This window comes from Ruditapes philippinarum, unplaced genomic scaffold, assembly GCF_026571515.1.
Source record: "Ruditapes philippinarum isolate M1 unplaced genomic scaffold, ASM2657151v2 ctg5049_1_1_1_1, whole genome shotgun sequence".
NCBI classification, from domain to species: Eukaryota; Metazoa; Mollusca; class Bivalvia; order Venerida; family Veneridae; genus Ruditapes; species Ruditapes philippinarum.
In genome coordinates, this window is record NW_026865345.1 from 29,069 (window position 1) to 101,157 (window position 72,089).

Sequence of the window (72,089 nt, forward strand, 5' to 3'; positions counted from 1 at the left end):
TTGAGTTTGACCCACATAAACCAGTGTTATCACATTCAACAATAAAATACCATTATTCAAAAGCTCTCTAAATAGTAGGCAGATTCCACCATGTCGACGTTTAGAGTTAATACTTTCATGTCTAGGTACATAAATTGAGTCATATACTTTTAAGGAAAAAAACTTCGTTATTCTTTTGCTATGTTTCGTTAAGAAAAATTATATCAATGCTTCGAACTAAGTCTAAAACTCTTCATCAACTTTGCAAGAATTCAATCCTCCAACATTCCATGATACAATTATCAAATTGTCCCACTTTTCTATACCCCGTATTTTGAACCATACAATTTATTATCTATATAAAGTGTATACCTGTAGAGAACCGCACGTTTTCCCTTCCTATCATCAAGCATCACTGGTATCAGCTGCCTCCGGCGGTCCTTGACTTCCGGTTTATACTGATCTGCTACATTGGATTCGGTATGCTGCAATTTGACAAGTTTAAGGGTCTCTTTAATCAAATATTTTGATCCTGAATTAAATTTCGCAACGGTAGGCCTAGTTTCGCCTGATATAAATTTACCTATGCATCAGCATTGATCATTAGTGCGCAGGGTTTTCTCACAGAAAGTGAATACGATGTCAAGACAATTTTCTTGATCACTTTTTATAAGATAAGAAAACGAAGCTGATGCACCAACACTACCAACATGCTCATGGAAATGATCAGAAGTTGGGATTGATGAACTCTGTGACATCTTCAGAGTTATCACAAGAACTCCGGGACATTTGAAAAATCGGATATAAATCTGTTAGCCGGTGCTTTATGTTTGCAATTTTGCATTATAATAAGGTAATTTTGTATGGCAAGTATGAAGACCAGAAATAAACAGGTCAAAACTTGTGAATAGGCAAGTTATTTGGAAATTTTACTCAAAACTACCAGATTTGAAGCAAGAGGCGACGAAAAATAGCCTTTGAATTAGTTTTTGACACATAATACAAGATGTTAGACAAGCTTAATCATTAAAGTTTAATTTAGCACCTAAACTCATTTTTGAACGATGAAAATAACCATTTTTGACGAGTGTTTTTGTAATATATACATATGTTTTCCGACGAACTCCGTGACATTTATCACAAGAATTTCTGAACAAGTTATCATGAGAACTCCATCCTTCGTGTAACACTTCCTCCCCCGTGGTTAATTTTCATCAAGATCAAAAACATTTAATGTATAAAATTGAAATGAATAACAATCAATACCTTAAAGATTGGTAAAAATGGCATTTATGGAGATACCACGAAAAATGTCTGTTTTAATTTACATTTTCTGTCCTTGGATTTAATAATTATATTACAAACGAAATTATTTATTGTTTATCCTGAACACGTTAGTCTAGAAGTAGCCTTGATCATTACCTTACATAAGAAACCAATTCAGGAAACCATAATTGGATCGATATGACAAATTATTTGAGTAGCATAAGTTGTTAACAAGTTTTACCAAGCTATTGGGAAGATTTTAATGAAAGCGTTAAATGTTTTCAAGGTTTCATTTTCAACCATTTCAGTTTCGCAAGTATCTTCAAAAGTATGAAATTTTAAAAAATAGTTGAAATTGTTAGAACCGATTGATTTGACCTCCTTAATACGAGTGGAATATATCCAAATACTTCTCTGGTAAACTAACACTATGATAGACGTGTACTGTGACATGCAAACTGATGGTGGTAGACTTTTTTCTGAGTTTGAAAATGGTTTTGGTGATCTAAGTCATGCGTTTTGGCTCGGTAAGTCATTGTGAAAAAATGTTAGAGAACTTGTTTAAATATAGATAGATAGATAGATAGATAGATAGATAGATAGATAGATAGATAGATAGATAGATATAGATAGATAGATAGATAGATAGATAGATAGATAGATAGATAGATAGATAGATAGATAGATAGATAGATAGATAATTTATTGACGTATACATTCAGTACATAGTCATATTACATACATTTATATAGTACAATCAAACACAATATCATGGTACATGAACAAAGTTGTAGCACAAATTTTTACATATTTTTGGAGAATGAACGTTAACACCATTTAGTACTAAAGTGAGCTTATCTATATAACATACATGTACGACTATTTATCTTATCAGTTCTGTTAAGAAGTTCTCTTTAATTACGTATCTTATATATCTTTCTAAAATTCTATTTTATCATAAATATTTTATCCCTATGGCGTTAACAAACTAGCAAAATTTACACTGACTAACAAAACGTGACCAGTTCTGTTCCAAAAGTAATAATCACAAAAAAGGTTCCTTGTGCTAATGATATAAAATTATGTTACATCCAGACACTTTTATATTTATTTTCAAGAAAATAAAATTGAGCCGCGTCATGACAAAACCAACAAAGTGCGTTTGCGACCAACATGGATCCAGATCAGCCTGCGCCTCCGCGTAGTCTGATCAGGATCCATGCTGTTCGCTATCAGTTTCTCTACTTGTAATAGGGTTTGTAAGCGAACAGCATGGATCAATTTTATTTAGCTTATGCTAAACCTATTTCACAAATCTCTATTGCAGATACATGGGCGAATTGAGATAACAACAATGGTATGCCTTTTACCACCGTTGACTCCGATAATGACCGATGGTCCTCAAATAATTGCGCAGTAATTACTCACATGGAAAATGTTTCCTCGTTAATCTCAATGATCAGTATGCAACCCCGGGTGTTGAGACGATAGCTGCCGGCGGATGGCCATCTGGAATTATTCATTTCGGCATAGCACAAAATGTCGCATTCAAAACCTCATCGATGATGATTCGCCGAGATTAATTCAATCAACTACATCTAGCCTGCGAAAACATTGCATAAAACTGACAAATTGGGTTTTAATTACATCGTTATAAAAATAAATGCTTAACATTGACAATAAAGTTGCAAAGAGACATTTTGTTTGTTTCTAAAGATATGTCGTGCTTTGAGGGTAATTATGTATTAAAAATGAGAGGGTACCTGTGATATAAAAATTCAAATGAAGAGAGGTAGCCCGTGCCGCTGCAAAACCGAAAGTAGGATGTTTTTATGAATTTTACATTTATTTTTGACAATATATTGTCATTTTTCCGAAGATGATATGTAAATGTATATATTAAATATCTATGATGCATATATAATCAAGCCACAGGTTCATTGCAGCCCGGAAAGTATGTCGAGGTGATGGACGAGGCAAGACTTGTTGATTTTTTGTAGCTTATTGTGAAGTTGCAGTACATGAAAAACGGGCACATGACAAATCAGCACATAAATAAAACATGCTAGTGTTCCGTGGTATACATGTTTTCTAAGTGTCATCCCTTCTTTCCATATTACAATGAAATTTTACTGGATTGTTATCCATCGCTGGTTTGTTTTTAGCAGAGAATGACCTGTGCATGTGCAAATAGGGTACCGTTTCAGTAGATTTCGCAAAGAGGGTACCGATATGGATATGCACCGTGGTATTGATTAGCAGACACCTTAACCACTAGGCAAGTTCTCACCTGGAATTTAACGGATTTAGAGTATGTTAGATATTTAAAAGCTAGAGAAAATCGACTATGATTTGAGCTATCAAATAACTTAAAAATATATAGATTTTAAAATTCATTACAAATATTTGTACAAAATAATTGCAATGTCCTTCTAGAAAATTCTGCATATAAAATCCATAATGTTATCTCTTCCCAAAATAATTAATCACATGAAACAGCTTGATCTGTCGGAATGACCAGATAGTAAATTAGTCATGCATACATGGTTGGAAAATGCTGGTCAGTTGCGTTTTATCAGAGCTGTACGTGATCTCCTGTACAAAATTTTCTGCAAGGAAATGCGGCTGAATTCAATGGCAGATTCCGCCTAGAAATTTAAATTCTAACCTGAATATACAAGTGTTAAACCATTTGCTTTTGGCACATATATGGGGGGATTCCAGGCAAAAATAGGGCGGAATCGGAACGAATCATCCAAATAAGTTGAGGTGAATTTTGAAGCAGAATTTTGGATTAGAATTATCGGAATTCGTAGACGGAATTAAGGGCAGGAATTTTGGGGCGAAAATGTTATAAGTTTAACATGATCTCACATTTCTCGATAAAAATATCAATAATGTATCACATTAAATTTTCTTTCACAAAATTTGATACATATCATTTAGTGCATATACAGAATAAAACACCATACATTCACTGTAACACATACAGTTTTTTTTAGCAGCAGCTAGTTTTTTTTAATTATTATGCTCTAAGTCTGTCAGCGAGAAACTGTTTAAATCATTAATTTGTTTCAAATGTCCCTGATTATTCAATTACTATTTCGATCATCAATGTCTGTTTCAGTCCTGTCTGTGTTTCCTAAAACTTCATGTGGCCTGTGTTTCCTAGAACTTCTTGTGGCCTGTGTTTCCTAGAACTTCATGTGGCATGTGTTTCCTAGAACTTCAGGTGATTGTGCTCACCTTTAAAGATAAAATTCATAAATAATTAAAGATTGAGGATTGATTTATGTTTTATTGCATATATGCAGTTATATTTCATATCTTTTAATAACATCAAATTAAATGTTTTAACAGTATTAATTATTAGATATTAACCATGCTTATGCATATTTACGGGGGAGGAACTGTAACACAAAGGATAGAGTTCTTATGATAACGTGTCGGGAGTTCTTGTCATAAGAATTCCAGTCCTAGTGTAACAGTTTCTTCCAAGTAATATTCAGAAATACTAAAGCAATGTAGAATCTTATTTCAGTGCACAAATCTTTTAGAATTGCTCTGTATAATAATTAATTAACTGCTTTATTTGCGACAATTTTTATTACTGGTTATGTATTTTTTTCGAATAGTTAAGTATTTAAATTTAAGAATATACCTTTTCAAGATTAATACTGCATATCATTAAACACCTGGCATCTCACATTCAGCACTCAAGTCCGAGCCTGCAGTGTATGTATAATGCAAAATGAAATTTTAGCTTGTTCCATGGAAAACACAACACATACATGTTAAATAATAAATGATAATGATGTTCAGCTGTACAAAACCACTGATTGTATCCTAGCTATTATATTAAATTGATTTATTATGCAGGAAATGAAAAAGATCTACTAATATTCTATCTATATTACATACACAATCATTATATGGAATCATTGAATAATTTCCGTTTTAAAAATTACACATGTTTACATTTAAAACAATAATCAGAAAAAACAAATGCATGGATGTGAAAATATAACAATGATCTCTTGTTACAAATTTTAATTTGCTTCCATTGAAAGTTTGATATATAACCTGTTTCTGCATAAATGTAACTAAAGGTTTATAAATACCTGATTATGTTGTATAACTCCTTATCTTAGGTGATTCTGATTGTTACCACACTTATTTACCATACCAATACTTAAACACTTAAAGATCTTAAACAAAACTACGGTGGCACAAAGGTGATAAAAACGAGATACTGTGTCGTGGCCACGAGTTACCAAATTGTGGCCACGAGATAGCTAAGTCGTGTTCACGACATACTATGTCGTGGCCACGAGTTACTAATTAAGTCGTGGCCACGAGATACTATGTCGTGGCCACGAGTTACTAATTAAGTCGTGGCCACGAGATAGCTAAGTCGTGGCCACGAGATACTATGTCGTGGCCACGAGTTAATAAGTCGTGGCCACGAGAAAGCTAAGTCGTGGCGGCGAGATACTTTGTCGTGGTCACGAGTTACTAAGTCGTGGCCACGAGATAGCTAAGTCGTGGCCACGAAATACTATGTCGTGGCCACGAGTTACTAAGTCGTGGCCACGAGATAGCTAAGTCGTGGCCACGAGATAAATAACCAATCAGACCACACCATTTATGTGAAATAATAAATCAAAAATATATTTCTTAACTTTCCATTTGAAACTTCGTTATGGGTACAATATTATTTTATTTATTTTTTTCTCCAACAAATTGACGGAGGGGAATCATGTGACTTAATATAGTAATACAAACGAGTAATGGCGACTTCTGAGACTCGGCAAGTTCATTATTCTTTATAAATTTAGGTGAGAAAGGTTTCCTTAATCCAAACTAGACCTTGCCTATCATATGCACGGTCACTTTCTTCAAATAACAATACCAAGTGCACTGTCCAACGTTTTCTAGTTTTCGAGAACAGTGTTTGAATTGTTTTAAGATTGCAATGCAGCTTTAGTAATCCACACGAGACGGTATAATGGTGTACCAAAATGAAAGAAAATAAGCTTTTCCCTTCATTAAAACCACAAAATCAACGATAATATTGACATATTTTATCGTAGGAGGCCATATAAAATGTTGCTGGAGGATATGTAAAGTAAAAAAGGTTCTTTGCAGATGTAAAGTAAATAAAACGAGCAATTTCTGGATAGTAAGTCACACGAAAAAAATTAGTAAGATCCACGCATGGTTTCTAATATTTACATATACATTGATATGAAATAAATATGTATTTGTAAAGAGTTAAAAAATCTCATTTTAATTGATGATAAACATTTTCTTCTTTGAAAACTCTTGAAATAGGTTTGTTCTTTGGACGGATTGCTCATTATAAAAACATAATTGAAATGAAACCTGGTGTGATGTTAACGAACACGACTTTGGCAGCTTTAAGTTTACAAATAACAGTCAATGAAGTCAATTTGTTTTTTATTTCAGTTTCTTTAAAATAACGAAGTTGACGGGTTTATTTTTAGGTTTTGAATTCCTACAATAATGTTAACATATTTTATATTGTTTTCTATTATATGTGCAAAGCATGAAGAAAAGGGTCAAAAAGTCAGTCCGGTTACGGAATGAGAGAAAAATTGGTAATGCCCAGTGCAAGTGCTGCGGGAAACTGTTTTACGGCAAAGCCAACAAAACCCGACACAGATATTTGTTCGGTAACTTAGACATGAATGAATGGTGTTATCATATGATTTGCCAGTATTTATAGCCATCGACATAAGAGTAAACTTGTTCCTTTTGGAGGCATAAACTTATTTTGACAAATTGACAGAATAGAATAGACTTGTTTGCAGTCAAATGCCGCTGATTACTTAAAATGATTCTAAAATAAGTTTTATAGCTCTATATAGAATAATTATATATTTTGTGATGCTGCAGTTGTCATAAACACATGAAATAAAAGCAGTTCGTCTGCAGTTGTGGAAGCAGATTCACCATTGAGATGCTCGTTTACCAGGAATTTACATTGGCCGGCAGCATAAACAAGAGATACCTGCAACATTCACCGGAAGAAATAATTTAAAGACCACGTGGTTATGCCCAAATGGGAATACCTATAGCCACCTCCTTGCATAGCCGCGTAGTATTTAAATTGTTTTATTGTGTAAATGCCCATGTTACAGGTGTCACATATTTATGCAATCGTGTCATGTTTTTTTATGGTGACCTCAACGGCGACACTGCTTCCACAATTGCAGACGAAAACACGTGCAACATCACAAAATGCTGGTCGCAAACCCATTATGTTGGTTTTGTCATGGTGCGGCTCAATTATGTCGGGTTACATTGTCTTTGCACTTGCAGGGCGGCATAACCAGTGTGGTTTCTCTCATGCGCCGATAACTCTGACCTTTTCCAGAAGTTTTGCAATGTAGTTGCAATCTATCTTGAAAACAATGTAAATATTTTAAGTATAATTAAGGAATTGTAAACTGAATAACAACTTTGTTATTTTACAGACAAAGACATAAAACACAATATGTCTTTATTGTAGACACAATTTTAAATTTTTAAAGGCACTAAAGTCGATCATTTTTGGATTTCAATAATTACACACCTTTCTGTTTAATTGTTTTTACTTCTGATAAGTTGGAGAACAAAATCTAAATGTAAATATAAAAGCTTATGGACTAAAATAAATTGTTTGTGGCGTAAACTTAACGTAGAAATGAAGGAAATGTATGGCATAATTCCTTAAACATGTACCGTTAATTACATAATTATGTTATAAAAACAACTGATAAGGCATTCGTTATTTCGAAATAAAAGAAAACATTTGATCATGAATTAAAATAAGATTTTTTTAACTCTTTACAATTACATATTTTTTTATTTCAATGTATATGTAAATTTTAGAAACCATGCGTGAAACTTACTACAATGTATTTTGTTTTCGTGAGACTTACTATTCAGACATTGCTTGTTTTACTTATTATACGTTTTTACTCATTTAATATGGCCTTCTACGATAAAAGATGTCAATATTATATTATCGTTGATTTCGTGGTTCTAATGAAGGAAGAAATCTTTATTTATTTTGGTACACCATTATACCGTCTCGTGTGGATTACTAAACCTGCATTTGCAATTTTCACACAATACAAACTATGTTCTCGAAAACTTTAAAACGTAGGACAATGCATTTGGTATTGATATTTGAAGAAAGTGACCGTGCATATGACAGGCAAGGTCTAGTTTCGATTTAGGAAACTTTTCTAACCTAAATTTATAAGGATAATGAACTTACCGAGGCTCAGAAGTCGACATTACTCGTTTGTATTACTATGCAAAGTCTCGTAATCTCTCCCCCCCCCCACCCCATGAATTTCAAACTTTCATAAAAGCCTAACATTTATATTAAATTTATTAAACATATTTAAACTTCAGTACTTTAAGTAACTAAAAATTAATTTCTTTCTATAAAACACTTGCTTTGAATTTAGCACCATCCCGGGATTCAAAGATTACACGCCATGCATAAAATTAATAATTTTAATCTGTCCCCAAAAAGATTTCTTATAGAAATCGCATGCTTTAACTTTCTGAGTATGAAAATACAAAAAAAGAAATAAACAACAAAAAATAAATAGATTAATTAATTAATTTTAATTTAAGTAAAGCAATAAATGAAAAAGTAAAGTAAGATAAAAAAACAACTAATGATTCAATTAAGTAAAAATGGTGTAAAATGCATTGAGGATATCTAGCATTGGCCAATTACGGGAGCCATCTTTTTCATCTGTTGCTTTTTGGCAATAAGAAAAGTTATAGTGAATAAGTATTTTGTGTGGAAGTCAAAATGCTAATTTGTTTATATTTTGTCGTACCTTTTTCAGTTAACAAACATTTAACATTCTCTAAAGCCATCATTTAAACATTATAAATTCATGTGACGTAAAAAAACCCTTTGTTCCTAACTTCTAAGGCATAATGTGCCTTTAAGGTAGCTTGCTACTTTCCGACAGAAATTTGACAAAATCTCATATCATCATGATTTTTGGTATGCAAATATGCAGATATGAAAGCTTTACTTCCGCACCATTATTTTGTCAATAAAGAGCGTTAAGTTGACGTCGAAGCGCCTCCTATCGGCGACTGGAGAATGGCGTTTTCTTATCATGAAAAAACGGTTTGTTTTTATCAATGTTCTCTCGATAATCTTAAATTTTATAATGTTAAGTAGATGTACGTATGCCTTTATATCAATGTCTTTCTAAAGTTCGATGAATTGTCAGCGATGCTACGGTTATTTGCCATACAGTTCAATAGAGATCAATATTGCAAAACAAAAAAAGAAATGGATATAGAAAAAGTTTATTGAAGGGAATTAATACAAATAAGCAAAATTTCAATTTGAAAAGAAGTTAACATTGGTGCTGTCTGAATGCTGCAAAAAAAAACGAATTTTCTATCCTACGAATTTTAAAAGATAGCTAAGATGGAAGTTGTTAAATTAACATGTTAATGAAAAATACAATATCCTTAAGTTCATATGTGTTATCATACATTATTTTGTCAAACAGTAAGTCATGAAATAAAATATTAAAAGTTGAATAAAAATGAGATAAACGATGGTCGTGTAAAATGTTTATGCCAATAAACTGTTTGACTTTGACCTGTTAAATTTTTTTATACATTTATAATAATAATAAAGCATATTTAAAAATGAGATACTGAAATTAATGAGATAAAGATTCTTAATTTTAAACAAACATAGATAAAAAATATCATATAAAACGCATTAACATTATGTAACATAATGGAGTTTCTTATAACGTTTTCGAAGCCCGTTTGCCTGCTGCCATAAATTAGGTTCCCTCTGAGCTGAGTGCTCTACCGTGTATTGCGACATTTAAATGACTCCCTTTTAAAACATGTATAGTATTCACATATACTGTTCCGTAATATAAATATATATGAAGAAAATTCTTTTAATCCAAACTGAATTATACCATCTGTACCCTTACTGTTACCAAACAGTAACATGACTGAAGTTAACTGAAAATTACGTCTTATATATAAGAGATCATACAAAATTTATCAGTATTTAAACAAGCAATTAGTTTAGGTGAAGGTTTATTAGTACGTATTTACAAAATTAAATTGGTCGCGCGGCTTTTTGTAAATACGTAGTAATACATTTTAACCGGTTTAGTGTTTGAAATTATTTTTATTAACAGTCGATTTACTACACTGTTTAACATTTGCCGATTTACCAAAGTAAATGTGTTACGATACATTTGAAATACTGCAATCCTATTGGACAAAAATAATTTCAAACACTAAACAACATTTAACCACAATTTTGTCTGCAGATATGATAAACTGCCTTAGACAATGCAGTATATATAGTATCTTAAAGGTCCATTAAGAAAAAAAGACAGTCAAAAAATAGAAAAAAATGTTTTTCAATGAATTATTCAAATGCCAGTAAAAAGGGAAGCAGTTTTTGTATAGCAACTCATAATTATTCATTAAAATATAAGCAAGTCAGGGATTAAATATGAGAGTGGTGAACAGATTGAGTCAATCAATTAAACATGCTTTTATGTTATGCCACAAAAATATCCACATACACTTGCGTGGACGTTTTTGGTCACGCATTGCCCCCCAACCTTGTCAACTCTAAGTTACTTTTAACATTGTAGCGGCAGAAAATATATTTTCCGCACCCAGCAAAATTTTTATTGGTCACTAAAATTTTCAATTACATGATTCATAAAGGAATGTATAATTAATGTATAATTAAATCTCTTAAATGCTGCATGGACACACGGATTTATTATATTTTTACTAAATATATACGGAACTATTTTCTAAGTGTTTGCGCATTTTAGCCGAAAATCGTTTCGTCTTAACGGCTTGGTCGTAAAACAACTTTATTGTATGACGCGAAGAAAGAGTTACGCTAGTTTGGCATAGTAGAATTTGTCTACCAATTGTTACACAATCGCTCCAAAAGTAAATTTTCATTGTGAACGTTAGATATAACCCATTATTAAAACACACATTATCTTATTATTAATCTCTACAGATTGGGAATAACATTATTGTACAATTTGTTTACTTGCTTGAAATTGTATCTCACATTATTGTCGTTGCAACACAAAAAACATTGCCAGAATGGCCAAAGTGTGTTTTTTTTTGTTTTTTTTTTTGCTGAATGACAATCAATTTTGAACTATGTTAAATTTTCAACATTCAGCAACACTCATCCTTCTCGTGTTCTTTAATCCCTCAATGGAACATTACTTACGGTAATTATATATAGAAAATGATCGATTTGTTAAAAGATACATTACAAGTAATCGTAGTATGCTGTAAATTTACATAATTTAATTAATAAGGATTGATATTCGGAATCAGGAATAATAACTTGACTTAGTTTCGGAAAGCAAATTTAACAAAACCTTCCTATAATTGTGCCAGTCGTTGTGCAATATTCTTTCTAAACATTGAAATTAAATGTTTCAAGTCTTTGCTGACCTTTGCCTTTCTTCATTTTTGGAAGCACACACATTGAAATAAGTAATAATTTTGGCAATATATGGATAGCAAAACGGATATAAGTATGGGATAACGTCTTTTTATGAAATGTTCAGACAAAGAATATTCGGGAAGGAATTCAGTTGATGCCATAAACTAGAATACATGTGTGTAATACTTTGCGAAACATTCATAGGTCTGATTACACCCATAGACACTCCCAAGAAAGTGAATAGTGAAACATTCGACTGATGCACAGGAGAATAAGGACTGATGTGATATTAGCATATTATTTGTATAAATAACTGTATAAATTAAAAGACATTATTTAACATTCTATCGGCATGATTTTTTTTGTTTGCAACTTAATGATTTTCAACAACAAAATGTGCACAATGCGTTCAATAGGCTTAATATTTGAATATTTGAAATGACCTTTTACTTTTTTATGCATATGAAAATATATTGTAAAAGTAAAAAAATGCTGAAAAGGGTTTAGCTGATAGTTTGCAAAAATAAATCATACACGCTGTAATGATAGCACATGTGATGCATAGATGACATAAACTTCCTAGTACAAATCTATAAAGATCGTTGCAAATGAAACAAAGGGACAGACGATAGGATTCGGAGCACTGACACAGGTAAACTTTTATCATGTTAAAAGTTCGTAAACGCTCAAAACATATACGAAAAAAAATAACTTTATTTATGAAATACTATAAAAGTTTTTCGTTGGATTTGACTATAGTATGAGTAAAATGAAGAAAAGGTACGATATTTGTTTTGTTAATTGAAAACATGGAATAATGAAAAGACATCGAATACAGATCACACACTAGTCTGGTATTGTTTTTATGTATCCAAGGAGCGACAATCTTCATATTTGCTATTCTTTTTTCTTCCTCAAAAGGCAAACGGAACTTTCGTATTAGTATCCGTGTGGAATAAAAAAAGGAAATGCATAAATGTGATCAAAATACATAATCCTAACAGAACAAAATACTTTTCTTCTCAAACGTTCATTTGCAAAACTGGTTATTTCCAAATCATTATATACATTTCTTATTAACATATGTTTCATTTTCTAGTTTCAAGAACCTAAAATATGTCTGTTCTTTCGCTCACAATCATGGTACTCCTGTCCTTAGTGATTGGAGAGGTATCACCATGTAATACTTACGGCAAGACAGACGGTTGCAGTATTCCTGGTGACCTACCATTCTTCTATAAAGGAGCATTCAGGTCTGCCTGTAACCGACATGATGTTTGCTATGCATGTGTAAGTTTCTTTCTTGTCTTTTGTTTTACATAAATGCTTTTTGATTTCATATCTATATAACTGTTATTGTTGTTGTGTTTTCATAACTACATAAAATCATACTGTAACGATAAATAACGACTTTGGGGTGACATATATAAGTGTCGTGTACTATAACACATAAGCTTAAACCAATATTTTATCAATAAATGCCTCTAAGTAAATAACTTGGGTATTCAGACTAAGAAATAACTTTTTTCCGCCAGTTTAGAAATGGTATTTTGTTACAAAGACTATTTATTTTTTAAGGGCTATGGATCAGGAGTGTCACGATCTGTATGTGATAGGAGATTTTACAATAATCTCCTATCTCGCTGCCAAAGGGAATCGTTTTGGATGAGAGGATTTTGTCGCAAAATCGCTGAAATCTACTATAACGCTGTCAAACACAATGGTGATGAATATTACGATGTTCCATCACTAAGCTGGTGTGGAAGTTCATGGGTCCCAGGATGTATGTAACGCCAATTCAAAATAATGATTGACGTTTGATATATAACTTTTCGTCATTATATATCTTTTCATTTTATAATGTTGTGACAAATGAATGACATTATTTGCTGGTGTGTTTAATCTCGTTTTCCATAAGTAATTCTTTTTTTGTTATAAATTAGTGTACTTATTTATAGATTTCTAAACATGTATAAGTATGAAATTAATTTTACGGCAAACATTGTACAATCTTTAAAACTTGTTCTACTTGCTCAATTTACGCAACATGAACAATTAAATGTTTCTTTTTCTCTGGTTGATCCGATTTTATTACAAGTAAGAGAAATAAATGATTTAATTTGTCAAATAGCATATGCTCTTGTTTCAAGTTCCTGCTCCCTTATATAGTTTACTTTCCAGTTGCGGCCTTTTCTATGACAAAGTTAAATGATAGACTGCAAAAAAGTGGACAATGCCTTGACATTTAGTATAGAATGCTTTTTTTGTTTTATGTGTGTGTATTTGTGCGTGCGTGCGTGTGTACGTGCGTGCGTGTGCATAACTTTCTCGTCTAAGTTGAAATTAATAGTGAGTTCCCACATATATCATTGGAATATCAGTTGATATAGAAAAAATGTAACACCCCAGTTACACAGAGCCATCGGTGATTGGTTTATACAGAATTTATTTTAGTTCGATTGTGTAGGAAGCTATTAGCTTATAGACACACTTTCGAATCCTTTCCTGGAACCAACTAGTACGTACTGAACAAAGAGTGTAAAGTTTCTTGCTCAAGGAAATAACGACTGGCCCCTTCGGTGATTGATCGGTAGTTTTTTTTAGCCAAATTATGGAGTGGACCGATGACAACGTATTTAACACCGATATCACCTATTGGTCACTTGTTTTCCACCTATCAACTGCTATTGGGGAAAGATAAGTTTTATCGGTGAAAAATTAGGATTTTTAATAATGTTTAAAATTCTCGATCGGTGGAAATATTTTACAAATAACCGACAGCAACCTATATCACGAGATATGCAAGCTCTTAATCACCGATATCGCCGATCGGACAAAGATAACCAAATATGAATCACCGGCCATATCTGACGGAAAGTGTTTAACCACCGATGACTAGCTATCAAACACCGATTTATCAGCTTTACGCCCGATTTAGCTCCGATTTACAAACGATAAAAACCGATAGTATTTCAGCATTTTTATCACCGATCCAACCCCGTTTGAGTTTGCTTTCTATCACCGATGGCCGTTTACACCGAAAACCAGAAATAAAATCACGCATGTGTCGCCGGGCCACTCATTCGGGGATATAATGACAACATGGGTCGACAGATTTTCAATGGGTTTAATATTGTCATGGAAACATGGAAAAATACGCTCCTGTAATACATGACATAAACAAAACAATATAAATACAATGTCAAAATAGGGGATTAGCAATACATATTCATAATATCAAAGCAATGCACGACAAACATTACATATTATAGTTTCAAATACACATGATTACCTGTAGATATATTTATATATAACTACAAAATGGATATTTAATGTTTCAGCACAAAAATGGCTTGTTTACATTTTCAAAGTATGGCGGATATCACTTGATCGAATGTGATTGGTTAATATGCTCGTGCGGGGAAAATCAATACGTTAGATAGATTACTGGTGTAAGAGGGATAAATATTGGTAAATAGCTAATACAGGTGTACGACTACCAATATCTAATACAGCTGTCTACGACTAACCACTACGCCCCTACACAGCTACTTATCTCTATAATTGCGTGTTCAGATTTTACTATTTGATTGCCCAATATTATGTTAAATTATGACTATTTGTATATTTCGTTATGTATCTGAAACAGAATAAAACATTTAAAAGTATACAAAAACATACATGTTATCAAACATAGTTTATACATATAACCCCAATGACAATTAAACGTCCACCTGAAATAAATAATTGTATTATTAAGTATCATGTATATAATATAGCTACATACATTTTAATATATTTCCATCCCACTTATAGTGAGTAATAAATCAATACGCGCATTACAGGATTTTAGAATTCCATTCTTTGCCCATCTGGAGAGCTTTCAGAAGGTAAAAAGTATCAAATCTCCTTCAAGAATTGTAAGTATGGAATCCCTTGGGGATCTCACACACGGTAAGTATATTGGTTGCATATATAATCGTTTACATCTGTCAACATAGTTATGTATCCTTTGAGGTAAGTATATAGTTTCACAATATGTTACATGCTTCCTTTCAGACAATATATACAAGATACATACATGGTAAGTATTCAAATTTCTTATCCTTTCAATTTCTTATCCTTTGAATGCAATAATTCAAAGTCTACACAGTTTGAATGCTGTAACAGGTAAGTAATCATACTTTCATTTCCGACGCCACTTAATATGAGGTAAGGGTAAAATATAATTTCAATGAATTGATCAATTTCATGTTTTTCCAGTCTTTAAACATTAACTTCTGTCTATGTATAAACATTTTTACGGTAAACACTGTTATGGTCTCTCCACTCGCCGCCTAGATTTGCCACTTTGGTACCCCCTTTCTGTCGCTTCGGGTCTCTGCGGAGTTTGTGGACGACATTCTGTATTTAGCGAACACTATGCCGCTATTCATCTAGCCTTTTCTCTGTGGTAATGATATAAGTTTTTCCAGTACTTTCGCTTTGCTGTTGTACTTGTTACTGTTGTTTTATATTGGGAAGTAGAAGGTTTTTCTATGCAGGTTTTAGTTTTCTTTTGTTGGTTGGAAAATTTCTTTTTTTTTTTGGGATGACACATTTATTTAACTTTGGGGCTAATTCTTTCTTTTGGTTTGTTTTTTCTAAAAAATGGGATTTTATATGGTTTTTTTTTCACTAATTTGGGTCCGCCAATCTTTATGTTTAAACCTCTGATGGGACATTTTCATGGTAGAACAAATATCTTCCCTGGTTTAAATTTGCTAATGCCCTCTTTGATCTTCTTCATATAATTCTTTTGTTTTTCATGGCTGTATCTTCTGCCAGCTTCTTTGCCCTTTTGCATATGAATAATTGTTAACCGTCTTTGAGCCCTTTTTGACACGTTATTATTTCTTGATTTCGACTGTTATTTTCGTCAAAAGTTTAGTCCAATAGAGATCTATAAGCCAACTTAGGATGTCTTCCCCAAAACATATAAGGAAATTTATGGGGGAGATCCAGTACCTGTTATGTATCGCCCTGACCGCTTTTGTAAGCGTGTTACCAGAGGGCGACATAAGTTTCCATCACTTTTAATTTGCCTCCTTCCAATGTTCCCAAAAGGCCATTTTCAAACAGGGTCTGATTGAATTTTTCCGTCTTTACCGTTCCCCCATAGCGGATAGGGCCCGTGGTTCGAGTTTTGGCCCCGTTTTCCCTTTTTCCAAAGCTTGAAGTCCAGTTTTCAAAATTTGGGCCCACCTTGATCGCTGTGTATTTTTAAGGAAATCCATTAGGGGATTATAAATTGATCGAAATAGAAACTCTTGCAGTCGTTGGGCTGTTTGATTTTTGGGTAGGGAAAGGCCCCCGGGGCGTATCGGGTTTAAAGGGTTGATTTTTGTTTTTCACCAAGTTTAATGCCCCAAAACCCCCCCTTTTGGAACCCCCAAGGGCCCTTGAGGAAGTCGAAACCCCCCAATATTGGAGTTTCCATGGGTTTTGCCCCTGACAAAGATTCACAAAGGGGGGCCCTATAGATGGCTGTGACTTTCTAGCGATGCAACGTGGACGAACTTGTTGACCTTTTCTTCGATGTAAGAGTCCATTCCAGACCAAAAGAACCTCTGTTTGAAAAAGAGGAAAATTGTTCTGTCCCGACCCTGGTGTCCTAGGCCGTCATCATGTAAGGCTTTTGAAACACTTCTTCTCTGATTGCTTTCTGGTAATATTAACCCTGTTTTTATTACTGTTGACCTTTTGTACGACTGTATCTATAGAGAATACCATCTCTGAGTTCAAGATTGTCGCCAATCCCCTCAAGTATTTTGGCTGCTGGACTAATGTTTCCACTGCACCGCTTAGCAGACGGTCTAGTGCCTTTTTTCCATGATGCTCTATAAGTTGAGAATATTATTGGGTCTTTATGTTGCGCTTTTATCCAATCTTTGCGAACTAAGTGATTCAGATTCTAAGATATCAGATGGAATCTTCTTGCGATGTGACTCGATCAACAATGTCTATTGCAGTCTGGATGGACGACGCGAGAATGCAAGGGTGTTTCTGATGGTAGGGAAGTTTCTGCTAATGACATTGCTGATATGACATTTTCATTAATTGGTCTTTTCATTTTGACTGATTCTGTGGGATTCTAGAAAGCCCATCTGCCGTCGGCATTGTTCTTTCCCGATCTGTATGTTGTCTTGAAGTTATAGCTTGACAGTGCTGCAAGCCATCTATGTCCCGTTGCGTCTAATTTGGCAGAGGTAGTGACATACGTTCAAAGGGTTATTATCTGTAACAACTTCAAATACAGCGCCATAAAGATAGTCGTGAAATTTTTTCAGTAACGGACCATTTCAGAGCGAGGTATTTCTAGCTTGTGTGCAGGGTAGTTTTTCTCTGACGGTTTTAAAGTTTCTAACTTGCGATAGGCGATGACACGATCGATTCCCTCTTGGGACGCTGGTATAATACTTTTGCTTCCGGACCTTTGGAAGAAGCATCCGTATGTAGTTTTAAAACGGGAGGTCGTAATCGGCATATGCGAGGATAGGATGGATTTGATCAGTTTGGCTTTCAGTTCTTCAAATGCTGACTGTTGTTACTTTTCCCCATAAAAAATGGTTGTCTTTTGTTTTTTTCTTTGGGATGGATTTATCACGTTTCAATGAATGTCCTATCAGCAGATTGTTTAGTGGTCGAGCAATTTTTCAGCAAATCCATTTAATGAAATCTTCTAAAGGTATCCAACCCAAATCCCTTAAAAATTTTTCTAACTTCTTTTACAGATTTTGGTATCGGGGCCCAATTTTCGACGACTTTTGTTGTCTTTTCTGGATCTGTTTTGTATGCCTTGTTTTGAAACCCTGACCATTGACCAAGGTAAGTAACACTAATTTTTGAAGAACTTCCGCATTTCTGTGGGATTTGATTGTCAAGGGTTGTGGGTTGATAAACGGCTGAAAAAAAAGGGGCATCTAGGCGATCTATGTGTGTGTCTATGTCTTTGGAGAAAATGATTATATCATCCAGAAGGGCATTAAAACAGTCTCTCAAGTTTAGGGTCACCCATGCATCGCCTCCATGAGGCGATAGGCTGGAATGTCGCTTTGGCGGGGCCGTCACCCCTCTTACAGAGGGCCGAAATGGCATCCTAATTGCACTCGTAGAATCCAATTCCCCAAACTTGAAAAGCCGGTCTTCTCCTTATCTGACTCTTCCATTTCCACATTTGCCAGTAACCAGAATTTTTTAAATCGAAGTTTTTGAAAAGTATTGTGAACCAGCCAAAAGATGTAAGGTATCGTCAATTCTAGCCGGGCATTAGGGTAGGCGGTCTTTTTCGTTCTACTATTTAAGCTTGCGGTTTAGTCGATGACAAAAGCGAATGTTTCCAATCTTTCTTTTTACAATGAATAACTACGTTCGAAGACCAAGGCAACTGTTTTGACTCTTTGATTGCCAACCTATTGCTTCAAACATTTCTTGCAGATGTTCTCGAACTTCATTGAAATTGCAGGAGGGACTCGTCTATAAGGTTTTCCTTGAACTGGCGGTATCATCTGAGAGCTCAATTTATGACGGACTGCTGTAGTTATGTCCAAGATTATGCGGCCCTTCGGAAACACTGATTCCCATTTGCTGAAGAGTATTTGTAAACTTTCAGTTGTAAGAATTAAATAAAAAATAAAAAAAACATATTAAAAATAAAACTAAAAACAAATATAAATGAAAAATAAAATAAATAAAAAAAAAAAAGAAAAGAAAAAAAATAAATAAAAATTGTGATTCTTCTATGTCTACACCATAAGCTTGTCTAATATTTTCTTTTCATCATTTACTTGTTTTCCTTTTCTTTTTCAGGTACAGTCTGAAGATGGTGACGTGATGTAGTCTGTGTGTTCCGGTAAGTTTGTCTACTGATATCAATATTTGGTTTTCCTTTTCTTTTTCAGGTTTTATCGCTGCCGATGTCTGCGTGTCTTAACACCCTTTACTTCATTGAGCTGACAGATTTCAGATTAGCTGGAATTTTCAGAACTTTTGCAGAAATGTTACATATCTTCACGGGAACACGTGCGGTCTTTCCTGAATTAGTAAAGTCGAACAACACGAGGGGTAACTAATGACTTTTGTTGATAATTGTCTTCAATTGGTTCAGTAACAGCTGCCTCTAACATTCCTAGTTTTTTGCGACTAAGCCACTTATTGTTCCTACTTTCCATAGGATTGAGTGTTATAGGCTTGTGTTGTTGACGTAACGATACCAACTGACGGCAGAAGCAATAGACATAAATGCCAGACTTTCCCATGCATCTGGTGTATCTCTTTTTCAGGATTGTGTTCTTTTAGTTTCCCCGTATAACGTTTGTGCCTATCAACACAGGGACATTATGATGGTATTCAATTGTTGGTAACAACAAGAAATAGAGTTTTGTAACTGAGCCATGAGAGAATTGTTTTGCTTTCTATTGTAGCTTCAATATATATCCTAGAAAATTCAAAAATGTTCCATTTGCTGTTTTTAACCTCTAATCCGAAAGTCTTCTAAACTATGTAGAAAAGGTTTGTTGGGTAAATTGATGTTATAGAATGTTTCAGAAAAATTGAACAGACCATGGAACCGCATCTATAAGTGCTTTTGTTTTCTACGCCTATCCAAAACTACAGTCGTTTCATTTGACGAACCTACAAAGTCTGTTCATAATGTTGAATTAGGGCAATTTCCAATGTTTGTTGCCTTCATCATGCCCTGCGATGGAAGCACTTAAGAGTTTAAATCGTCCTTAAACTGGCTTTTCTTTTTGATCCTTTTCTGCTTGTTTTCCTTCTGGTTTCTTTCTAATCATCCTTTCTGTCTTCGTTGCTTTCTTTTTGTGATTTAGGGTGGTATTTTCTGTCGGTGGTCTTGTCCCCCCTTATCGTAATACTCCATATAATAGAGGTCGTCCTGGTGGCCCATAGGAAGTCACCAGAATACGTCTTCTGCTTCTAAAAGTAGTTTCCTCTATTTGGATTTTCAAAGTAACGTGCATCTCTAGTGTAACCTTTATTGGAGTTTTCTATTCCACCTTTCTTAATGTTAGATATCTCTTGTTCTAATCTATTCATCTTATCCATGAGTGATTGCATCATATTCATTTGTTTGTCCATATAAAACGTGTTTGTTTTCAAATGCTTTGTTGTTTGCATTTGTATTTCGCCTCGTTGACATGCTTGTGTTTCTTTGCTAACATTCACTTCTGTAGTCTGTGTGTTTACTGGCTTCACACTTCTTATGTCTGAAGACGTTCTTTTTAATTTCATCTTCTTCTACTCTAGCCTTCTTACGTAGCACTTCAAATGTCGTATCAGATTCGTATGTAACTCGAGTATTGTTACGGAGCTTTCACTCTTCAAACCTTTCCAGAACCTTTGTTTTTAACAAGGCATTCTTCTTTCTTTCAGGTATTTCACCGGTCTCTACTGCTAGCTGCATAATTGTTTCTAGCCTTAGTGCCCAGTCAGATGTGGTCTCTTTTTCATCTTGCTTAGCATTGAAGAAGTCCTGCATTATTGAGTCTTCAGTTTTGCCGTAGTGCCGTATATGTCTTCTAACTTCTTGAGTATAACTGCAGAACTAGCCATTGGATCTATTGTCAAAAGAACCTTTCTAGTATGACCCTTCAAAGAATTTCTTATTGTCTTGCGCTATCAAATACTCTGGGTAGATTCCACTCTTAATGATACATTCCACCTCTATCTTCCAAACTTTGAAATCATTTCCATCAAACTGAGGAATTTTTTGGTTTTTTCCAAATCCACTTTGATACTGTTTTGTTCTACCTTTGTGAATTGTGTGCTTTCCTTTCTCTGTGTCATCATGAATGGATTCTTTTCTCCTTATCTCTTCTCCAACTTGGTCTGATAATCTTTCTTCTTGACGTTTTTAATATCACAATCCTTTGTGTTCTCAGACTTTCGAGTTCCAATCTTTTTCTGAATTTCTTTTTCAAGCCTTTCTCGTTCCGTTCTCTTCTGGCTTAATTCGTCCTTCGCTATTTGCAGTCTACGAATTCTTTCTCACTAATTGTCTTTCTTCCTGTTCCTTTATTTCTCTCTCGTATTCTATCTGTCTGTTTTGTTCGTATAATTTTTGTAACAGTTTTTGTTCTCTTTCTGTCTCAAAATTCACTCTTTCTTCTTCCATCCATTGTTGGCCTCTAGGGTGATACTCTCTATATTCTTCTGGAACAATATTATATGTTGCGTCAGTACATCGACGTTCAATCTTTGGTTTAACGGTGTCATTTCTAATCCCTCTATAATCCTCAAGTTTGATATCACCGTAATTTCCTGTATAACCATGTACGTGTTTATGCATATCTGTTGAATCTGGGATAACATCTTCGTAATTCCTCCGTCTATAATATGTGGAGAATCTCCCATCATTTATATGAGTATCAGCTTAAAAATATGGTTCACTGACGAAATTATCTTTAGGTTTGTTATATCTGTACTCACTTTTATCGGCACCACCAATTTGTCTAAAATCGTCTTGATAATAACATTGTTGTTGTCTATTTATTTTGTCAGAGTCTTTCAAATTCCCTCTGTCAAGTGGATAACATCTGTTTTCAGCAGTGGTAGTATAGTGGCTTGCATTCTGTTTATATGTTGGACTATAATCACCTTTATCATTACCTTTGTCTATATCTGATATCTCATCCATGTAAATAAATCTGTTCGATATCCCTGTCTTTTCTGGAACTATCTTAACGTTTGTGTTTTCGTTTCTAGTACTACTTTGCGATTCTATGTTTATCACTGTCTTTGTACTCTTCAAACCGAAGGACTATGTGTACCAGTATTTCTTGACGAACCTTTCTTTGAATAATCACTTGTTGCTTCTATGTTTCCGCTATTGTTTTTGGCTTAGCAAATCAGCGTTTTGTTGTCTTAAGACCTCCAACTTTTCATCTAGAACCATCATTTCTTGTGATAAGTCTATGCTGCTATAATCAATATCACGCGTCTGGAATTCATCTGAACTTTCTGGTTGGTCAGCATTGACACCTTGTCTATCATGTCAAATGAAACGCTTTTTTTCTTCCTACTAAATTTCCATTTAAAGATGTATTTTCTCTTCTCGTACTAAACGTTTGCCCTATCCTGTAGTATTTCTCTGTTCTCATAATCTGGCGTTCTCGATACCATATTGCTATTTTGTTTTTCTGAACTGTCATCGGCTCTTCTGTATGCTTGATTAATTGTGCCATTTGACTGTAATATTCTAGTATAACTGCCTTGTCTATCTCTGTCACTATCTTCTGCTTCGTGCTGGTTCGTATTTGCTCTATAGTTATTTGAAGGCATTCTAAGCTCTTGTTCATTTCTTGTTTGTAGTTGGTCTCTTATAGCATCTCTTCTTAACTTTCTGCTTTCTCTTTCAGACATAGCTCCTTCCATTGTTCTTTTAAAACACTGCCGAAACTCTTGTAACTTATTTCACTAAGTTGTATCTACACAATATATCACTTGGCCAATCTATTCTGTTCACTTCTCAATATGTTACTTCACTTTCACTTCTCTTAAGAATACTTCACTTCGTCTTCACTTTTTTACAATACTTCACTTCGTCAATCTAATATTCTACTTCACTTCCACTTCCCTTCACAATACTTCACTTCGTCAATCTAATATTCTACTTCACTTTCACTTCCCTTCACAATGACTCACTTCACTAATCTATTCACTTCACTTGTCACTTCCCAATATATTTCTTCACTAATTCGCTTTTCACTTAACTTCCCTTCAGACTACTTCACTTCGTCTTCACTTCCACTTTTCTTCACACAACGCTGCTTCACTAATTCATTTTTTCTTCACTTCATAAAATGCTGTTTCACTTAACTTCACCTCACAATAGTTCACTTTGCTTTATCAATTCACTTTCTCTTCACTTCATAAAATACTGTTTCCCCAGTTAACTTTCTCCTCTTTTTACTTCACAATATAAATCTTCACCAATTCACTTCGACATCAATTCATTTCACTTCACTTGACAATATTTCACTTGGCAATTCACTTTCTCTTTAATTTTCAAAATGCTGATTCACCAATTCAATTTCTCTTCTTTTCACTTCAAACTATATCTATTCAACAACTTTATTTCTCTTTACTTCACAATACATGTGAATCTCTTCACCAATTCCCTTCACAATATATGTTTTTCACTAATTTATTGTCTCTTTACTTCACACTTTACACCAATCTACTTTTTCTTCTCTTTACAAAATTTGTCTTGTCTTTGTAATGCAATTTTATATATTTCAAATCATATTTCCGATTTCAGTGTGTTTGTATACCGTTTGTAATAGTGTTTTGCTTTTTTATTTATTGTAGGTATGTGTGTTTTATTGATATGTGATATAGTGTAAATCAGTTCTTTTGAAAAAAATGAAAAAAAAAAAATTTGCCGGTCTGAGCTGGATTCGAACTTGCGACTATCAGATCCGTGGTCTAACGCGCTATCCGCTAAACCACTGACTCTCTATTACTATAACGCTATTTTTCCAATAGTGATTACAATTACCACTGTCCGCGGTCAGCAAAAGGATTACGTTCGATTACATTTGCAGTGGCGTAGCTAGATATAAATAAATATCGATCGATATGACTTTATTTTGCAGATGTATTGTAAACCTGTATTTTTACAAATTACCTGCAAAATAATTTTGTCAGCGAACATTCACGATTCGCGATGCAGCTGCGATTGATTTTCTATTTTATACCATATTTCACACAGTACTGATTTTAAATGACAATTTTGAAAGATAAGATGTCTCCAAATTTGTCAAATGTGATTGTAATTTTTCTATCAACTTATTTCTATAAGTTGAAGAAAATTGATCTCTATATTTAGCTGTACCTTTACTTAATTTTGCTGACTTTAAATCTTAGTTAATGCTCTACCAGCTGAACACCATATACTCTACTTTCCTAAGCTATTTATTTATGCTAATTGACCAAATCTAAATGTATATTATATGGCCAATGTTAGTGTTGTTGCAGGGGCTAAGTGCAAAGTATCAATCCTATTTGGGACTTGTACACAAAAATTTACTTTCCTGAAAAAAAAAATCACACTTACACAAAAATACACTTACCAAATAACATATATAACATAAAATTTACATACAAAATGCATATAATTATATCAATGATAAAATATGTATTATAAATATATTATAACACTTGTTTATTTTTTTATTTCAGTTCTGCAATAGTTATACACAGTTGATTCTCCCTGGAAGCTTGATCCACAGAATGAAATGTTACTTTGGACTGGTCCTGGAGTAGTGCAGAGTCTGCTATTTATATGAAAACACTAGCGAATAATGATTGCGCAAACCTGAAATGTATAGAAGATAATAACCTTATTGAAATAAATTTAAAAACGCAGAGGCCCCTCACCCCAAAAACCCCCATCAGATGTCTGAACACACTGCCAATGGCTTTTAGGATGATCCTACACTCAAATCACTTTCAAAATTTCCCTTGTATTTTATCCGTGCTTTTATCTCTAAATCCCAAAAACACGTTGGGCCCCCACTGTCGCCCGGGGCCCCCTCATTCGGGGATTTTAATGACAACATGGGTCACATTATTTTCAATGGGTTTTTAATTTTTGTCATTTGGGAAACCCTGGGAAAAAACGCCCCCCTGTAATAATTTACATAAACCCAAAAAAAATATAAAAAACCAAAAATTTTAAAATTTGGGAATTTTGCCAAAACTATTCATAATATCAAAGCAATGCACGACAAACATTACATATTATAGTTTCAAATACACATGATTACCTGTAGATATATTTATATATAACTACAAAATGGATATTTAATGTTTCAGCACAAAAATGGCTTGTTTACATTTTCAAAGTATGGCGGATATCACTTGATCGAATGTGATTGGTTAATATGCTCGTGCGGGGAAAATCAATACGTTAGATAGATTACAGGTGTAAGAGGGATAAATATTGGTAAATAGCTAATACAGGTGTACGACTACCAATATCTAATACAGGTCTACGACTACCACTACCCCTACACAAGCTACTATCTCTATAATTGGTGTTCAGATTTACTATTTGATTGCAATATTATGTTATTATGACTATTTGTATATTTCGTTATGTATCTGAAACAGAATAAACATTAAAGTATACAAAAACATACATGTTATAACATAGTTATACAATAACCCTATGACACATGACAACCGATCATAACAGTTAGTAAATTTGAAATTAAATGACCGATTGGGGACCGACCGTCTGTGTAACTGGCCCCTAACAGGTTGGTGTGTGTTGTTCAGTACAACCAGAACCAGTGTATATTTACTTCATTTTTTGACTTTTTGTAATTTATTTTTGTATCATATTCGAGACAAATGCATTAACCACTGGTGGTCATTAATACTTACGAGGTAGTGATATATTTGGTATGCTTATATGCATGTATATGAGAAAATATTTTACTATTCTCGATAATATTTAATGCATTTAATCAGAGAAAAAAAACGAAATCCCTGAAGAACGCTTAAAACCGAAAATTTAAATGCAGCAGAGTCTGTTCATTAAAGGTAGTGCACGTGGCAATTGCTAGCTACCATCCACGCCCCAAGCACCGGATTTAGCAGCATTCGACATTTGAGCCATGTCATGACAAAACCAACATAGTGCGTTTGCGACCAGCATGGATCCAGACCAGCCTGCGCATCCGCGCAGTCTGATCAGGATCCATGTTGTTCGCTTACAGACCCTATAACAAGTAAAGAAACTAATAGCGAACAGCATGGATCGCGGTGAGTGAAAATAGAGTCATGTTCTGTTCTGATAGATATTGTACTATTCTCGAGAATAATTCAGTTACCATAAAGACTTCAATCTATATTCATGAGCAATTGAGAGGGCTTTTGTATCGATTCGTCATGTCATAGAAAATTTGAAGGTCAAATTTGGTGTTATACATCTAAATGGTTTAAAACTTTGTTTGTGTTTGTTTCCTCAACCCCAACCACCGTAAATATCTTAATATTATTGGAAATGTCCATCTTTCAATATTGACAAAAGCATTTTTCACTTAAGGAAATAATTGAAATTATGTACCGACTTAAAAGGGAACAGTGCAGGCCAAGATATCCGTGCCGGCTGATCTTGGTCTGTTCTGCTCACATGTGAAGTAGAATCAGTTGTTGCTAGCAGGCTACAGGGACCCTTGGTTAGATACAATGTGTACACAGGAGGACACATCATTATTGAAGAAAAGCGTTAAGCCTTTAAATCGATGCGTAATAGATAAGCTTGTAAAGGATTCTACATGAGATTGATTGATTGATTATTGATTTACTTAAGTTACCAATTAATAAGAGATGAATGAATTGATTAAATATTCATAAAGAAATCCAATCAAAACAGTTCATGTGAATGGTGTTTGCTAGTTTGGTTTCTTGTTTATTAAGATTTATTTAATAAACTTATTTTGAGCATTTGAAGAAGACAAATATTTTTTGCGTCGCAAACTTACAAAGTTCTTCCTGTTGCCGATTTTACAACTCTCTTTGTTACAAAGATTATAGATTACAAAGAATATCCTTACAAATAACAATTTAACATTGTTTTCAACTGAAACATTTTAGATTGTTATCATGTTTAAACTTGGAAGAAAGAAAAACGAATAGAACTGAAACATAATAACAATAAATAAACCACAAACATCATACATCGTTAGTTTACTTTTTTAAAAATGCCTTTATCGTAATTAACTAAGTTATACTTAATGTTCAGAATGATGTTTAAACTTGTTTACTTGTTACTTATTAATACATACTAATATGTACTATATAAACCAGTATAAACGATGTGTTTTTATCAGTTTTTGTGTTGTATCATGTTTTAGTCAATGTCATTGGCTATTCATCTAGCTGCTGATTGCATATTAAAATGGACTACTTAAATTTGAATTTTTAAGTTTTTAGTCTGTTTTAATTGTTCTGAGGAACTTTTTTCTTCTTTCCAATGCTGTTAAGATTCATCCATCTATATATATGCCGGTTTCTTGCTTTGTTTTGTTGTCGGCTAAGCCACATGGGTCATGCAAAAGTTATATAGTGACTTTACAGCTTAACAATCGGAACGTCCTCGGCTATTATCTATAATAACCTCGGAAACAATACGGATTGAAAGTAGTTCTACCACGTGGTTGCAGATGTAAACACAAACAGAGAGTGTAATCTTCGATCATGTAAAACGAATGTATATACTTAGTATTTGACATCCAAATGAGAAAAAAAGTCTGTTTCAGTACAATTATATTTGAAAATATGTTTGACAACCATTTTTAACTTAAATTAAACCTCTAATGTACACTTTTTAAACAAATCCGATTTAATGTCAACAGTTGGCATTTTGTACTTTCGGTTTCTACTACCATAATAATGAGTATATAAATAATGTATTGTTTTCTATTATATCTATGAATTTACTTATTTTAGGTCAATATTTATTGATATATTGAAAAACTTGTCAACAACTCACAGTATTAAATTACGATTTGTTTACATGTTTTGTTTTCTCAGCGTAGGTTAGACCGAAATTTCCGTTTCCGTTCTGTGTATTTTATACTATTGTGTTCGAAGACTGACGGAAAAGGTTGACAGCTTAACTGTTGGAGTAATACAGCAGGTGGATCATTTCAGACCCGAGCAGGTTCTTGGTGGTAATATTATAACCGAACTCATTCCAAAAAGCTGTATATTACATTTTTCTTGTGTAGAAGGTAACTGATTGGGGTTTGAGCCCACAGCGATAACGGGCAAGTTAGTTGAAGCCAACAACTTTTACCACTAGCCAAAGGAAACTAATTCGTCAAGCCTATTACCAGAATACATCACATTTATATAAACAGACTATTAACAACAAGAATATAATGACATAGTAAGCAATATTTTATATCAGTATTGCGTGTTTTTTTTTTTGTATAAACTTCTATTACGCTAAATATTAATAGTTGGAATTACTTTTATTTTTTATGGTTTTATAATGTGTGCAAAAGATGATGCCTAATTTGAACAGAATTCTCGATATAAAAATTACTTTTTAATGGCCAATTAAGCCTTTATTTGCTATTATCTTTATTTGTTTCAAAAGCTGTATTGTGTGTGTGTGTGTGTGCACTACTATAGCTAAATAGAGACTAACCTTGACCATTTAACTAAAACAGAGAGATAGGAATAATACCTAAAGAGCACACGAAACGACCAATTTGAAAATATTGCAAACTCGGTTTAAGTGAGCTTGTTCATGGACCTACTGGAAAGTGCAAGTTACCATCTTCACCTCCAGGATTCAACATTTACCATAAAATGGTAAAATCTGGAATTCAATAAATTCGCAGATATGTCCTTACGGAGGTTTTCGTGGAACCTTAAATGTGACACTCAGTGTCATTCCAAGAAAAGCGGGGTATGTCCCCAAATAAAAGAATGCATGCTCAACAATGGGCGGAACTAAATATAACTGAATTTTGCCATCTTTTGCGGTTTGGTAATTAGTACAGATATAGTGATTCAATAGGAGGCACGTGATATTGAGGGGGGGGGGGGGATTTTAAAAAACGATACAGAACCAATCTATTACTCCTCCTCCTCCTTCTACTCCTCCTCCTCTTACTCTTCCTTTTATTCCTACCCCACATCCTGCTCCTCCGCATACTCCTTCTCCTCTTCCCACTACTACCACTCATCCTACTCTTACTTCTCCTCACCCGCCTACTCCTACTCCTATTCCTACTCCCCCTCCTACTCCAACTCCACTTACACCTCCTCCTACTACTCATCCCCCTCCTATTCCTACTCCTACTACTGATCCTCCTCCGCCTCCTACTACTTCTCCTCCTAGTCCTCATCCTCCTCCTACTACTATTACTTACTCCTACTACTATTCTTTCATCTATTCTTACTCCTCATCCTATCCTTCTCATGCTCCTCTCCTAGTCCTCATCCTCCTCCTCCTTCTACAACTACTATTATTCCTATTCCCAACTCCTCATCCTTCTCCTGCTCCTCTCCTACTCCTCATCCTACTCCTCCTACTCCTCCTCCTACTACTTCTCCCTCTAGTCCTCATCCTCCTCCTCCTACTCCTACTACTATTCTTCCTACTCCTACTTCTCATCATCTTTTGCTCCTACTTCTACATTGTGCATAAGCATTATGAACTTATTATTCAACCTTTCGATACTTTTTGTGCTGAGTAATTTGATTTCTATGATTAAATAAGAACTTTTGACAGTGTTTTGAGGCACATTGAGCATTTATGTAAATTCGTTTAACAAAAATCTTTATTTTTCGTGGGACTAATTACGTGGTAATGCATTCAAATGTTTGGTTATTTATTTAACAAGTAAAAATTGTTTCCTGTGGGGGGAATTTTTAATAATTCAAACTAAGGTATTCATATAAAGATCCTGTAACACATTTTTTTCATGGTTTTATTTCATTTACATGAATTTTAAAATACAAATGAGGACTTAACTGTTACCTCGTCGTCACAGTGGTATGTTTCCATTTGGATCACAGCGAATATGAGATATTCTTGTGAAAACAAACTTTTACCGTTTTAGTTTCACGGTGCATCAGCCCTTTCGTTCAATGTGATCTGATCATCTCATAAAAAGTTCGAATTTGTATGAAAACATCCGTAATATAATGCGGAAATATACCGTTAAACTCGGACTGCTACTTAAAAATGTTTGTTAATTTTCCATTGATGTAGTGATGACCCAAAGGCGGAGTATCTCGTGCAAATAGATATTGTACTTCCGATTTCGCCACAATGAGGTTGCAGAATTTTAGGCTTATAAAATTCATTTTGGTTGTCTAGACGGGAGTCGATATGAAACACATTTAATTACCGAAATGTAGCTATGTCTTTTTTATGAAATTTATTTAATGTAGCTTTAAAGGAACATTGATAATTTTCAAACACATAAAGTTTTTCCCCCTCAAACGGTTAAATAAGATAGAAAAATAGAGATTTCATAGTATTTTACACATATAATATTATGTACATAATTAGGCGTAGTTCACGCAGGGAATTAATCCGTAGCGTACCGGAAAACGGTGTATAGCAATGTTTTCGAAAAGGTAAATTAACCAATCATGTACGGTTAACAGATCACGTGCTCCTCCATGTACCGAAAACAGGTCACGTGTCCCTCCATTCCTCAAAAAGTAATCGCGTACCAGGTCAGGGTCTCGTATTGTAACATGGCCAACGATTGGCTGAAAAGTGCAGGGAAAACCGTATGATCTAATTGGACATGGGGTGATTAGATGCAAATGGGGTATTTTTAAGTATAAAAACTAATTATTTAGAAAGTAGCTCTACATTGTTTTCTGAAGAAAATGAAATATTTGATATTTGATAATTCTTAACTTGGATATTTGCATTTATATAAAAGTGTATGTCAGTCCTGTGATCAGCAGAAAATTTCAATGAAATGGAGTATAATCCTCTTTGAAGTCATTTTGCAAAAATGGCTACCCCTATATAACAGGAACATTTTATGTGTCAGACATTTCATTCTGCTAGAAAAATCACCTCTTTAGCATGAAAACTCAATTTAAAGGTAGGATTAGGGACCATTTCTTATAATGTAAGTCTATGGGAAAATCAATGCGAGTGTCTGACCACCAATAGCATGCGGGCACCATCCCGCAGTGAATAAGGAACTGTTTCTAGAAAAAGCGCCGAAGTTGGACAAATGATACTGTTAAAATAAGAAAATTCTACTTGTTAATTTTTTTTTTAAACAAAATGTTTGGGAAAATATTGCTTTATTTAGGTTTATACAGCTATGAAACCAGTGTTTTCACTTCAAAATACGATTTCTTTTATTAAGAGCATTTTGACACCATCCTCTTGTGAGTTTTCTAAATAAAGTTTGTACCAACTCCAATTTTTTTGTCACTTGCGTTCTGCACTGGACTCGATGCCGAGAGTCTTGTCAAAACGGATATTCTATTGAAAGCACATTGAGGTTATTTCTAATGAAAAATATTATATAATTATAAAAATTATTTCATATTTCTCAAATTACTTTAGTAACATTGAGAGGGAGTGAATTACTAATTTTAAATCATTATTGAATAAATTTAATTTTGCAATGCCAAGTCAAGCAGAATGAGCAAGAACGCTAATATGAAAAAGAAGAAACAACACAAACCTAAAAAAACGGTTCTTGCAAGACAAACGTAAATCTGACTTTTTTGTTCCTTCCTTTTTTAAGAATCAATCTTATACGAAAATTTTGGAATTCATTTGACGACATACGAAAAAAAATTAAACAAAACAACAACAAGAAAATGTTTCTGAAATTTAACGGGCATAGCTATTTTTTTAGTAATGATTAGGCTTTTTAATCAAAGTGCTGAAGGCACTGCAGTTGGAACGCACTTGAAGGGTCAAAATTACCATTTTTTACTATTTCGGGGGCAGATAATTCAATGAGTGAAGGGTGTTGCCGGTTGATAAATATAAAGTACATAATTCAGTAAATGAACAGTAGTTGATACAATTACTTTATGACATACATGTTCAAATATAATAAAGATGTAGGTCCATCACAAACTGTTATAGGGCCTTTTTGACAAGAGCAACAAGTGAAATAAGAGCTGCCAGAGGAAACTGCAAGCTCGACATTTTTAACACATGACATAATAAAGGGAGACAAAACAATGAAAAAATAATCAATTATGATATGAATATATTTCTGTATCAGTATCAAGTAAACACTCAAATTGTCAATATTTTGCATCACTTCTTATTAATGTGGCCATGTCATAAAAACTGATGATGGCTTTTGTACACTGCACTTCTCATGCTTATCTCTTTCACTGTGTGAAGTTTCAATCAAATTCCTTCAAAAATTTTATCCTCTCTCTGAATAAGTGCATGTATCATGAAATAATATAAACGGAGATAATTCAAAAACCAAGTTATGTAGAATTTAGGTTATTTGACACAGCGTTCAGCTCACTAGTCTCTACAACTGTGTTTTGTTTAAGTGAGATATCATTTAAAAGATATACTCCAGACAATAAATATTTCAAATTTTAATATATTATAAGAGATGATAATTGAAAATTAAGCTATGAAAAATTATGGTTCTTTTAAACTACAATTCCTTTAGCTTGGATGTTTTCGCTGTGTAAAATTTTAATCAAATTCCATCAACTCTTTTCAAGTATTTCTCTGGACAAGCGTTATTAAGTACATGTATTATAAAGGGTGATAATTTAAAAACTAAGGAATGTAGTTATGGTTCTTTGACACTTTGACAAATTCGAGTTTGTGCAACTGGGTGTAGTTTCAGTGATAGTTTGGAAGTTAAACTCCAAATAAGCATTTCTAACTTAAGGGAGATACATAAAACAATAAGCAAGGTAGAGTTATGTTTCTTGACCACTGCACTTCCTCTCAAAAGTCTCTATCACTTTGTGAAGTTAACATAAACCCCCTTCAATAGGTATCTAGTTATATTCATATTCCGGACAAGAGTGTTAGTCTTCCCAAGTTCACAATGTGAGTTTTTTCTTTAATCATCTTAAATATCAAAAACACCATAAGAAACATATTTTCCTCCCATGAGCAACCTTTTTCCCCACAAGTATATATCTGTACGGAATGAACACGGATATTTATCTATAATATTACTTGAGTCCATACAGACAAATTTTTGGGAGCATAAATTATAATAACATGCTAAATCTCCATATGGTTCTATATCAGATACAAGTGTGATGAACCTTGCTTTTGTACCTTTTGAGTTATATCAGAAATCAGGTTTCATTGACATACAGTATGAAGTATGCTAGCTCTGAATGTATGTCATTGCTAAACATTACGCAAAATTTTAATAAATTGGAATGTGCAGTCATATGTTACACAAGTCTCAGGAGCTTCAATTCATGGAAGCTTTTGGGGAAATGAGTCAGAATATCACCAATTTTCACCATTGATTTAATTTATCACTGCTGGGTAAGTGTGATGGTTTTGTTTGAAGCCAAAACAGCTAGATTTAACATTTTCCTTCAACACAACCCTATAGACAGGGAATTCAACTGAAGTGCTAACTTGGACTTGCCCTCTAGAATAGCCCAACTAGTCCCAAGTATTTATGGTTGAACAGTTATTTAGCCTATACAGTTATGATCACACTGTACTGTACTACATCTGGAAACTGGAGATTCCCACAGACTGTGATGCTAATCTTCATGTGCTTGACGGTGACGCATGACCACCCTTAAAAAATGCATTAACAATTATAGAAGTTCAATACTTTGCAAGAAATACTTTATCTCATTTGTCTCCTCTTACATTTATAATGCAGACCACTAGATTTGTGTGTCTGTCATACAAAATGACTTACATATAACACAATAACACTATTTAAATATATTTCAAATACAATTTCTTTAATAAATATTCATAGTAATAATAAAATACTTTTTAGTGACATTTTTTTCTGTTACATAGGTTCAGACAGTAAACAATTTATTTGTTTAGACCGTATACAGTTTAAAGGTTTAATTATTAATTGGCTACAATTGTAAATAATGAATGGTAAGTAATGGTTAGTTTAATACCCATTATGAATGTTTAAAAGATTACCCCTTCAAACTTTAAAAACAGCCTGTCAATTAAACAGATCTTAGCAATTGAGTCACACTAAGCAGAAAAAAATGGTCAATCAAAGGGTATGGAAACATTTTATACATATTTAAATCATTTGGTAAATAACAATCACTTCACATCTGTGCTTTGCTATTGAATGTTTTTATTTACACAAAAGAAATTATTATAATTTACATTTTCCCCGCGCACGAATCTGTTTTCTCATTAACTCATTATCGAGGGAGCTAATTTAAGTAGAAACTGTAGATACAATCAAACCAATGCTGAAAATATAATGAATCAGTGCCCCTTTCTATACATTTCTTTCCAGATTTGCATGATAATGTAGAATTTGTGTGCAATTTCTAGCGCACGAACATCGCGCTTCGAAATAAGAAGGGTAACATTTTGTATCCCATCGGATCTGGTCATTTTAATTATTTTCTTATTACACTTGATATATATTAATGGACTATAGACTACAGAATTATGTGAATTAAACATTAGCAAATAAAAAATAATTTACGATTCATAACTGTATGATATAATTATGATTTAGTTATTTAGTTAAGTTTACTTGGAAGGTCATAAAGAATATTTTTAGTCCCCGTTCAGTTGAGGTTTTCTTGAAAGATACGCTCTTAATTGAAAAGCTACCTAATTAAATCACTTCTTTGCTCTTTTGCTCGTTACTATGAATGTAAGATACGACAGAATAGCATTATAATTATATAAATCTGTTGTATGTAAGAATTTATAAAGAGGTTACTGGTATTTCAATAAAAATTATTTTAATTGGCGATTATTTTAAACTATGGTCTACTAGTAAAATTGCCTTTTTTACACCAACTTTGTTTCTCATTTTTCATTTTTATGATAATATTTAATATTTGTCTTTTTCGTATCATTTAAATATTGATCAGTAAGTAAATAAATAGAGGATATTTGTTTGTTTGTAAGATGAAATTTTATTTCATTTAGTGGGCTTTAAAAAAAGTATTCTCATGAGTGGCGTAGCCACGAGTGAGAATACTGTTTTTAAAGTTCACGAGAAATAAAATTACATCTTACACAACAAAGCAAGCAACGTTTCTTTTTACTTTATGCTTAAAAAAGTTAATTCTCTAACGTTGATCTGTTTTCCCCATTGGTAGCCTCATTTAGTCGAATTTCTCATTAAATACAAAAACTCTTGGGCTGAAAAATGAACGTTGAATGGCGGTGATATTATTCATTTTATTAAAAAATGAATGATCGCTTGTTTTAAAAATAAAAACAAACAATTCTAGAAAAAGAAAAAGTCCAACCATCCATCCTTATTTATGTTACTTACTGCGAATTTATATTAGACCTGGCTTTGTGAAATGTAAGCGGCTGCCATTTTTAAAAGTTGTGTATTTCACGGGAGGAAAATATTTGTGTTCAATTCAAATTGGATTTGTTGGTCATACATCTTTTTAGAAGAAAGAAAACTTATTTGAGAATTATAACAGATAATAAATAAGTGTTGAGAGATGTGTAAACATTCAAAAAGCGGCTAGGAAATTGGAAAATATGGAATTGTTGAAAGGCTACCTTATGAACGCTGGGTTGTTTACTTATTCTTCGGGCTGATGGCTGTCATTGCTTTTCAAATTTTCATAAAGCAAACTGCAGTTACTGCTCGCAGGATACTTAAATATGCCAAAATGTCCTCAAGAGCAGTTGCATGCGGAAGGAATGTGGAATGTATTTTTCAGACTGTAAAAATGAAACAAAAAAAATTAGAGACGATATTTGGTGATTGGTAATTTAAATGAATAGAAATAAGTTTTCGTCTTTTTATTACTTGTGACATTTAAATTTTTTATCAATTTCAGCTTTCCTTTTCTCTAAACAGCCCTGACATTGTCAGAATTGACAGCAAAAATTAAATTGAAGTACCAATGGGGAAAATCTTAAAAAGTACTTTCGTCATTGAAAAGTGTGAAATTATATTTTGATAATTTTCACTATGAAATTATCAAATATAATTTTCACGGATAAATCAGTAATCCACTGTAAAACATAAAATAAGACTAATCAAATTTTTATAATTACCGAGCACATTTCACACAAATTGTGAGACGAACCATAAATGACGTCAGTATGGGCGCCGCCATTTTAAATTGGACTTCACATCAGGTTACAACGTATGTTAACGGGAAAAATATAATTTTTACAATTTTGACCATATAACTGACTTTAAAAAAGGAAAGAAAACCATGCCTAGAAATATTGACGTCAGGGTTAACATGATATTAATTTAAATTAATTTACCATAATATTTTATGAAAACTGAAATATTCATTTGGTAGGACAGACTAATATCGTTTTTATTAAATGTTTTTATTACACTCCTGCGTCGCGGTTTATGTGATAAGACAAACTATTTGTTTACAACATAAGTTGTTTACAAGCTTTTCCAAGCTGTTGAAAGCTTAAAATGTTTTCAATGTTTCATTGTTTTACCATTTCAGTTTTCACACTGTAACCATTTTAGGATTTCATTAAAATCTTCTCAACAGCTTGGGAAAACTTGTAAACAACTTATGTTACTCAAATTTATTCATGGCAGTACGACGTTTTCGGCGAATGGCAACAACTGGTTATTATCAATTTATTCAAATGGGCATGTTAAATTACAATTATAATTTTGAGGCAGATGATGGTGTTTTTATATTCAAACCAGTATATATTGTGCAAACAGAATCCGCAACAACTATACCTTCAATCTATCAGCAGAAACTTTCAATAACTTCAGATTTGGACTTTGACGATGTTTTCATCTAGAGTATATATCGCAGTAAGTTATTTTATTTTATTTTCAAGGCGATCTTAGTATTTTTCATTATTTGACAAAGTATACATCTTTGATTTCAATTATGTGAAATTATCTTCAGGGAAATCAAAGGTGTTCAAACAAACGGATAACTTCAAAGAAATTCAGAACAAATTTATTACAATTCGTATTTATGTTGATTTCGATTTCCTTGATGATATAAAGAATACTAAATTGTTTCAGAAATTCAGAACAAATTTATTACAATTCGTATTTATGTTGCTTTCGATTTCCTTGATGATATAAAGAATACTAAATTATTTCTTGTTCAATCATTAATTCTAGTTATAATATTTACATTATCATATGTAAAACCACTAATTTAATTAAAGGTATTTCAAAAATTATTCAGTGAGTGTTTCATTTTATAACATTAAATTTATTTTAAAGAATCATGCCTACAGATGAGCGAACATAATTCAAAAAAATCTAGGATAATGTACTTAGATTGTTAAAAATTAAAAGTTTAAAGATTCAAATAATGTTTACATGTTATGTGCGATGCATAAATGATTGTTCAGTATTAATCACCATATTTCTACTGTTTGAAAAACGCAGTAGGGGCTACTTTTGCATATGTTGACCATATTTTTTGTAATTTACGTGGATTGTAAACGCTGCTTGCAATTACACATGCACATGTATTAAATTACTTTCTTTGCTCATTTTACAATGGTTCACTTTTTAAAACATTTTCAAATTTTCATGAAAATAAACGAATCTGGAGGCATGTTGCTTAAAGTTTCACATATTTTCTCTATTTTGTCATGACAAATTTATGTAAAGAGTGAATAAAACAAATGTATATGTATGTCGGTTGTGGCATTAACACAGTAAAAAGGAATATAAATAATTCGGTTCTTTTTTGGAGGATTTTGTTATGATGATATATGTTCTTTATAAAATTTAAATAATTTTTACAAAAAAAAAAATTAAAGAAATAATTAAAGGCATCTGAATTCTTTCAAAAATACCTTTATTCAAATTATTCAATGAATTTCAGTTGTTCGCTGTCTTGATCAGTGCTGAAACATCATTTGCAATACTATGCTCATCAGAGCGTCCACCTGTAAGTCTTTTCTCTTTTCAACAATAAAATCATATTATTTGAAACGTCCTTATCTGTGATAAACTATTCCATTTCTTTTCTTAAATGAAAAATATATTATTTGATTGCTCCAATTATGAATAAGTTTTTAATCATAGAATTATTTTAATGCTTGTTAGCATTTGGGATACAGTCGTGCAACAACTTGTAACAATATGTATCTTTCATGATTCAGTGCCCTGAGGGATTTTTCTGCTTCAACATCACATGCAACGGGTTGGATATAGGACGATGCACAGGTGTGATATTCAAAACTTTTCTTAAAATATATTAGCTTGTAATGGAATACCCGATGCAGATCTTAACTGAAAAGTTGTTAAATCATAAAAAGGATATATTCTTCATAGTTTGAGTTACTTTTGTAATATACTCATATTTATATCCATATAATTACCTTGAATACTAATTAAGTAAATTTCAAATGTAGATATAGACGAGTGCGAATCGAATCCGTGTCAGAATGGTGGCACGTGCAACAACCTGGTGGCCAATTACACGTGTTCTTGTCCTGCTTTTTGGGAAGGATATAACTGCGACGGTAAGTTGAGTAATCGTGTCTAACACAATTGTTTTGCGAACAAAAACACATTGATATAACACATTCCTAACTAAACGTATCGTAATTTATTTAAGAGATTTTTGGGTGTTTGTTCTTTTGCAGCATGTATAATTTCGAAAACAATATACCGAAGGATTTAAACCTATTTTTACTTACTTTGTATTATGCAACTCTGATAATTTCCCATTTCTTCAATAGTTTTTACAGTTGATGCAACCGATTGTCTTGACCTGCTTAATGCAGGAATTACTACAAGTGGAATATATCCAATAACTCTCTGGTCAACGAACACTATCATAGACGTGTACTGTGACATGCAAACTGATGGTGGTGGATGGACAGTAAGTAAATTTCTTTTATCAAAATTCACGGATGAGTTTAACGTATTATTCAAGTGTGTTTATACATAAGTTGAACATTATAATAGATCTATATAATATGTATCTCCATAAGTTTCAATCTTCGAAGGTTAATTTAATATAGTGTAATAATGTAATAAAGAAATACATTACTTTTATGGTATCATTAACTGCTTTTATCTCAAACCTTTTGTCTAGGTTTTTCAAAATCGTTTGGATGGCAGTCTTGATTTCAATAGAGTTCTTTCCGAGTATGAAAATGGTTTTGGTGATCTAAGTTATGAGTTTTGGCTCGGTAAGTTATTGTAAAAGAACAAAATATTAAGTTAACTTGTTTCAATTCAACACACGTGTACGGCTATATATCTTATCAGTTCTTTAAAGAAGTTTCTATATAATTACAAGTTATTTATATACTTCTCTGCAACTCTATTTAATGATAAGAGTTTTATATGTTCTTTAAGCCTAAACAAACTTGCAAAATGCACTAAAACAAAACCTGTCCAATACTTTTCCAGAAGTTTAAATCACAAAAATATGTTAATTTTTTTAATGAAATAAATTTTGGTACACCCAGATAATTGTGTTATTATTTTATAGAAAATAAATCAATTACCAACGATCGGCAATAATGCAAATTTATAGTACAATTGAAATGGTTTGTTCATTATTGTGAAATCGTTGTTGATTTGTTGTGGGTTTTTTTTTCAAATGTATGAAAGCGGACTGTACAGCGATATTAAAATGATTCTCATTTCAGGTTTAAAACATGTACAAGAGATAGCGGCTCAAGGTCAGACAAAGCTAAGGATTCATCTGATAGATGTAGACGATAACTTTTTCTACCGCGAGTACATGGATTTCTCTCTGACAACTTCATTGTATGTCCTGAACATTGGTGCCGCAAGCGGAACTCCACTTGTTTGTATGGCTTTGGTTTATAAAAAATAAAATCTGTACAAACTTTCATGAGATTAAACGTTTTTGGTTCCATCAATTAGATATATTTATATACTAAAAGAAATTATCAATGTAGTTTATATATGTTACTAATGTTGTTACGAGTATAAATAATTAACATTGAGACAATTTGTTTAGATAATCATAAACCTATTTTCACAAAACTCTATTGCAGCTACATGGGCCAATTTAGGTTACAACAATGGTATGCCATTCACAACCGTTGATTCCGACAACGACCAAAATTTCGGAGACAATTGCGCTGTAGTAACCCAATCAGGATGGTGGCATAGATGGTGTTACTGGGTTAATCTCAATGGTCAGTATGCAACTCCGGGTACTGCCACAATTCTTGGAAGCGGATGGCAATTGGGAATTGTTCATAGGGGCTTCACAGATTGGATCGCATTTAAATCCTCATCGATGATGGTTCGCCGAATTTAAATACAATGAACTACACTAAGCCTTCAAAAATATATAAAGTAAAATAGAGAGAAACGAAGTATTGAGTTTTAATGATACCGTTATTAAAAGATAAATGCTTAACATTGACAATAAAGTTGCAAAAGGACATATTGTTTGTTTGCTTAACCTAGCTAATATAAATAAATGAACAATTTGGTAAAAATAACATGTTAAGCATGATTGTCTGGGTTTTTACGCCCGAAGGATAGCTTCTGTCTGTCCAGATGAGCTGTTTTAAGATCCTGTATGTTGTATTTGAGGTTGTATACCACACTTAAGTGAAATTATATATATGTATATAATTATGCGTATAAAACAATTTTCAAACATCGAAGAATATGTAAAATATGGCCTGCAATTATTTGTACATATATGTAATCATTAAAATATATGGATTCATTTCTTATTGAAAAATTTGACTTAGACTTTATAGAAAATAAAAATTTTATAACCTCACTTATTTATGAAATGTTAAATTTGGCAAAATGCTTTTTGGAACTTACAAAATTAATAAATCTTAATTTGAGCATCATATTTATGATATAAAACAATAAAGAAATTAAGTTACAGGATCTATAATAGAGGGCGTGATGAGTCAAGTTTAGCTTAATTTACAATATAAACACTAAGTTGATATCCAGCAGCTCTTAGAGGATTTCGATATACCAGCCAATTCTCGTTGTATCTGTGGTGGGGGTATGGTGCTTCATATAATATGCATGTCAATGACAAAAATTTCATTTAATTTGTGTGCTGTTATTGAAAAGATGTAATGTATTAATAGCGAATTTAGAGCCTGTTAGATGTTTAACAACTGAAGAAAATCGACCCGGTTCCCTGAGAATTGAGCTATTAGCATATAAGTCCTGACTTTGGTATTACCTGTTTCCGGTGACATTTAAGCGGTATGTATTTATATAGAACATAGTTGTTCCTCTTAACTCGTATTGTATCCTAATTGTAAACAACAAACACTAAAATACTGTTTCATTTTGTATTATGTGTAAAGAGCATTTGGCCGATCACTGTCTAGTGTGCAATACACGGGAACTTCATAATCGTTTGAATATAATTTTTCCCTTGTCGTTCAACCGAGGAAAATCATATTACATCTTAAATCATATTATATCCTAATAATAGCAACAAACACTAAATTATAAAAATTTCACACGGAAAATTATATAGATATGGAGCACTTGGACGACCAGTATGAATTTAAAGAATTGGACAACTTAATTACAATTTGCAATTTAATTATAATGTATACTGATATCAAAAACACTAAAAGTATCTCAATGATAAAATATCAAATTATTCACAGTCCCAAAGACAAGGAAAGAGCTAAACACTCCTTTAAATCATCGTTGACGTACCCATCTTTCGCAAAATCCGACCATATTACAATACAAGTAAAGTTGATAATGAAGGAGGTAAATATACCGTTAACCACTATTGGTATCTTTTTAATGACACGGATATTACACAGTTATGTAATTATCTTTACATAAAATTAATTTTAGCTAAATTTAGCATTCAGGGGTAAATCTCAAGATTATTTAAACATATACATGTATTTCTACTCACAATATTATCTTGGATTGAAACCAGAACTCTCCCTAGCTTTCTTTGCCTCTCAAACTTGGAAACACCCGGTCCAATGCATGGCAGATTTTTTTTTATCGTCATCGCTGTTACTGGCTATATCATTTTTCTCGTATTCAGAGACAACAGGCCAGCAAAAAGAAGAGCTTTGTGCAATTCTTATAATCGTGTTTCTATGTTTGATTTTCTCTTGAACCTCTAAACTATAACCTATAGCCTTAGAGGCATTTCTTTTAACTCTTTGGTCCTCTAACGGCATCCTTCAGTGTTGAAGTTCTTGTTACCAGCACTACTAAATAAAACTAAATTGTCGGCACGCACCTTGTTCCGAACACTCTCGTTCTTCCATTTAGTTATCTCCGTGAAATTCTTTTTCAAGATTGTAAACTTAAAGTCAAAGAAATCTTTACATTCTGTGACAATTTCATCCTTATTGAAATTACCGTGTCGGACATACTAAAAGATAAGTTACGCTTTCAGTTGTAAAGCCTCAAATGTCTTAAAACACACCGAGTTGTGCTTTTATACTTTATGCTCAACACGAGAAAACGAGCATGTTCCCGCAAATAATTATACGCCATATGAGTATTCAAAAAGTGTTTACTTGAAACAGAAATAATTGAATTAAAACTAAGACTATAAGACTTTAACTTTAGTAACTAACCTCGAGTGGGAGGTTTTGTGCGCATCTGTGTGCAATTATTGAAGATATAAGGTCAAAAAACATTTAAAACATAAACTATGAAATTCTTACAAAAATTATGTGAAGCACATCTGCAAAGGATAATAAACAAATATACTCAAAATTAAATGATCGATCTTTTTTGTGTGCGATTTTAGCCCGATTTGATTGAAAAGCGTTTCGTTCTTGGGTCATTTAGCACAAAAATAAAGTGAACATTCGCTATTGGGGTTTTTTATTGTTGTTTATCTTGTTGTTGTTGTATTGTTTTTTTTTTGTTTTTTTGTTGTTCTTTTTTGTTGTAGTTTTTAAACATACGGCGAAAATAGGCTAGCTAACGCTATAATGAAACAATTTTTATCAAAAGATTAGGTCGGACAAAAAGATAAATTTTTCTGCCAAGTGATTATGAAGTCACCTCCTTTAAAGTACTCAAAGAAGCAAATCAATTTAAATATTATCAGCATGAGGATCTGAAAAAATATATTATTAACTACTGGAAATAGAATTACGAGGGGTGTTTAAATATAAAAGCGACTGGGTTAATTTTAGAAGTGCTTAACAAACAGTGCCGAAATAATAATCTCAATCCTGTAAAATACTCACCACCATGTGATATACGAAGTTTTAGTCTTTTAATTCAATTTTTAAATGCGTTTTTATAATATTTTCGAGTTATACTGTTCGGGCACTGGAAAATAGCCGAACAGATTTTAAGCGTTTGATATTTCTTCCAGCAAGGTGGTGAATGAGCCTCGGAAATAGGAAAAAAAGTCACAAGGGGCAAGATCTGGTGAATAAGTAGGATGAAGAAGCTCGACAACCTTTTCCTGTTTAAGATATTCTCGTAAAATGGCCGCTTTGTGAGACGAAGCATTGCCATGCAGCAACCTGACACCATGGAGACCAGTTGCTGATCTACGGTTTTGAAATAATTTATGAAGGCGTTGCCTTTGTATAACTTGGCATTTACAGATCTACCCTTTGATACTGCAATTTGAATAGCAGGACCTTGATTGACTGGTAAAGAGAATTACATACATAGCCTTCCGACGCTCATGGTTCTTTTTGCTTAGCAAGGTCTTTGACTTCCTGTGGTTGCCCAATTTTTGTTATGTATCTTTTGCTTGGGCTTATAAAAGTAAACCCACGTCTCATCGCCAGTGATGATATTTGCGAAAGATCGATTGTCGTATTAAGAAAACTTTTTCTACAAATGTTTATAGATTCTTATCCAAGCAAGTTTTTACTGTTTTGTAAGGAGATGGTGTATCCATCTGGCACTTATCCTTCTAATTTTTAAATCACGTCTGAGAATTGTATGAGCGGCTCCTACAGAGATACCAACGCATTTAGCTATATACCTAGTTGTAAATATTGCATCAGTAGCAATCAAATCCTTTACTTTTTTCAACCATTTTTGGCGAAGTTGCATTTATCGGACGGCGAGTATGAGGTGCATATTTTACTTATTCCACACCACTTTTAAATTTCTTACACCACAGTGTTACAGATGCAAAAGAAAGTTTATTGGTTCCATAAACATCACATACTTCATTAAATATCTCTTTCGCTTGTATACCAAGAATTTAGCGGTTTTTGATATAGGGCTGATTTGGTCAGTGAAAGCAGACATTTTTCCAACCATTTTAGCTTTAGTATACACGAGTAGATAACGTTAATCGAGCTATTGTCAAAGCTAGACTGAACTAATTTACACATGTATTGTATGAATTAAGAGCTTACACAACCATCTATGCGATACATGTACATAGCTCGTGCAAAACGTGGTTAAAAGAGAGATGTTGGCCTTGTTCTATTTATAATTGAACATCCCTCGTATAGTCGAAGCAGACCTATACGATCAAATCTGGGTTGTCGGAATGTATTTAAATGATTGTGACATCATTGATGTTTCAAAATGGATATTATATGATAAATTTGGAAACATATTGATGAACGCTCGCTATAAACAAATTGATTGGAAACAAATAAATTTATGACAGATATATAAACTCGTTTTGTATTTTGTATTATTCAATTTTGAAAGCAAAGAAAAACTTTATATACAACCTTTTAAAATATTAAATGTGTTTGCCATAAGATATTTATAATAAGAAAAAAACTGTGAAGGATTCGGCCAACTGCGGTAAAGTAGCTATAAATAGCTCGCCGCTATGGCAATAAAAGTGGTGACGTCACAATGAGGTTAAAAATAACTTCAAGATATAAGGTCAATTAGCACGAAGAAAACGCATCTGAACATTTTCAAATCGAAGCGAGCAATGTATTGGTTTTTTAATGACATATATTATAATTTGCTCTTAACAAGTTGATTTCACCCTCTATGTATTTCTTTTATTTTTGTTTGTAATACACTATCTTTTCTTAACCAAACATGACGGGAAAATATATTGAATGTCAAAAGTGTTGTTCAATATAGAAACAATAAGTCGTGAATATATTCCAGTGTATACAATCGTTAACCTTAGTGATAAGATGAAGATATGAAGATAAGCAAATGATATAGATTTGCTTTAGTTTCTTACTTCTACAAAATTGAGATAAGATTATCATATTTCTGGCATCTTTCTTATACTTTTGTTTTACACTGTAGGGAAACTGTATGCCTTTGCGAGAGAAGTTATTGTTATTCTATACTATGATATAAGCCTTGATTTGATGGATATTCATCATCGCAAATGTTTCTCTAATGCAATGGTAACAGTTATATATAGTTATATATGATGACAAGCTAGTTGTATTTTCGTATTGTGTAATATTTAAAATTTATAAATCTATACATCCCGCCCCTCCTTCCCCGCACCTTTTTGTCATGGACAGGTACGCTTCATGGATAGAGTTACATAGTTACTTCACCAACCCTATCTGCAATTATATTTTTGCCAATTTTTAAGACTTGGTCACTTAAAATAAATAACAAAAACGAGCACATTTGATGATTTAACCCATTATAATTTTTTACACTGTACTGCATAATATAGTTTTTATTTCGAGATCTAGATCAATGGAATATGTATAATATGCTTTTGGAATCATTGATTGTCATCGACGGGTTGATTTCTGTTTTACTCATGATTGCTTCTATTAAAATGTAGTGTCGCTCTTTTATTACCTTCCTGTTGAGTCGTTCCTCCTGTGGGTTCGATTTCTGCAAGTACTCTCAGTTAATTGATTTATAATGCACGTTGAATAAAAATGCTATGAAAAAAGTATTCGATTTCTTAAAATGTCATTCCTAGAAACATTTTTTTCTGTTTACATGCAAAACACTACCCGAAGTAGAACTTGCCTATTCATTCATCAATATTATTCTTTTTTTAGTATCTGCAATTTAGGAGTCTTTCTTTTCATTAATGCAATATAAGATACAATTGTTACTTTGTTCCCAATATGTTATCTTAAAACTTGTCAATGAAAATACCCATACCCACATACGAGTTATTAAGTTAAATGGGGTCACCGTTTTAAGGTCATACTTGTTTCTTTAAAAAGGCTTAACATGGATCATATTTACCGTATTACAGGTAATTTGGAAAATTGAATACAATTAAACTGCTAAAGCTGCTGTTAGATGAGCATAAAAGAGTATGTTCTTTAAAACATCACTAATGAAAAGATTCCATTAGAACCAGTCTGCAATTTTACCTTCTTTATTTTCGTTTTATTGTCGTCGAGGACAGCTGTCCACACCCCTAAAAGCGTTACAGTAGAAGTAATAATTGAGTCCAGTGGTTTTAGTCTTGAGAAATGAATAATGTTTCAGTCGGTGTTGGGGAGGAGAGAGATGCTACATGTATCGTAATCTCTCATGAACAAACTTAATCTGACTCCTCAAGTTTTAAGCTATTAATTCTAGTTCTTATAACTCTCGGGGGATCTCCACTTTCAATTATTTTTACAATACTTGTATTCCAATACATGGTGTGTGGTTATCAAACTATTTAAAACAATTAGAAAGATGATAGTGTATTTGTATACGTAATACAACTATATAATAAGCAAGATTATAGAAATTAAAGTTCATTTAACATTGAATATTTCAGCAACACAAGAAAAAAAACACATGTCAAACAAAAAAAGATACTTAAAGGGAAAGACAAGGTTAGAATAAAAACTTGATTTCAGAAAAAGAATACTATAAATAATAAATCTGCAAATTTTCTGCCGACAAATAATAATATTAAACGAATGATAACAAAATTTAAATCGCTAAATCACCGATTTCTACAAATCAGCAGGCGCGGCCATGTTTATGTATTGGCCGTATAAAAACAGGTGCGCGTGATGTCATTTCCCCACAATAAATCTAGTTGAATCGTAGCGAAATATTAATATAATAAAGTATTGACCAGACAATTTAATTTTCACAGGAGGTGTAGAGGAGATTTTTTATGGTTCAAAATACGTAACAATATCCAAAAAAAAAAAAAAAGAAACAAATAAAAAATCAACGTCTACCGGTCGCACCACTTCAGGCCAGTGATGCCCGTTACTCCAAACAATGCTATGTTCATTAAAGTCTCATCTAAAGGTAATTAAACAATATTTCACAGATTTAATAAATACACATGTTATTATTGAACAAAGTTTCACAATCAAATAATGCAATTAAATAAACAAACGCACCAACGAATAATTGGCTTTTAATTATTGAACGGCGATAATTATCAATATAATAAAAATCCTACTAAAACGTGTTCTTAATAGTACATGTAATTAAATTTTTGCAGTTTGATTCTGACTTTCAAATTAAAAGGTGTGAACATTTGTTATAATTGATGTACACATTTCAAAAATATAAGCAACTATTTAGAAAAGTAAATTGTTAACATGTCTGTCAACGTATGATGCTGCGTGGTATTTATTTACTTTGTAAACGTAGCCTAATATTAACTGCAGGCAAAACATTCTTATTGGCTGCTCAAAAATCTAATTTGCATAATTTATTCACACAATTGCTGGTTCTTACTACTTATGTCTAATACTGTGCATTATCCATTTAAATTGTTCCTAATTTGCACCAAATGCTCCTGTCACACTGTGTACTGACGATTTTTATTGCTCCTTGTATGCCTCTGTGCCGACAGACCTTTTGATCATGCACGATGTTGCCCTGATTGGCTAATCACCCATGTCAAATATTCTAATGACGAACTAGACATCTATTTTTTACGCGTCATTAGTGAACTGAATGACCTTAGGGCTTAAGTTCCGCACCTGTCAAGTTATACTGTAAATTACAGCATTTCATAAAATAGCAACACATTTTTTTTCAGTTACCAATAATGATTTTAAATATTAAGTAGAATTATGATTTTTTGTTTTACTGGATTAAATTTACGGTAGTAGAAATGCGTATATGTGTGGGAAAGGGATTGGGTAAGTAGATAACGTGGAAAAAAAGCTATAGGGAACTGGATAAACCCGAGAATATGCGTAATTACAGGGGAATGGGTAACCTGTTGCTGTTGGTACCAGTTTTGACTGGGTGCCTAATTAACCTAACGAACAGTTTTGTTTTCATACGATATTATTCTGGCTGCCGATTTTCCTGCGCCATTCTCATTTTTAGCGTCAATGGCGGACAATCGCGTCCTCAGCAGATCTCTGCATATTGGATTTAGTTGATATTTTACGCTGAATATAAAAGATACATGACCAGCTATGTACCCTATTCGGCCAGCTTGTCTAGCGAAAAATAAGTACAAAATAAAAGGATATATCGTCAATTTGAAGAAGTTTCTCATAGTACCCAAATTAAATTGATAGTTTATCTTTGGAAATTAAGCAGTCATTTGCTTAAATCATGTGGTGGGATCATCAGCAAGCTTGAAAATCGGACAAATGATAATTAATGTCGCGGCGTCTTCAATTAATTAATTAATTAAAGCAATTCAATTCCATATGATGTTTTCATAAATATTATACAATGTACGCAATAAGATTAATAATTTCTTCATCAAGATATATTTCAGTTTTACCAGCGTGTACACCTATACCGGAAGTGGGTGTAAAACGTCACAATCTCGGTCTCGTCTGTCTCGCGAGAATGACAGAACGCCAAAATAGCGGTGTCCATGAACTTATTTCACAAGTAAAAAATAGTGTCTTAAAACACGAATTTCTCACTTATAGGGTTGATGTCAACAGAAAAACTGTCATGATACCTCTTTTTAAATGATGAATATTTATATTAGACAGACATCAATCCATCCATTCCTATTCCTTTAAAAAAAACAGTTAACAATACTACATAACAACTTTACCATATTTGAAGCAATTTGATTAAGAAATGTAAGTAATAACCGGTTAATATAAATTAATGTCATATGCAAACAGGATGTTATGCAAACCCTATCATCATTCCTGTAGATAAAACAAAAATTATTTACCAATAGCCGCTGTATGATTCAAACTTCAGTTAAATGTGTTCATTTTAAATGAACATCTCAAAGAAGTTTATATTGTTCAACTTTTAAAAATTGAAAGATTTGGAAATAAATGCCAGATGTGCTCAATGACTATAAACAATACAAATAAATAATGATTGGAATAATTATTAAGTATTATCAATGTAAGTCTGTTCAAAATGTATCACTGTGACTTCTATTTATACGTTTTTTGAACGCTCGTTTCATGCTGATAAGTTTTGATTTGGCTTTACTGTCTGTTGGTGAAACATTTCCAGAATTCAAATTCTTTATATATTCCCTCTTTAGCTGGCATAATATTTCGTCCATCACCTCAAATACACCTTGGCTTCCGTCTGCTACCGATATTTCAAATTTTTGACAGTCGAAGCGTTCTCCAGTTTCATTTATCTCATCTTCCGTTATTTCTCGCGCAGACATGAGGTCACATTTGTTGGCAACAAGCACCAGCGGGCATTCGCGACCCTTAATTTTTTCGATTGCTTCTTTAACAATGTCTAAATATGTCAAAGTCGATTTTTCTGTCAAAGAATATAAGAGGATGAAACCATCTCCCCATTTTATATGTTTTTCAAGGTTTTCTTTTGACGGCTGAAATATAAAACGGAAAGCGATACTGTTAAACATTTTGTGATAAATCATGTGACAATATCTTCTTTGAAAACAGAGTTATTCGTTCTTGACAACACCGTAACGTTTTGAATATTATTAAGTGTAAAGTCTATCATTAATAAAATATGTTTAACGGTTTATGCTAAACAGCTAATATTTTATAATTAAAGCTTAAGAAACATATAATATTTCTAAAATGTTTGCTATTTGACATTTTAAAATTGAGTTTTTTTTCTTTTTTTTTCATTTAATCACAAACGTTATAAGATTAATATGATATAAAATAATTCACAAATTTTCTTTTCCTAGTTATATAAAAAGTTTTTCATCAGCCTGGCATACTGTCCGGTATAGAAATCTTGACTAGTGTTATAATTGACAAATAAAAAAAAATAGTATGTCTTACTTGTGAAGCAGTGTCAAGGATTTCGAGCGTGACTTCGTCCCTAGCAGTCGGTAGTTTGTGAGTATACAACATCTCTGTAAAATTGTTAGAAATACAAGGTGATGTTTAAATATAACAACTTTCAATCAAATATATGATATATAACTGATTTTTTTTTAGATTTTTTTTCAATATTAGATCTATTTTTTGTTAAAACATCATATTTAGTATTAATATGGTCATGCTTCTGTTTATATCGGTTTGTCTTAAGGTAAGTTTAACATTTGAAGAAACAAAATGATTTACTGAGATCAATAAAGAGAAGAAATGGCCGTAAATTGTCGACTCGGTGTATTCGTTATAAAAAAAAGTTTCGACTAAATTTCATTTTTAAGAGTCGTATATCGAATTGTCTAACAGAAATTTATCTTAAAAGTATCTTGGTTTCTAAATGATAGAAAAAAATATACATATCAAGGGTAGACGTTTAAAACAGCAACATTTTGCACACGTTACTGTACAATGTACCAATTCATTTGGAGGCATGATTTCTGTCTGGTTTCTTTCTAGGGTAAATGTTCATAAACATTAATCATAAACTTTAATAATCATAAGTTAGCATTTATATCCGCACTTCACAATAAATAAATATCAAAAACAAGATTCTATACTTTCAATAAGGTAATATCTATGTACGAGTACATATTTTATACTTTCTTTTGAACAGATGTTTTCGCTGAAGTATAGAGGCTTGAAGATTTTATTAGGGCATTTATGGCGTTTGATTCTTATTTTGTTAAGTATATTGGTTAATATCTAGGTTACAAGCATAAAAAGCTTCAAATATAAAATCATGTAAATGCAATATTACATTCATAATATCACATATTATCAATTATCTTTAAAGTGTTATTTAACAGGCTTTAGAATACAGGTAACTCGACATGTCTTGATGTTTTGTCTAATATGTATATATTCCTTTATAACATGCAAAAGGGCATTTAACAAAGTTAATTTAATCAGTTTGAAAAAAGAACATAAATATAGAATTTTAAGCTATGAATATAAAAATGTTGTCGACAAAATGAGCGCTGTACCAAAATGCAAGACTATTAGGCAACAATGTTACAAAAGGTTGTGAAGGCAATTTAGATTATATAATAAATTATGGTATGGTATGGTATGGTATGGTATGGTATGGTACTATATAGTATATTATGGTGTGGTGTCGTGTCGTGTTCAAGGCCCCCACGATTACACGTTTAAACGGATTCGTTTCGATTTTCATTCATAAACGTTTACGATATTGTTTACCGTTTAATCGAAATGACCATATTGTCTTACAAAATTTCTTAATCATGGATTTTATCAATTCTAGTGGTTTATTCCAAAGTAAACAAACGGAAAATAGGTGTTTACAACCCTCCCCACAGCATTACCGTGCAAAATTGCTCGTGACATAATACATTTTTGGTAAAAAATCGGGATAAAATGCAAAAAATGTGTGCTGACTCAATCGTGATGAGCCCTGCACATTCTTTATTTGTACATGTATAAAAAAATAGAAAGAAATACATCATTTGGCGACTCAAATACATGGTGTGTATAGTACATAGAGGTACCACCGTTTAAACGGTATCGTTTCGGTTATTAGCAATGTTGTAAACGTTTACAAAAAATTGTAAACGTGGGTCAGCCTTAGTCGTGTTGGTGTGGTGTGGTATTATATTATATTACATTGCAGTGTATACTAAGTTATGCCATAGATACAAATTTGATCACAACACTGTGAAATGTAAGGAATTCATGGTTATTTGACGTACAATATCTCCTTTAATCAAGAGACAACGACATGAAGGCAATAATTTTCTACAAATCTATTTACCTAAAAAAATTATTCTGAAATATCAGACATCTGTCTAAGAAGCAGCGTTGGTGCACAACAAGTTTGGGGGATTCGGTTCCTAATCATTTGCTCTCAGTTATACATCTTTACTCATAGGAACAAAATTTATAATATTATTTAGATGATAAAGAATGTAGCGAATGGTTTGATTATGTAAGTATATATATAAGTATATAAACACAATCACGAAAATAGTTCCTATGGGTGAACAATGTCTTGCTTAAGGAGTCAACGGCTTGCCCGGGGTAGGAACTCACGCGACAAACAAGGAGTCTTTTACCTCTCAAAGTTTTAATAAAGGCCAAAGGAAAATATTATTTTTTCTCATATTTCTTACTAAAAGTGGTGTACTATAATTTAAAAATAAACACAACAATACTATAGCTTCTTTGATGTGGAACTACATATTTTTATAGTTACTAACCAAATAGTCATTTTTTCAGCACGTTATGCACGTGTTCCGCGAGTGTAAGAGCTGTAGAAACGTATGTAAAATGGCATTAATTACTTGGTAAACATATGGTTTTATGGCATTAAACTGCACTCTGATGAGCATTGCATTATTAATCATGAACTAGATAAACTTGATTGTCTGAATACAGGCCTAGTTTGTTTCTACAAATAACCATACTCATTTACTAGGTTAAAATAAATGGATTAGTAATTGCTGAACTGTTATGATCATTATAGTTTATAATATACTTTGATTTATAATAATATTGATTTATATTCTGTAGTTATTGCATGAAATACATATGCAATTTCGGTAGAATTTTTTTGTATTTATTTACCGAATGCTTTCTTCTCGGATAGCATTGCCCGTCCGCTTAGTTCACGTGGGAGGGCATCGGAATAGTAACTCTTAATATCTTCGTGACATTTGATATATCCATACTCTGACCTTTTATTTGAATAACTATAGAATTAACCACAAACATTGATATGTGCTCTTTTGTTAACAAATAGGTTGTGGTGCGATTCTTATTGTGTCCACTTATGTGATAATTATTAGACAAGTCAGGTATCTGTGCATTGATATCGGACATGGAGTTAAATGGTCATTTGTCTCTATATGCATGCACTGTACTTCATAATATTCATTTCTTATATCGCTACGTTTTTTTTTATTCTTTTCTACATGCAAACCCCTTCACGGGTGTTAGATAGAATAACATTTGATTAAAATCTACATAGAGAATTTGATCATCGCAGAGATGTAGACGTAAAAAGCGCCTATACATCTGCCTATCGTCTGTTTCAAGAATTATAAAGTATAATATTATAGTCTACATTTCTCTCGAAGATAGCATCTTTGGAAATGTATGTTTTTATTCCTGTCAGATATTTGGCAAACTTTCATCTCTTCTGCTGTAATAATGCGTACATCAGAAATCTTTTTTGATCAAATTTTGATTAAAACCAATTAACACGATTTCACAACAGTAAATAGCACATAACATTGTGAGTTCTTTGATTCAAAAAAATGATATCTAAGTTTCAGACATTTATGCCATAAAACAAACACTAGGGAAGCAAATTAACATTACAATATTCACATCAGATGAAATAAATGAAAGCATACATTAACTTATAATAAATCCTTTCGAAATTAATTATGAAAGCAGATGCACTTTACACGATCAGTATTTAGATGCATTCTGCTGATATGCAGTATTTATTTATCATTGTGTTTTGATTTTTGATAATCTAAAGTATTACAAAAGTTATATCAAGGTAATGATTGAGAACCAAACTTATTGTTTTTGAAAAAAGTTTTACCGAAGGATTGGAGTACATATCAGAATAATAATAAAAATCCCTTTATTCGTTTTGTACAGGAAACGTATTGATTTTAAGATAAATTTAATTTAAAAAAAGGTTGTGTATTCGAAGAGTTACAATTTAAATAATTGTAAATTAAACAAAATTGATAAACAAATGCCATAGTGTTTAATGATTTGATATTCATTGGCAGACAAGTAACTATTTTTCATAAAGAGCCTCGGACTTCATTGGTTGAAACATTGTTGTAAAAACAACTATTCATCTAAATGATATCTTGTTTCTTTTCCTGTAAAGGTTTTGATTTCTCAAAAGCTTTTTATTTTTGATGCCACGTTATACTTTCAAAAAGTTACGCATTGGTCAATTTCTTTAACCATCTTTTGCTTCTTTTGCTTTTTAACAATTAGCACATTTATAGTGGATTAGTATTTTGTATGGAAGTCAGATACTACATTTGTACTTTGTTTACATTTTGACAAAACATTTCCGATCCGGTGCTACATTAAGAAAATAAGTAATTAGTATGCTTTAAATCAACTATTTCAACGATAAAAAAAACTCATCTGTATGCTATGCTTTGATAGTGTTGTTAAAGATATTGATGTTAATGATGCCAAATAAATAATTATGTTTTGTTTTATTTAGATGATTATCCGACTGTTGCACTTCAACATTGATCAAGAAGCTTCCTTTGTTTCAAATGATTTTCTGCTGATACAAACATTTATTTACCTTTATCAAAGGAGAACAAAGGTTATCGCTTACTTTGCTTCAACAATCCTCCTTATCATATGTATTTATTGATTTAATTTTCCAATGCAAAGGAGTGGAAAATAATTGTTGGTATTATTTTAGTTACATGGTAAGTGGGAACACATCAAGACGTTTAGAATATTTTAACAATGAAATGATACGTATAAATCGCCCGTAACATTTTCAAATCCTAACTTTATATTATTATAGCCTATTTGTGAAACATAACACATTTTGATGAGAAGAAAACTCGTTGCATATTGGCCATCATAATCTCCCTGCATATTTACAGAATTTGGAAACAAAAATATAGAATGTGCAAATAAATTGAAATAATCTGGTTTTGTGTTATTCTAGTTTCGGAAACTTTCAAACATTAATTGAGTATATATTTCGTGTTTTAAATTTGATTATAAAAATATTATATATAAGCATCATGACGTCTGACCGTCCCGTATTCTTAGTTAAAGCTGCATTTATATGTGAAATATATGTGAAAAAAGTGTACCGTCTACCTAAAAAATCAAGCACTCCACTGTTTCATTAAACTTTTTTACAATACTGTTGTAAATCTAATCAAATATTGTTCAGAAATAATGATTTTAAAAGAAACAAATTCCATGGTTACATTAAAGTTCGTATAAGGATTGTAACATGCAAATGAAGACTATAATTAGCTCGTGTACGCGCACTGGCAATTAAAAACGTGACAGTAATAAACTTTTAGAAAAAAATAGTTGGTATCTAGAACCTGGCAAATGCGGTATTTCTCATCTTATCCGGGTGTACAAACAAACATTTTACCATTATAGCTCCAATGTGCATAAGTTCTGTCATTCAAAAAGGGATAATCATCTAATAAACGAAGATTTAATTTGCATTTTCGTTTTTATTCATATATCCAAACAATACAGGTTTTACAAATAACATTTCAAATGAATTGATTTGCTAAATATGATTTAATGTTTTATAAAAACAATCATCCACCCTTTTTCTTTGCACATCACCAAATTAAAAGTCACTTTTGCCAAGTGACTTTGACAAATCTATGAAAATGCTTTAACTGTAATAAAATGGTTTCTCGGCATACTGCATGTTATTGCGAGTAAAAGAGAGTTATAAACACATGTTTAATTGGCACCAATCGTTGTATAAACAAACGGCTGTATGACGTAAAACTACAATCGGAGAAATCAAATGAGCGCATAGCCATCATTTATAACATAAATAATGTTATCAGACTGAATCTGTCACATTCCCAAAATAGAATGTTGTTCTGATTTCACCCAGTTCCGCCATTTATCTTATCAAAGTTCGGATATATTACAATTTACCACCAACAGTTTTGTGATATTTTGATAATAAAATATATCGAAAATATATAGAAATTGCTTTAAATATGTGCTTTCTCTTTTATTTCTGTTTGTATAAAAAATTGGGAAAAAATTATGCAGTTGTAGAGATGCGTGAATCTAGTGATTCGTGAGTCCAAAGACCTACATGACAAAATGTAATCAATGATTATTTACAATGATTATAGGTCAGTATATTTGTATTTAAACACTGTCGTGTTTCACTTAAAATATTTTTTCCATTTATTTATTATCCATTTTTATTTTCATTAAATTCTTATTAGTGCTTATACCTCGAATCGATCAGTACTAAATGAATCTTGAATTAAGTTCATGAATACTTATTATAAAGATAGTATGTATACTTAAGAAAGCAAGCACAAGCCGAAATGATATGCTAGTTTAGTTTATATATTGTATATTTTGTTACCAGTGAAATACTGGATACGGACAGTTTTCAAAAAAAGCTTTTTAAAATTCCTTCTCAATTCGTTAAATATATATTTATATACTTTGATATGTAAATGTAAATATTACAAATAAATAATGTTTAAATTTTTAAATTTTAACATTATTTCAAAGAAAGTTAACTTTACGGTAAGATAATCGACAAATACATTAATGGTATTAGTAACTAGTAAAAGTAGTTATACTCTGTACTCATCGACCAATGAAAACTTAATCTATAATTCAACATAATGTTTTAAACAAAAACAAAATTTCTCGACTTCTTTGAAATTGAAAATTGATTCATAATTCTTTTCAGTTTAAGCAGCGTAAATGCAACAGCAAAATACTTTCATCAGATGGAATATGAATGTCCCATACATGTACATGAATGCCGTTGGTATACACGACTGAAATATGACCGAAGTTTACATGTTAAACCAAAAATTATAATAATTTTAAACTAATTGAACATATTTGTATTTTTTTTTTTATAAATACATGAAGTATGTTAGCTACAGGTGAAAAAGATTTATTGATTTCATAACATTATTTATTTATTGTTACCTAGCAGCATGTTTCAAACTTATTAATACGTCATCATGTATGACGTATTTTATTGCAAATACTCTCTAGACTTTATATTACACTCATATACTAACATAAAACAAAAAATGCCCTCTTTTAAACATTTGTTTTATTCATATAACTCTGATATGTTGTCAGATATACCAAGTAACACATATTATTTACACATATATCGCCAGTTTAAATCATGGTTAGGCAAACAAAAATGTTATATAATATATCATAATTTGCGTGGACAATAATCTCAAAAATAGGTTTTTTGGCAATTGTTCAGTCTATCTGCTGGTAAAATGGTGAATAAATCAGAAACCTTTCAGATCTGATTGTGATAAACACCATTTAGTACACCATTTCAACAATAAATGTCATATTTAATCTAGTATCTTTTTCATTAAAAATAGATTCTGCAAATGTCAGGTTCATTTATACAATCATGCCACGTAACCGTAAAACAGAGTCCCGTTTATATCGAACTCATATCTATTCTCGTGAAATCTGAAATTCTTTCCGTGATTTATTGTCATTATTTATATTTATAAAGAAACGTAAAAGAATAGTAAATTGTTGGCATTTTAAGACGCACTTTACGGATGGTTAGAAATTCCTGCTCGTTTTATTTAAGTATTTATGTCTAATTCATCATTAAATAATGTTTTGTTTACGTGGAAATGAACACATAGGTTAATATTTGATATACCATGATTTATATATATCGTTGTAAAATCATGCATGGGGTTTTAAGAGAAAAGTTCTAAAAATGTCATGGTTGAAAATAATTTGATTTTATGTTGGTGTTGTTGTTTCTTGTTAATCAAATTTTCATATTATCTATGTCCAACCTTGTTGATTCTTATGAAATTATTATTATAAATATTAACAAATACATGTATGTCTTAATAGTTTTATAAAGAAATTGTATTTTAAACATCAATTAGTTTTGGCATGTTCAGATAAGCTGTATGACAAAGTTAATACATATACTTCAATACGGACATTGCAAAGCATGTATGTTAGATATTTTTATTATAAAAGTTCCAGTAGATATATACATGATAAGTAAATGATATATATTAATGAAAGTTTTTAAAAGAAAGAAAGAGATCAGTTACCTTTGTCTCGATCATAATCGCCAATATATCTCTTTGTAATGTATCTGACAGCAAAGGCTGAAATAACAAAAGCAAAGATGAAAAATCTATCATTAAACTTGCTTTTTCTAAACAGTTGCGATAAATGAAAGTGCTGTTTGGCGATAAATGACAGTGCTGTTGGGCGATAATCGACAGTGCTGCAGGCCGATTAACTATGAAACACTTGTTAATAAAGAGATGAGATTGAGTTAACTACATTGTACTTGTAGAAATAATTCTTATCTGAATAAAATCATAGATAAGTTTGTGAAAAAAAATATACAAGCTTGCATTATAGCTTCCGCACATGAAATAACCTTAAGCTCCTTGTGGCATTCAAACCCACAACAGCGAGAGTCAGCGACCATAATGACTCGGCCACAAAGGCTCCTTTTTACTTTTAAAGAGACACATAATTTTCAAAGGTACATTTAGTTTCTTTTTTTACAAAAGAAAAATATATTCTTACATTTTATATTCGGAGTAAAATGGCAACTAAACAGCTCACTAAATAAATCAATATCAATATATTTCATAATGCGTTTGAAAAAGTTCCATATAAGTCAAATACAAATACATTTCAATTGAAATTATCTATTACACGGCAATTTATTTTTTCAACAATATAGTGTTTTAAAAAGAAATATTTATTTTCTAATTGAAAAGTAAAAAGAGGATACTGTATGGTGAAAAGAAGTTTACAACTGTTTTTTAAAACTTTATATAAGAAAATATGCTTAACACATATTTCAAGAACATGTAGGAAGGAAAATATACAGACGGTGAACGTGCGGACATTAACGTATAGGTATATATTTAATTTAATTATAAATAAATCTTACCAGTTTTTCCTACTCCAGAACTGCCCAATAAAACAATTTTCGCTCCCATAAAACGCTTCTGTGACATTTTTGCTTTTCATTTAATTGTATAACTAATTTTCTAAGAACAGAATATTTTCACATAATTCCAAACTAAAACAATATGAAAGTACAATTCCGTTCTGTTGTGTTTTCAACGCCAAAATATATAGCACATTGGTTTTCACATGTTTATATATTACTAATATAAAGCACACTACAGTCTTCCATGGCACTTTCCAGACCTTAGAAATCCGACTGGAAGCATTACCTGTAAAACCAGCGGAATTTATTTCATATTTTATAATCATGAAATGTAAAGCATCCTCATAAGCCAAGGAGTATTGGGTTAAATTAACGAAGAAATAAAATTAATCTATACAGCAGTATTTATTATCTTAAGACTGTAAATAGCATCGAAAAAATTACGATCCGTTGAATTTCACTGAGTTTAATGGCAAAAAACGAATCAATTTTATTTAACGCCTAGAAGCGTTAATTCAGAATCAACGGTGTGATTATTTTCTTTGGCATTTTAATATGGGCTATGCTGGTATTTAAGTTTATGTAAGCTAAACTGTAGAAATGTAGAGTACCTGGAAAACTTTAAAGTACAAGATAAGATGTATGATTAATTTGTATCAAAGTCTCATTAGTGAACATAGGTTTGCATAATTTATAATAATGGCCAAAAAGGACTTGGCCAATAAAACTTTGAATTATAAGCGACTAGAAATATATTATACATTCCATACTGACTATAAAAGAACTAGCTATTTATATAATAAGTGCATGATAATAACATGGTAAACAGCTTTAATAGCTTATTTCTAGTCAATAGTGTTTAAAACAAAATATTGCAAACATATAAAAGGAAAAAAAGAACACAAAAACTTATAAGGAGTAACATCAATGCAATGAAGATTTCAATGAATGTGCTACACGTGAAAATATTTTCTGTTTATTAAAACTTAAAGATCACTGTATGTTGTATTTGAGGTTGTATACCACACTTAAGTGAAATTATATATATATATGTATACCACACTTAAGTGAAATATATATATATATATATATATATATATATATATATATATATATATATATATATATATATATATATATATATATATATATATATATATATATATATATATATATATATATATATATAATTATGCTTATAAAACAATTTTCAAACATCGAAGAATATGTAAAATATGTACTGTGTACATATTATTTGTAAGCATTAAATTTTATGCATTCATTTCTATTGAAGAATTTGACTTAGACCTTATAGAAAATAATTTTTTTATTACCTCCTTTTATTTACATGAAATGTTAAAATCGGTAATATCTTTGTAAATAGTGCTTTTTGGAACTTACAAAATTGATAAATCTATTTTAATTTGAGCATCATATTTATGATATAAAACCATAAAAAATGTGTTTTACAGGATCTTAAAATGGTATATTAGTTTTTAATATGTAAGTTACAAAATATAAACTATTAGTGAATAAAAAAATCGGATAAAAATAAGGGGTCTCAACAGCTAGCAATTATAACAGAATGTTTATACAAGACTGTCATACGTGACCTGCCAAGGAACATTAAAGAAAAAGGCACATATAACTCCCTTAATACAGGCACAAAGAGAACTGTTAAGTTTATCAATACCACATGATATACCATTGTGAATTACATGCATAACAGTATGAAGGTTTTTAAATAAGTTAGTTTCTTCTACTTTTAGCATTGCATTTATTTTAAGTGATACATAATTTGTAGTTCGTCCGTCAACCAAACATAATGCTAGAACATCATTATACATTCACATTGAAAATTAATATAATTACAAATTGCAACTTAGAGTGGAATTGTATTATTTAAATATATGTAATTGTGTTCATAGAATTTTTCATTTTCTTGATTTCTTTAACGATACTCGGCAATTAATTTCCCAAAACAGCTCAATTTTACTTTAGTATAAAACAGTGTTAAATACAAGAAATATGTTTTAAATTGCCTAAAAGCATTCAACGAAATTGTAAGGTTGTCTTTGCAATTATAAACAACGCAATTAGCCATTAAGCATACAATCAGTTATACTGTGCTAATCGTCTGGTAAGTAATATATTTTTTGCAGGACTTCATTGAAATCTCGGAAATTATTACTAAATATGTCCAATATAAATAAGAAAATGTATAGTATATAACTGTATATTCAAATATAATACATAAGTGAAATATATCTATAAAATTAAGAAATAGTTTTAACTTTGTTAGTTTCCAGTATGCTGATAATCTTTATCTTGTGATGCAGTGTGGGAAATAACATAATTATGTGTTTGGAAAAAAACATTTATTTCTTATCCAAATACATCAATTTAAAATCGTTGTTTCCTGGAATTCTAAAGTCTTTGAGATTTAGCATGCATTTTATAACGTTATATTTACTCGCTGAAAAAAACGGAAATGTTTTTAATCTTGAAGATTATGCATTAACCAAATTTAACACGTATCTAACAAATCTGTCAAAGTATTGACTTTGAACAGTTATATATAAAGATGAACGCACTTTTCTGTAGATAATTGAGAAAGATTGGTCATGCCTAAAGTATTTTATCATGATTGGAAAACATACATTATAGATCAAAAGTTTTAAAAGTTAAATAAGAATGTTTTTGATCTTGTTATTTTCGTTGAAAACTATATTAAAATATTTTTGAAACCAGCTATGATTATTTGTTTATATATTTTCATTCAGAATTTGAACGATAAACCGTGCATTACTATACAAGGACGCAAGAAAAATGAATGTCTATTTCCATTCTAACATCTTTATAAAAAGTGAATTGATAAAAATATGCTGAACTATATAAAGCGTATTTGTAATTTTCCTGGCGTCATTAGGATCATGGACCTGACGTGTAAACATTCCTTTTTAAGCTGTGCAAATGTCGTGTTCGACAATCCTATATATTTGAATGGGGGAAATGTGAAGCGTGCTGGAATGTTTCATTCAGTCAAAATGTTCTACTGTACAAAAGTGTTTCCACTATATTCCATGTTCTTTGATCTCAACCTGTTTTAGACATAGGAATTTAAAAGCATGCAACATGTCATACAATTTCACTTAATAAATATGTGCTTATTCTGATTAGGAATAGGGGAGACAACATCCTAAAGATACTGTCCCATGTATACCTACACAACGCCACAAGGCAAAAAGCATTTCTTTATGACAGATAGACAGAACGATCACTTGAGACCTTTTGAATCAAATAACGAAAAAGATGAGCGAATCTGCCGGTGGAATAATAAATTTTATACATCTTATTTTTTCAAACATTTAAATTTCTAAAATCTAAACATTTTAATAATGTTTAAATTAAGTTTACGTGTTTTGTAAACCTGAATTTCGACAATGACTAACGAGATAAATATATACATGCATAAATAAACTAATGTGAAGGTTCAACTACAAAAGATATCCAAAAAAGCTTTTGTAGATATATTTTTTTTTAATTTGGTGAATACCTGTTCCTATGAGAATATGAGATACTGATAAGGCTTATCCTTATATCTGATTTATTTGTAACTTTCATTTGATTTATTTGTTAATGGGACTTTCATATGATTTATTTTATTTATGAGACTTTCATCTGGATTATTTGTTAAAAGGAGTCACGTGTGTTTATTCGTTTATGGGACTTTGGTCTTGATAATTTGTTAAAATGACATAATGCTCATTTTAGCGCTGTCAAGTTACGCTGAATTAACTTTATATTTCAAAAGATTGACTATTTAAAAGGTTATTGGCCAGCAGTTGATGTAAAAAAAAATAATTTAGGATAAAATATAAAAACTGCCAAAATATAAAAAGACTGCCCCACTCGTTTTATAAATTGAAGATTACCAATACTTTGCGAATGATATTTATAGAATTTTTCTTAAGTCATATGGGTTAATGATAAAAAATGTGAAGTAAAAATTAAATTTTGTAGCAAATTATGCAAAATGTGTATATATTTTGACTTTTAACTTCACACAAATCTCTTACACTTGGGTGAGATAATGTCTCTTTAATGGGACATTCATCTGATTATTTGTTTATGGGACTTTCTTCCACTAAGCTAAACACACTGTTAGATCGTAAAATGACCGGCAAGATTCGAACCGAAGACGGGTCTGGAACCTCGAAATATGCAGCATTATCACGTTATTGTTTTGAATGTTGCATTGTATCTTAATTTCAGAACTGGACCATTTCTATTCCTTTTTTTACGTATAATTGCTTTACCAGACAACTATTAAAATATGTAAAACTCCATTTTGAATGATTTATGATATTTTAACATCACTTCATCATAAACAGGTTATGAAATATTGTTAATTATGTCTAGACACTGTTAAAATTAAGCAATTCATCACTAGTTAACGATTTTAAACATTTCATACTGCTTATGATATTCAAGTTTCAGCACTTTTCAAGCAAAGGTAAGCTCGAATCATTTTATTCACCAATGTAAAGTCAAAATTTTAAAATTATTACGACTGCAATAAACCATACCTAATTCAGGGAGTTTTTAAAGTTTATTGTTAAAAAAGTAGTTAACCGGTGTTACATAAAAAAACTCTACTTAGTATTTCACATTCACACTTTTTACCAGTTAATAAAAGGCATTTTTGTTCGTCTCTTGGCTTTAGTTGACACCAAGATATCGTATAAAAGAACATATATGAAATGTAGGTTATTACTTTTATTTCAAAAGAAATGTTCAATTTCAGCCATTTTCCATTGATTTATTTTTTTTTGAAAAAGTCACAAATACAATGACAATGCTTCTGAGAAACCGCTTCTTATATAACTTCGTACTTCACAAAACGGCAAATAAAAGAACGTAGTTTTAAAGTTCAAATCACTTATTGAAGAATAAATAATTGCATCATGAATGTTTTCTTTAATATGATTTTAAATCATCATGTTAATTAAATAATCAGTGGGTCTACTTTTGACTTAAGTTTATGATAAAACAAACTTAAATTTACATAAAATCAAATCATTTAAAAAAATTTCAAGAGACATTTTTGGAACCAAAATGCAGTAATATTATTTATGAACAATGAAGATTCACTTAAATGAGTTATGTTTAAAACCAATTTAAGCTCCAGGATTACAAATTGTTGTCTTCATTTATGTATGGAACAAACTATATACAGTGTTTATAGCATTGCTCAACAGTGTTTATGCTGATTCTGAAGTATTGCATCTTGAAATAACAATGTATAACGAACGAGTATAACATAGTATAATCCTTCCTATATATATGTTCCTAATTGGTACATGATAATTATATCTGTTACGTAAATGCTAGAAAAAAGTATCATCCTTTAAAGTAACATTATGACCAAAAATATAAATGAGATGTAACTTTATCTTTCTTATTACATAATATCAAAATAATGAATAGACAACAATATCATCTACATTACTTGTACTAAAATTTATTTATATATGTATTTGTTATAAGTGATGGCTCTGATATTGTATCTAACTAGATTTTCTTTTGGTTTTAAACGTACTCTATGTATTGATTTTCAAAAATGCACAGAACAACATCATTGCTCGAGATACTTTGAAACATTTTAATTTATTTTATGCTTTTCAGTGAATTACTGATTTATGCGTGAAAATTATATTTGATAATTTCACAGTGAAAATTATCAAAATATAATTTCACACTTTTCAATGATGAAACTACTTTTTTTAAGATTTTCCCCGTGTCGTACCTCAATTTTATTTTTGCTGACACGAAACGAAACGAATGACAATTCTGACAATGTCAGGCTGTTCTAAATAAAAGCAAAGCTGAAATTGATAAATAACTTCAATGTCAAAAGTAATAAAAAGAAGAAAACTTACTTCTATTCATTCAAATTACCAATCACCAAATATCGTCTCTTTCATTTCTTTTTTTCATTTTTACAGTCTGAAAAATACATTCCTTCCACATGCAAAATTGCTCTTGATGACATTTGGGCATATTAAGTATCCTACGAGAAATAACTGCCGTATGCTTTATGAAACCTTGAAAAGCCGTGACAGCCATCAGCTCGAAGAATAGGTAAACAACCCAGCGTTCGTAAGCTTCCAAGTTTTCCAATCTCCTAGCCGCTTTTGAATGTTTACACATATGTCAACACTTATTTATTGTCTGTTAAAGTCCTCAAATAAGTTTTCTTTCTTTTAGAAAGGTTTATGACTGACAAATCCAAATGATATCCCTCTGAATCAAACAATTATTTTCCTCCAGTGAAAAACACAACTTATAAAAATGGCGGCCGCTTACATTTAACAAAGCCAGGTCTTATATAAATCCGCAGTAAGTAACAGAAATATGGATGGATGGTTGGACTTTTTCTCCTACTAGAATTGTTTGTTTTTATTATCAAAACAAGCGATCATTCATATTTTTTTTAATAAAATGAATAATATCACCGCCATTTAACGTTGATTGTCGCACTTATTTTTTAGCCCAAGACTTCTTGTATTTAATGAAAAATTCGACTTTTTTGAGGCTCTCAATGGGGAAAACAGATTTTAATATTAAGGAAATTTTGTTTTAACTTGTTTTTAAGCATAAAATAAAAAGAAAATGTATTTGTTTGTTGTGTAAGATGTAATTTTATTCTCACTCGTGGCTACGCCACTCGTAAGAATACTGTTTTTTAAGCCCACTCGATGAAATAAAATTTCATCTTACAAACAAACAAATATCCTCTATATAATTAAGCTAGAAAGAAAAAAAACATTATTAACGTGTAAACAGGAAACATTATATTGACTTTCTTATGCAAATAAATATTTTAAGAAATTTAGGATAATGCGTTTTTCACGTTTGCTATGCATCGCTGCCAATAAATTCAGGATATATTTCATGCCAAATAATTCAAACAACGATCAGATGTTACACACATTGAAACAATATGTCCAATAAAAAATTTAGGTTAAATGGAACGCCGGAAATATTTTTAACGTAACTGAAGTTTCAACATTGAACATTTTCTTCAAGAACATAATGTCTTCCAAAGACAACAAATTATATCAGACATAGACCGCTAAGATTAATTCTAGAATAGTGAGTAATGTTAAACATATCAATCAATTTCTTCATGTTAAATATTTTAAATTACGGCTGGAAAAATCAATTTCATAGGTTTCTTTTGTGGAAAACAGTTTGAAGACTGTATATTGTTAAAAGCAGTGCTAGGAATTGTGTAAGATTGTTGCATTTAACATTGTCTCTGTTATATATAGAATCAATATAATCAGCTCAGATTTCCCTTTGTCAAGAGTTTTAGATAACAGTAGGTTGTAGGTGTTACATGCACTTGGAAGCTGTAAAAAGCTATTCCGTACTTAATATTAAGAGTTGGAATATGTTTTTTAATTTTTCAGTAATCAAATACATAGAGTAATGACCTACAGTATCACTTGCTATTATTTCAATCGTAGTCTGCTTACTAAAGCATTAGATTGATTCTTCCATGTGAAGAAGCTATCCAGCAAGCTTACGGTACGTCGATGGCTTTACCTAGGTGCCCCGACCGTGCCTGATATCTTCCTCCATCAAATTGAAAAGTCGCAATATGACCATTGTTGCTGAGACGTAAAGCCCATTCCCCTCCCTAACCAACTCCCATACCCAACCACCATCACCACCAATATGAATTGCATCAAAAGCAGTAGAAAATAATTAAATATTGCTGCATTTATGCTTCATTCATAAGTTTCAGTGTCAGATAACTGAAATGCGTACTAAGGAAAAATTCTTCAAAAAAGTCCCCGATGATAAAGATTGCATTGTAGACACTCGGTCTACGTGAATGAACATAAATTCTGAACTGGAAAAATAATTTTCTTTATTTAGACGGATGAAATCTTATGATAGTTACTAAGATTTCAATTTATCTTTCGATGAAGAGCACTAATGAGCGAAGAGATTGAAAGAGAAATAATTAAATTTTACGTTCTCAATGTAATTTTAGATTACAAGAAGTACAGCTCAGCGTCGCCACTAAATAAGACCAACCAGAACAGAATTATAGCCTCAAAATTATAAAGGCTTATGTAACATGTACTGGAATTACAGCCCAGAGTCGCCGCTTACAAAAACTTAAGATACATCAAATTTAATAGGGTATTGAAAATTCATTATTTAGAAGTAGTACAAATTAGATATAAAGATTTTATCTTGGGTCATTTAACTATCCACAGGATTTAGTTATGGGCATACATGAGATTTTTTCCAGTTCTTCATTAAAATATTGCGAATTCAGGAATTCATATCGCTGGTATTTGGTCTAATTTTCCACTATGATATACTTGAGTAGATTGTTTTTTACATTTCAGTGTCTACTGCTTTGGTTGCGAAATGTGTTAATCAATAAAATTGGGTTACGTTGTTTGTACCATATGTATATCTTGATAAGCTAGGTTTTTTTTATTTCAATGGCCAGCATGTATTTCACTGGAAAAATAATACGTATAAACACAATACAAAAGAAGTTTATGTGATCAATTCAATCTGTTTCCTGTAAACTTTTTAGTTGTAATATGATATTTGGCTTTAATCTAAAATGTAATAATTTCTTTATTTCAATTCTTAATTTAAAAAAACCGAGCATTGACTTAACGAGTGTGTTATCAAAATTGATTTTAACAATACACTGGCACTTGATATTGACATTTACTTGTTGTTTTAACGTTAAAAAATATTTAACTACATTATATAAATATCGTGGTTTATTTAAAAATCACATGTCAAAACAATCATGCCCTGTTACCTCCTTTTATATAAACAAATCAAGTTGCAAGATAAAGCACGATGTCTTCAACCTGCACAAACAGTTTACCATCATTTATCTCAGTACAAAACGATAATTTGAACATAATATTTAATTAGAAATAATTAATCTTCTTTTGTAGTTGCTTTCACACGTCCTAAAACATTTTCAATTATATCTTTGTCTGGATATTTTTATTTCTGGTGTTATAATGCAATGTTATAAAACAATTGCCTAAAAGTGAAGCAGACTCATTTCATTTTAATAAAACAGCAAATAAATGTTTTATTGTTCTGTTCTTATAGCATGTTTCAAAGGTCACTGTTTCCACAACACTGGAAAAAAACAACATTGAATACATTTTCTCTGATATTTGGACAATCCCCTCATAAACCAGAAAAAAAATGTATTCAAATAAAACGAGGTACGGATTAAAGACTAAATATTTAACAACAATATCTTCATAGAGATCTATCCTAAAACAATAAAGAATATAATTATGAGGGTACGGCGTGTGTGTTTAATAACATTAAAGTTCCCTCATATGATTGATTTATTAAAAAAACTACTTACTGATAAAGTGCGGAGAAATTCTGATTTATCTCAAGTTATCAAATAAATCTTATAGCACCCAAAAGTAACACCGTAAATCCCGTGCACTTCTGCTTCATTTAATGGAAGCGATTTACTTTTCGTTTGTTTCATAAAAAGAAAATAAATTGTCTTGTATTAAGGAAAAACATGAGCACTCAAAAATGTGGGAACATATCTATTTGTAAGTTGTTCGAGGTTTTATACATTTTTTTAAATTATTTTTTTAGATAGTAAACGTTTTTACATTTTATAAATGTTCTGTGAGATATTGTCTGCAACAAACAACAAACATCAATGAATATAATAATAAATGCACTTCAGTTGCAAGAACTGTCTATATTTCACGGGCCCTTTGTTCGGACCAAAATCGGATCATATCTATGTGTCCGCATATTTTACCAGTACATGTTAGTTCCATGAAGCGCAAAACTAAGCTAACAGAAATTGATTATCAATTCAAATTGGCTTTTCACATCGTATATCATTTAAATGATTACCTTCAAATATATTCAAAAATGCTCGTCTAGCTCGTCTGCCTTGTTTAAACAAAATATTGTAAATTCACGGCCCTAGGACATTTTCACTGTCAAACTTAGATCTCAGGTGTTTGATTGGTTGGTAACGAAGACAACCAGGACAGAATGTGCATTGACCAATGAAAAATCTTTAGACCTGATCATTCACAATCTATAGCTAAACGCTATAATTAATACTGTACCACTGTTAATATAAATTGTTATTTGAAATAGCCTATCTTCAAAATATTTTAAAAATGTAGATCTATCGAAAGCATAATATTTCACAAAGCATTTGACCAAGCCGCTTCATTGCACAAATGGTAACATCAGTTGAAAGTTCTGTTTATAGATCCACATGGAATGCTCCCTTATATCATGTGTATATTACTTAAAGTATCATAATTTACAATTTTTTCAATGTAATCATATTCTACGACTCTGGATTTTATTCCGTATGTTTGTATAGTTAACGCGATTGCAAATATATTTAGGTTTTCATATGTTAAGTATTTATCTTATTAATCATATTACCGATCATAACAGTTTTATATCAATTTGAGAACTCTAAAACAGAACCTTGCAATTGTTTCCTGGTATATTTATGAACATGCTCTTGCATGTTAACAATGTTATATGACCATACTATTGTTGTACATGTAACACTTTCCTAAAAGATGGATGAAGTTTTATTTCCACTAATTGGCACCTGAACAAACTCGAATAAATAAATTAAATATTTGTCAAGTAAAGAGACTAAAACCCTTCAAGGAGTAAACAAATGATGTATGTTTCCATTTGCATTATTTCAAAATTACAAATACGCAAAATAGTTATGTATATGGAAAAAACAAGTAAAAAGTGTTGAATAAAGAACAACGCTCTAAGTAACCAGTAAAATGGTGCTAAAAATATAAATGAAGGAAGAAAGTAAAGTGTCTGGGAAAATTCTAAAGGAAATAAATTGACGATATAGGAAGTAACCATGTATACTTTTTTTGATATAACAAAACAAATGACAAAATACAGGATTATAATTACATCTACACAGCCCATTAGAAATATGAACTATCACTGTTGTGCCTTACAGAAGAGGCTGTACATTGAAGATATATGTGCTAATTGTGCTTCAAAACATGTCGTATTATGGAGTAAATATAAAATAGAGATACAAAATCACTAAACAAAGTCCAAAACGACACAATTGAGAAGATTCGGGCTCGGTTTGATCAAGCGTTATCATGGACAGTACTAAAAAGTGCAAGCAACTGTCAACGCCCCATAGCACCGACTTAAGCAGTACTCAGCATTTCAAATGTAATGCTTACTCATGATATAAAAATTTCGTAATTTTGTGAATGTTATAATAAAAATAATACAGATGAGATAGAGGATGTACTTTTGGAAAATAATAAGTAGTTTATTAATGTTTGTAATAGTGCCCATTAGGGGTGTACTACCTTAAAGAAAAAAGAAAAGCGTGTATATTTTATGACAAAATGGCAATAAAAAACGAATTACTTATTAATGTGCTTATCTTCTAATACAATTTTTTATTGAAATAAATTTATTTCAAACATCTGAAATGTAACGTTATAATGAATTTAAGTCTTCTATGTGTCTTTGAGTTGAGGCTATATGCATTCCATTCTCCCATAAACAATTCAAAAAGTCATAGTTTTTATGGGTGGAGTGACAGGAAATGTTTAACTGAACGTGTGCAATCTTTCACATAGATCATAAATATGATTTTCTTAACGTTTAAAATTGTTTTCACAGATTATCATTGCACAAGATATCAACAAAAGTATAACCAGGCGTGCGGTAAACGAACATCATCTTCCCTTTTTTTGGCTTGCAGCCACGGCTGCAAGCCATTTGTTTTGGAAAAGTTGTTCCGGTTAGGTGGTTTCCTGCTTACATTTGTTAGTGCATGATTGAACGGGAAACCAGCTGCAATCGTGCCAATCGCAACTTTTCGGCCCTTTCCGTCACTCTTCGGATTGATGATAATAGCCGAGGTAGTTCTGATTGTAATCGTGACAATTCGGGCGATTCCGACATACTGCGGAATCAGACGAAGTAATATTACGGAAATCTAAGCTATTTTAGTTACTTCGGTAATCCCAGTTTGTTTATATAAATAGGATTTCTATTTTTACTTGATTTATCGAAATTGTTCCGTTTCAATTCTTTTTCAAGACGCAAAAGTTATTTTCTTTTATAATTGGTTTTTGTCTTTATTAGTTTTATACAATAGAGAATGGTTACTGTAGTAGTATTCCGTCTCCAAAGGGCGGTCCTGCTTACCAAAAGATCGTGACCGAATCACGCAAAATATTAGTGCATGATCAAGTTATATTTAGATCTACTGACAGTTTAAACGTCTTGGTGAGGTAATCTAAAAATAGCCCATGCATATCATTAACCTTACCACATGCTGATCTCCTGTGTTGTCATCATAGATATTTTAGGTGTAACATAGTTGATACATGCTTATTAATTGGTACCACGTAACGAAGTCTTTTAGTGCATTTACTTGTCTCTAAAGCTGCTATATAAATGAAATTAGCAACTGCCAAAACGAATGACTCTCTCTGCGAAAAAAGTGGAAATGAAATGTCAAATGTGCACACTTGTTTCCCTTCAGTATGATAGATAGATCTGCACGTGAGAGCCAATGTTAGTATTTTTACGATTGATTATTTTCATTATTAGTTTTATACAATAGTGAATATATTTCGAATCGTTTTTGACAAAAAAATATTCGTTTTTACTAAAAAAAAGTTGCT

General features: G+C 31.7%; 3 protein-coding genes across 3 annotated transcripts; 2 read left to right on the forward strand and 1 right to left on the reverse strand.

The window, feature by feature from the left end:
* The first annotated feature begins 12,303 nt into the window (after window positions 1-12,303).
* LOC132728688 (uncharacterized) lies at window positions 12,304-13,892 on the forward strand. The gene is made up of 3 exons (XM_060714369.1): window positions 12,304-12,416; window positions 12,864-13,054; window positions 13,343-13,892. Exons 2-3 carry the CDS (start codon window positions 12,881-12,883, stop codon window positions 13,553-13,555), a joined length of 387 nt encoding a protein of 128 aa, XP_060570352.1. The 5' UTR covers window positions 12,304-12,416; window positions 12,864-12,880; the 3' UTR covers window positions 13,556-13,892.
* Window positions 13,893-36,947: 23,055 nt separating this feature from the next.
* Window positions 36,948-40,808, forward strand: LOC132728692 (fibrinogen-like protein A). Its single transcript, XM_060714372.1, has 8 exons — window positions 36,948-37,293; window positions 38,333-38,398; window positions 38,613-38,676; window positions 38,865-38,975; window positions 39,195-39,337; window positions 39,554-39,650; window positions 40,116-40,280; window positions 40,491-40,808. Exons 1-8 carry the CDS (start codon window positions 37,267-37,269, stop codon window positions 40,757-40,759), a joined length of 942 nt encoding a protein of 313 aa, XP_060570355.1. The 5' UTR covers window positions 36,948-37,266; the 3' UTR covers window positions 40,760-40,808.
* A 5,207-nt stretch (window positions 40,809-46,015) lies between these two features.
* On the reverse strand, window positions 46,016-59,800 carry LOC132728689 (ras-related and estrogen-regulated growth inhibitor-like). Its single transcript, XM_060714370.1, has 4 exons — window positions 59,320-59,800; window positions 58,457-58,513; window positions 50,538-50,611; window positions 46,016-50,110 (listed from the first exon to the last, which is right to left on the reverse strand). Exons 1-4 carry the CDS (start codon window positions 59,384-59,386, stop codon window positions 49,673-49,675), a joined length of 636 nt encoding a protein of 211 aa, XP_060570353.1. The 5' UTR covers window positions 59,387-59,800; the 3' UTR covers window positions 46,016-49,672.
* Between the last annotated feature and the right edge of the window lie 12,289 nt (window positions 59,801-72,089).

Excerpts from the sequence above, each read along its gene's own strand:
- LOC132728688 (XM_060714369.1), top strand. The coding sequence starts at position 12,881 with ATGTCTGTTCTTTCGCTCACAATCATGGTACTCCTGTCCTTAGTGATT. Across the intron at positions 13,055-13,342 it reads ATGATGTTTGCTATGCATGT|GGCTATGGATCAGGAGTGTC; the intron begins GTAAGTTTCTTT and ends TTATTTTTTAAG.
- LOC132728692 (XM_060714372.1), top strand. The coding sequence starts at position 37,267 with ATGTTTTCATCTAGAGTATATATCGCA. Across the intron at positions 38,399-38,612 it reads GCTCATCAGAGCGTCCACCT|TGCCCTGAGGGATTTTTCTG; the intron begins GTAAGTCTTTTC and ends TTCATGATTCAG. Across the intron at positions 40,281-40,490 it reads AAGCGGAACTCCACTTGTTT|CTACATGGGCCAATTTAGGT; the intron begins GTATGGCTTTGG and ends ACTCTATTGCAG.
- LOC132728689 (XM_060714370.1), bottom strand. The coding sequence starts at position 59,386 with ATGTCACAGAAGCGTTTTATGGGAGCGAAAATTGTTTTATTGGGCAGT. Across the intron at positions 58,514-59,319 it reads TTCTGGAGTAGGAAAAACTG|CCTTTGCTGTCAGATACATT; the intron begins GTAAGATTTATT and ends TTGTTATTTCAG. Across the intron at positions 50,111-50,537 it reads TCCTTGACACTGCTTCACAA|CCGTCAAAAGAAAACCTTGA; the intron begins GTAAGACATACT and ends TTTATATTTCAG.